General features: G+C 39.8%; 1 pseudogene; it reads right to left on the bottom strand.

Moving 5' to 3' along the window:
* Gm9377 (predicted gene 9377) lies at positions 47145–47767 on the bottom strand (annotated as a pseudogene).

The raw sequence follows: 72089 nt of genomic DNA, 5'->3' as shown, positions 1-72089 counted from the left end.
TACTCTGGGTATCACAATACAAATGTAGGCCTTATCATCTACTTCAATTAACATTTTATTATTGCATCCTAAATTTTTGTTTCTTTTAATTTTCATTGACCTCAAATTAGACAGTGCTCATACTATTATCTCAATCATGAATTGTAATTTATAAAACACATGAAGAAGATGGTTTATTTTCTGTGTACATACTTCATTTATTTCACTTGTTTCTTACACTTCTTTTATTCCTTCCTGCTTGCTTTCAGAAACTTTTTGGTTCTTTGAGGTAGGATCTCTTGTAGTTTGGGCTGACTTACCATGTATTAGAGCCCAAACTGAAGTTCTAGGGAAGAAAGGAAGAAAGGAAGAAAGGAAGGAAGAAAGAAAGAAAGGAAGAAAGAAAGAAAGAAAGAAAGAAAGAAAGAAAGAAAGAAAGAAAGGGAGAGAGAGAGAAAGACAGAAAGAAAGAAAGAAAGAGAGAGAGAGGGAGGGAGGGAGAGAGAGAGAGAAAAAAAAGAAAGAAAGAAAGAAAGAAAGAAAGGAAGGAAGGAAGAAAGAAAGAGAAAGAAAGAGAGGAAGAAAGAAGGAGGGACCACACCTATGTTAATGATCCTAAATTCCTACAAGGTAGAATGACTGAACTTTGATTTAGAGCAGTAAAGTATTACAGAACAGAGCCAAACTATTCTTGGCCCATTTCTATTTACATTTAATGTGAATGACCTTGTTATAACAAATCTTAGTTGTCAACTTGAGTGAATCTGGAATCAACTAAAATAGAAACTATTGCATGCTTTTGGGAGGGGTTTTCTTGAGCAGGTTACTGGAAGCAGGAAGATCTACCATAAATGTGGGTGACAACATCTGATGACAGCCCAAATAAAAAAGACATAGGACAAAAGGCGTTGCTTTTGTTTGATTGTCCCCACTCTCATTGGCAATCTCATCTATTTTATCACTATGGCATCACATCCATAAATATGTGTCCAGAAACTTCAAGCTTTCAACATAGACTGAAGATACAGAGTTCTACAGGAATCTTCCAGGCCTTCATCATCAGATTGAGACTGCTCAGATATTCTGCCTTATGAAATGGACAGCTACCATATTCTCAACCTCCTTATTGTAAGACAGTCATTGTTGGAGAACCTCAACTTCATCTTGTAAGCCTTTCTAATAAATCCCAATGTGATATACATATTGTCTTAGTCAGGGTTTCTATTCCTGCACAAACATCATGACCAAGAAGAAAGTTAGGGAGGAAAAGGTTTATTCTGCTTACAGTTCCATACTGCTGTTCATCACCAAAGGAAGTCAGGACTGGAACTCAAGCAGGTCAGGAAGCAGGAGCTGATGCAGAGGCCATGGAGGGATGATACTTACTGGCTTGCTTGCCCTGGCTAGCTCAGCCTGCTCTCTTTTTTTTGGGGGGGGGGGTATTTATTTCATTTACATTTCCAATGCTATCCCAAAAGTCCCCCCCACGCTCCCCCTCCCACTTCCACTTCTTGGCCAGGTCGTTCCCCTGTACTGAGGCATATAAAGTTTGCACAACCAATGGGCCTCTCTTTCCACTGATGGCCGAGTAGGCCATTTTCTGATTCATATGCAGCTAGAGACATGAGCTCCTGGGGTACTGGTTAGTTCATATTGTTGCTCCCTCTATAGGAGTGCAGATCCCTTTAGCTCCTTGGGTACTTTCTATAGCTCCTCCATTGGGGGCCCTGTGATCCATCCAATAGCTGACTGTGAGCATCCACTTCTGTGTTTGCTAGGCCCCGGCATAGTCTCACAAGAGACAGCTCTATCTGCTCTCTTATAGAACCCAAGACTACCAGCCCAGAGATGGTCCCACCCACAAAGGGACCTCCCCCCTTGATCACTAATTGAGAAAATGCCCCACAGCTGGATCTCCTGGATGAACTTCCCCAACTGAATCTCCTTTCTTTCTCTGTGATGACTTCAACCTGTGACAAGTTGACACACAAAATCATCCAGTACACATATACACATACATGTGTCTATATGCATGCACATTTACATATGCGCAAGTCTATCAGTTCTATTACTTTAGAAAACCCTGACCAATATAGCTCTTTTAGCCACTCATTATCCTCGATGCCTGATCTAACATCCTTGTAAATAACACATATTCTTAGCAAACTGGTAGTTTCCAACAATCCAGAAGCTAAGAATGTAACCATATCACATCTAAGAATGACAGAATTGTCTTTACTTATCTGTAATCCACCTACTCCTACTCCTCACCAATATATTTTATAGATTCCATAATTTGTAACTTTTTTTGTTCTGTAACAAATGAAATCTCATGTAACCACTTCCACTATTTTGAAGGATTTTTTTTTAACTGCTTAACTGTTTTTACGCTGTTGTGTAAAATAATTGCAAACTCTGAAAGTAAACAAAACTTACATGAGCCCTATGATAAACAACTTATAAGATTCAGAAGATTTTCCTCAAGGTTATACAGCAGTATACATTTTGCTACAGAAAAGAGACTCAAACCAAACTTCCAGTAAGTCATTCAGGTCACTTCAGGGATGCAACTTGTGTGAGTCATCACTTTTTGATGATGCAGCTGTCTTTGCGTCATCTCTGCTCCTGTAAATAACTCCTTGTCCATATACCTGAATATTATTGTAATAAACATCCTGGCTCACTGTAAGGTGGACTTGGAATTGTTTCTTTGGTCTCTTGTTAGTGCTCTATCTGGGCTAAATAGATGTTTGTTCATATTTCTCCAGGAAAAGGTAACATACCCCAAAGCAGTCTAAATCCATGTTGTCAGACTGCAGTCATAGTTTGCTCAAGAATAAACTATCTCTTCTTTCTGTTAGGTGTGAACTGTATTTTATTCTTCCAGTTTTCCATCTGAAGAACTGGGATTTAAAGAGTGTAATCCACCCCCTCAGCCCCATTTTCTTTCTATGTCTCAAGATTCCATTTATTATCAGCTCACTTTTGTCTGATAAATTATTTTAGCCAGTCTTAAAAGAGTACTTCAGACAGGGATGCATTCTTTTCACATGAGAATGTCTTTATTTTTCTTTCATTCCTGAAGCAAAATGTTCCCAGATACAAAATTCGTGGCTGGAATTTTGCCTTTCAAGTACTTGAAAAACACTGTGCTATTTTCCTTTATTTTCTGTTATTTCAGATGAGCAATCTACTGTCATTTGAATCATTTTCCTCCTACAGGTAATGTGTCATTTACCTCTAGTTTCTTTCAGGATTATTTTTCTTCATCTTTGACAAGGATTTCTTTGGTTTGATCCAATTTGAATCTATGGTTCTGTGTGTTACCAAATTTGGTGATATTATATTTATATTGTTAAATACCCTTTCAGCCTCACTGCTTCCATATTAAAAGTTCCAGCTACCGAAAAGACTGAGGCAGTAGGATTTAAGAGGACATTTGAGGCCAGTATCAACAACTTAGTGAGACCCTGTTGCAATTTTGAAATATTTAAAACAACGGTGGGGATATAGCTTGTAGTGGGGCACTACGTAGCTTATACAAGGCCATGAGTTCAATCTCTTATATCACTCTGAAAAAAATCTCCCACCACCTTTCTACCTTTCAATCACTCCTCAGGTTGGTGACAGAGCCTCTAAAATGTGGATATTTGTTGGGAGAATAGTCCAGGTCCAAACTTTCATAAGACCTATGGAAACAAAACCAAATCTGCTGGAGGTATATGGCTGATGATCCAGTGCACACAATCAAATGTATAATGGAGTGTATGAGGCAAACTAAACTAGATGTGTTATTTTTATCCAACACCCAGGGCCCTTTGAAATGTGCTTTATCTGTGTGACTCATCTTACTAATGAAATACAGGCAGAAGTGATGAGTATCACTTACAGGTGTCAGCTCTGAGAGCCCAGAGGACGTTTGCTTTGTTCTCTTCCATCATGATTACAAATGGTGTTTTAGTCAGCAGCAGTTCAATCAACCCACGTCCCAGAATGAGAATGATAACAGCTCAGAATACAGCCCCTGCAGATTTTTGGAAGACACATGGTGTGAGTAAGGAGGAGCAAATTTGTGTGTGAACAGTAGAACTCTGGGTGTTGGGCTTGTCTCCACAGCTTCACTCCACCTATCTCTTCTGCAGTGAGTTTTACCTATTGAATCCAATGCAGAGACAAATTCTGTCATTAGTAGGGACCAGGAATGCACAGAAATATTACATTAAATATTACATCTATTAAGGAATAGGGATATAACTCAATGGTAAAATGTTTGCCTAACACATGCAAAGTTGTGGTGTGATCTACAGCACTATTAAAAAATTACATTCATTATGCATCTTATTAATGTATCTGTGATCCCTGGTTAAATGTAATAATTGCAATTTTTCTGAATCAAAATGAGAAGCTATGCACTTCGTTGTTAGCATCCAGTTATGTTAGAGTAATTGAATGATCCACAAACACATCTTATAAAAATAAATGCTTCATTTTAGCAGAATTTTATGGGGCCAGGGATTTCATTTTTGTTTATAAATGAAATGTTCCAATATGACTATATTCCTAGAATGAACTCTAGAATCTAAAGATCATTAACTTGGTGACTCTGTACTTATCTACAAAATGTTACCATTCACAGCATTTGCATATCTTTGATAATTTCTGTCTTTAACTTACATCTTTGTATCAGGATTTTCACAGGCCAGGAATGGTATCTATTTACTTTACAACAAACCAGAAGCATAGTCTCCCTTTGTGTGATTAAAACACATGAAGGAAAGGATATATCCATATGAAGGAACAGCTTCCTGTGAGGGCTCTTGGTAAACCTGCAATACTTACACCATTTCCAGATGATGTTTCTTAGATTAAACTGGGCTTACTACATTCTCAGATGTTGTTCTTAATATAATTTGCTCCTGAGGAAAGGTCACCTATTCATTTAATAGGGGCACAGAATTTTTTTCTTTTAAATTGTGAGAGGGAATTTTAATTTTCAAAAACAATATTGGACTGGTGAAAATGAAATAACTTTGAAATTAAACGAGAATGACTCATGTACCTTTGAATTATAGAACAACAAGGACATCTGGCCATTTCAGCTCTTGGGGCAAACATACCTTCCATGGCTGTCTCTAAGTGCCCTTTTCTGTTCAAGATACCTCCTGTTTTAAGTTCATGCCACTTACAGTTTATTCTTAAAGATTCCATATTTCCTAAATCTAGAAATGAAATCAAGTCCTTCTTATTGTCCATTTCTAATACTTGGATCAAAGTATACTGAAATCTTTTTTTTTTTAATTTAGAGAAACACTCCTCCATTGTTGGTGGGATTGCAAGCTAGTACAACCACGCTGGAAATCAGTCTGGCGGTTCCTCAGAAAATTGGACATAGTACTACTGGAAGATCCAGCAATACCACTCTTGGGCATATACCCTACCCAGAAGATGTTCCAACTTGTAATAAGGACACATGCTCCACAATGTTCATAACAGCCTTATTTATAATAGCAAGAAGCTGGAAAGAACCCAGATGTACTTCAATGAGGAATGGATTCAGAAAATGTGATACGTTTACACAAAGGAGTACTACTCAGCTATTAAAAACAATGAATTCAAGAAATTCCTAGGCAAATGGATGGATCTGGAGGATATCATCCTAAGTGAGGTAACCCAATCACAAAAGAACACATATGATATGCACTCACTGATAAATGGATATTACCCCAGAAGCTCAGAATATCCAAGATACAATTTGCAAAATACATGAAAATCTAGAAGGAGTAAGACCTAGGTGTAGACACTTCAATCCTTCTTAGAAGGGAGAAAAAAATACCCATGGAAGGAGCTACAGAGACAAAGTTCAGAGCTGAGACTGAAGGCATGACCATCCAGAAACTGCCCCACCTAGGGATCCATCCCATAAACAACCACCAAACCTAGACATTATTGCAGATGCCAAGAGCTTGCTGACAGGAGCCTGATATGGCTGTCTCCTGCGAGGCTCTGCCAGTTACTGGCAAATACAGAAGTGGATGCTCACAGCCATCCATTGGACTGAGCACAGGGTCCCCAGTGAAGGAACTAAAGAAAGTATCCAAGGAGCTGAAGGGGTTTGCAGCCCCATAGGAAGAACAACAATATGAACTAACCAGTAACCCCAGAGCTCCCTGGGACTAAACCACCAATCAAATAAAACACATGGAGGGACTCATGTCTCTAGCTGCATATGTAGCAGAGGATAGCCTAGTCAGCCATCAATGGGAGGAGAGGCCCTTGGTCCTGTGAATGTTCTATGCTCCAGTATAGGGGAATGCTAGGGCCAGGAAGGGAGAGTGAGTGGGTTGGGGATCAGGGGGAGTGGAGAGAGGATAGGGGATTTTCAGAGGGGAAACTAGGAAAGGGGATAACATTTGAAATGTAAATAAAGAAAATATCTAATTTTTTAAAAAAGGAAAAAGTAAAGAACTTTACTCTCACACGGGTGTTTTCAAATTTACTGTACCATTAGACAGAATGGGATGACATCAGATCAAATTACAGCATCATTCAGCCCTATGGTATTACTCAGTTTTAGCTGTTTCTCTTTAAAAATAAAAACAAACAAGATTCTGTGTGACTTCTAGAATTTTGATAGAACCAATGTTTCATTTTCTATTGTCTTCATTGTTTCAATAGACTAATTCTAGAATTTGTTAATTTATGTTTGTAGTAGCAAATTTTAAATAGCAAATTATAGGAGAATGAACCTAGAAAATGATGCATTCTACCAAGTAATGCTTTCTTGAATGGCCTGTGTTTGAAAAACTAGACCTCAGGCTAACAATCCAGTGGAAAATAAAATAAAATTTGTTTTACAAACCTTTATCCATGATCTCTTTCTTGATGTATTTGTTGCAGGTGTACAGGAAGACTACTGATGCCAACAAGAAACACACTGAATAAAAAAAAATGGGCCCTTTCTGATTTACCATAAAACCATAGACAACAAGATTATCTTGGAATAAAACAAATCATAAAGATGTGAAAATATCCACAAAGAAAACTAAAAATCCCTAAGAAGTTGAGAAAAATGCTAGAAAATTAAAGAAACCCCTATTCATTCATCAGTAGAACTAATATTGTGAAAATGTGCATGCTACCAAAACCAATTTACAGACTCAATGCAATGTCAACAGAAATCACACTTTTCACAAAAATACCAATTAAAAATATGCTACAATTCTTATAGAACCAAAAAGAGTACTATAGAGATTGCTATTTTATACTTCAAGACATATTATAGAACTGTAGGCATTAAACTAATATGATTAAGAAATAAAAACAGATATGTAGACCAATAAAATAAGATAGAGGTTCCAAATGTGAGTATCCATAACAACAGTGATGTGAGATTTTTAAAAATGTAAAAACAATAACAAACTCCTTAAAAATCTATATACAGAGGGAGGAAATATAGCATCATTAACAAATGGTACTAGAGAACTGGATGTCTGCATGCAGAATAATAAAATTAGAGCCATATGGATCATCACAAAAATAGAACCAAGTAGATCAAAAACCACAATTTGAAACTTGAAACACTGAAACTGCTAGAAAAATAAATAGGTATCATTCTACATGATATAGGTGTAGGAGAGGACTTTCTGAACAGAAGTTAATTAGCCAAGGAAATATAGTCAACAATGGACAACTGGGACCTCATAAAATGAAAGCTTTTTTTTTAACAACTAATAAAATATTGACTAAAGAAGATGTAATCCCTGAGCTGCTGATATGTGACATCAACTATCCAGCCATCCTGGGCAACTCTGTGAGTGTCTTGGTTCTGTGCCCCATTTCCTCCCTTGGTGTGTTCAGGCCCATTTACACACCCAGTGGAGAAGGATAAGTTGGAGTCCGGAATGGGGGGATTATCAGGATCTTGTTCTGGCAGTTAATGCTATGGGTACAAGCCTTCATCAAGGATTTTAGTGTTACAGTTCTCTTAGATGATATTCACCGAAACAGTTCTCTTAGATGATATTCAGTGAAACAGCTTGTTCACTTTATTTAGAATGAACATGAACATTGGAGAATGGGAAGGGGTTTTCAGGGTGAATGTAACTAATTGACTGGAGCTTAACATATTGGGAATGACTCTTTTGCATGGAGAGGCATTCCAGAAATTCCAGCTGCTTGATGAGCAGGTTGTTCTATGGGGAGAGGATGTTGGACCTGTAATTTTGCCAAGGACTATGTGACATCCCTAAGGTAGAAGATGTAGGGGTTGAGTTCAGCAGATCAATCAGAGAAGAGGAAACCCTGCTAAGAAAAGGGAGTCATCCATTTTGAACTGAGCTCAGGATAGCTGTCCAGACATGGTAGATTATAACCTTAATAGAGATTGCCATATTGGCCAAAGTCCAGTGTTCAGGAATGGCTTCCTTTCTTGACCCATGGGCCCAATGTGGGAAAAAAATATGGGGTATAAATACCAATTCCTAAGCATGAAACCCCACCAATCTCTGAGATTGCTACAGAAACCCACCAATCCCTGAGCACAAAAACCTACCAATCTCAAAACAAGAAAATCCATCAGTCTCTGAGATCCCTAAACGCTGGACTTGAAATCCCATCAATTCTCACCCTGCAAATATCTTCCTTCCCCTTCCAAAGAAATCCTTTATAACCCTGCCCACTTGTCAGTACCCTGCTGGTTTTTACCAGAGCAAAAGCAGCCACTCTCCTGGGTTTTTCCCTGCAAGTAAATCTCTTGTGTGAGGTTTGTTGTACAGTGTGACTTTGTGGTATTCCTTGGCTCCCAACTGGGTACCTCACACTTCAGAGCTACAGCACTTACAGAAGAACCCCACAGAATTGGAAGTAATCTTGATAATGTACATCTGTCAGAATATTAATATCCAGAGTATACAAAGAGAATAGGGAGACAAGAAAACAAGTGACCTAATTTAAGAAGGAGTGTGTGTGCCAGGCGTGGTGGCGCATGCCTTTAATTTCAACACTCGAGAGGCAGAGGCAGGCAGATTTCTGAGTTCAAGGCTAGTCTGGTCTACAAAGTGAGTTCCAGGATAACCAGGGATATACAGAGAAACCCTGTCTGGAAAAACCCAAAAGCAAAAACAAACAAACAAACAAACAAACACACAAAAAAGGAGTGTGTGTGTGTGTGTGTGTGTGTGTGTGTGTGTGTTGGAGTGTCACTATGGATATGAGAGAGTTCTACAAAGAAGAAATAAAAATTGCTAACAAATATGTCAATTAGCAATGAGACAAATGCATATTAAAACAAAATTGAGATTTCATCTCATCTTCTTTAAAGTTGCTAAATCAATAGAACATCTGACTCCAAATGCTGGTGAGGTTGTGGAGAAAGAGCAAACCTCTTTAACTGATGGTAAGAATGCCATTTGTATAGCCAGCTTGTAGATAAGTATATAGAATCCTCAGGAAACTAAAATTCAGTCTGCTGTATGATCCAATAACACAACACCTTAGCATATGCCCAAAGAATGTGATGTTCTGTTGGGGGTTGGTTCTAATCCTTTGTGTTAATTCAGCTCCCCAAATCACATGGGAATCTGGATGTGCAGACAGTGAGAGTTCCTGTCGCCAACAGGTTTTGATTAATCAATAAAGAGCCAATGGCCAGTGGCTGGGCAGAGTGAAAGGGGTAGAACTTTTAGATTTCCTTGACAAGGGGCAAATGGAGGAGGAAGAAAATGAGTCACAGTGAAGTAGAAGCAGAGAGATCAGATTTAAGAGCTGCAGGAGAGAAATTATCCAGTAATGTAGGTACAAAGGGAAGGCAGCCCCATGGGAGGGCTTCCCAGAAGGAAACAGGGCAGCTAAAGATTAAATATAGATTTAGAAAGTGTTGACTCAGGAATACCAGAGGGGAGGGTGTGTTAGCCATGAGGAGGTTTAGGAAATATCCAGGCATTGAGCTAATAAGGAATATTCAAAACAATGATGTGTGTATGTCTTTCCTTCTAGAATCTAGAGAGCTCTGGCTAGAAGCTCAATCACCCACCAGGAGCCAGAAAGGATTTACAATTCACTGCTACAATAGCCTACTCCACAGATACTTACTCAGTAATAGTCATAGCCACCACAACCATATTAGACAGGAAATGGAAACTTCAATGTCCTTCAATAAATGAATGAAAACTGAAAATGTGGCATATACACAATGTAATACTATTCCACCATAAAGAAACTAAATTCATTAAATTTGTAGATAAATTTGTAGGTAAGTGGATGTACCTAGAAAATATTATGTTGAGTGAAGTAAATCAGACCCAGAAAGACAAATGCCACATGTTCTCTTTCATATGTAATTCCTAGCTTCAAATCTTTAGATGTAAGTATACAACATGTAGTAACCATAGAAACCCTGGGTAGGAAGGCAGCCATGGGAGGGAAGTAGAAGGAAATAGGTGATATATAGTGCGAGAAAGAATAACAGGGAGGGAGCTCCAACTGCAGAGAAGAAAGAAAGGTCAATATAAGGGGACAAAGTAGGATGAAGAACAAATACTACCAAGGTTGTTTAATAAAACTTTAAGGAATCATATTTTAAATTTACAGAACATTATACTCAATATAGAGGACACACACACACACACACACACACACACACACACACATGCAAACCTGGGTTGATAGTACTTTCTACAAGAATGATAAACTAACAAAAGCCCAGTACTAGACATGAAAAATCTCTTTGTATTGTCAACTAAGGTAAATTATCTCAAAACACTGTAGATTTTTAGATGTATCCCATGGCTACCTCTTAAGGATTGAGTGTGAGTCCGTATTACTAAAGAATGCACACTCTGGACATAGGACTTGGATAATTCTAGTGAGTCTAACCTGAAAGCACCTTTCCTACAGTTTAGCTTCCATGGTCTCAGAAAATACTATACAAGTTGTCAAGAAAGGGAAACAGTTAAAGAGTTCTACAGAACTGTGTCACTTCTGGGTGATGACAATCACAAAGCATAGCAGGATATGCTAAAAGGTAGAGTACATGGCGCCCACATGTCTGTGGCAACCAACAGCTGACTAATTGGACTTAAAGCTCATTCAACCAAAGGGAAAGTATGTATAGTACTGGAAACCTAGCCAGATTCCTGGGGCTAATTTGGTCATGATCCTTAGAAAAGACTACTACTGCCACTTTGATAGACCCAAACAATTCCTTATCACATTATACATTTTATCCTTATACCCACAGATATTCTTGCCAAGCCTTACCAAAGAAGCCTCTCTTTAGAGCAAGTAGAGACTATCAGAGAAAAGTACAACTGGACAAAATGTAGAGAACAACAAATAAGGGGAGTACAGCCTCAGCTGTGTCCTTGTCACTTTTCTATTCCTATGTTAAAATTCTATTGTATTTCTGCTCAGATGGAAGTATAGCTTGGGACTCAGGAGACCAGAAACCATACAGATATGAGATGGGACAGTGAGTGTGTCAAGGGAAATTCTTCCTGAGACACAGGAGTATAGGGACAATACAATTCTGAATTATGTCAGGACAGAGCTTATTTACAGTTTCTTAGGGTTTTCAGCATTACAGGTGAGATATTTCCAGATAAAGGATTGGTGGGATTTCAAATCCTGAGCTTAGAGAATTCAGTAATTGGCAGGTTTTCCTCTTCAAGAACTGGTGAGTTCTTGTAATTAGGAACTGGATTTTGTGAGAATTTTATGGACTGGTATGATTTTCCTGCTCAGGGATTGGTGGATGCACACACACACACACACACACACACACACACACACACACACACACACACTGGACCTATGGGTTAGGATGAGAAGTCCTTCTGGGCTACAGTTGGTTTTGGCTGAGGCACCATCTCTGTTCAGCTTCTCAGACAGGCTGGAAAGGAGGTGCTGCCACTGTAGACAAATCCTGTGGTACAGCTCCTATAGTGGTATTTCACAAAGGCTAGTAGGGTGAGGTGCATAAGAAGATGTGGACCATGGACAACTCCTGTGAAGCTCCTGGCTGAGAAGGTGTTGTACCACCATTTTTACAGGAGCCACCATTTTTACAGGAGCCACCATTTTTACAGGAGCCACCATTTTGACAGCTCCTGTTGGGACATCTTATGGTGGCTATAGGCTGGGATGGAAAGGACCAGTGACCACTTTGACAGCTTTTTGTGGCATGCTGCTTAGGGAGTACAACTATGAGGAAGTCATCTTATAGAAGACTGAGTTTACTGGACTTATAGGCTTGGTCCATGATCAGCATGGGGGCAGCATGGAGGCAGCATGGTGCTATAGCAATGGCTGAAAAACTACATGCTGAGACAGTAACCACAAAGCACACAAAGAGCTAACTGGGAACCACATGGAGTTTTGAAACTTCAAGTGTCTCCAACGACACATCTAGTTCAACAAGGCAATACCCCCTAATCCTTTGCTAATAATTTCTCCAACTGGGAACCAGACATTCAAATATATGTGCCAATAGAACCATTCTCACATTCAAATATAGGAGCCAATGGAAGCATTCTCACTTAAACTACCACACAATGGGTAAATCTCCATCACAACTGCATCTATAGCTGAAGGAAAATCACAGAATAGGAAAAGGAAAATTTTAAGAATATCAGGGAGTCTTCTTTGAAACTGTCTCATCTAGAGATGGCTGTATAAATAAAACCTGAGCAATGATAATATTAATAAATATGTTGACAAGGAGAGAAATTTGTCATGGACTCCCACCCCTAATCAAAGATTTACATGCAACTAATGATTGTTAGGAAAAGGATAATTATTCTCTAATATAAATGAGCTGCACAGTTGGTTGTCCACTCATAGTGGTCAGCTTTGAAGCTATATACACACAAACTCGACAGCTTGTATTGATGTATATTTGTAAATTCACATTGTCTTTGGGTATTATTGCTGTGAAGAGACACCATGACAACAGCATCTCTTATAATAGAGAATATTTAAATGACTTGAGCTTCTAGGACATCAAAGCCCACTCCAAAGTGATATACATCCAATAAAGCCTACTCCAACACTGACACACTTTCTAATAATGCCACTCCCATTGGGCCTATGGAAGCCATTTTTTATTCAAACCACATCTGTGAGCACCTGACTCGCCAGCAAGAAAGAACAACGCCACCATAGGATCCTTCTGCACACGTTTATTGGGAGAGCTTGATTGCAGAGGCGAAAAGACCCCGAGCCCAGAACTGGTGCTGCTTATATAGGCCTAGGAGAGGCGTGTCTCACACCTGAATTGGTTATGCATTTACTACCTCATTTGCATGTCTCACATCCTATTGGTTATACTCTCAGTACCTCACAGAAACTCATTATCATACCTCATTTACATGTCTCACATCTGATTGGTTATACTCTCAGAACCTCACAGAACCTCATTATCATACCTCATTTACATGTCTCACATCTGATTGGTTATACTCTCAGAACCTCATAGAACCTCATTAACATGCCCAGGCCAGGCAGTGTCTTGGCTGAAAACTTTACTGCATATGTACACATTGGCTGTTTACCCAACCTTATGCGTGGTGGCCAGCGGTAGCCAGCGCCACCTTGTAATGGCATATGTGGCTTCCCACACACATCCCCCATCACCCTTAGTCCCCATAGGCTTGTAACTATATCATAAGGCAATGTGAATTTAGTCTGACTTCAAGTGTCCCTATAGTCTATAACAATCTCAAACTTTCTAAAAGTTTGAGTTTAAAAGTTGAAAGTTCAAAGTCTCATCTGAGACCTTTGCAATCTCTTAACTGTAATTCCCTTGTAAAATCAAAATAAAGAAGCAGATTACATACTTCTATCATAAAATGGCACAGGATATATGTTACCATTCAAAAGGGAATGTGGTAAGAAAACACTGGATTTGTGCAAGGCTAAAAGCCAGCTGGGCAAACTCCATACTCTGCAGCTCCATGTCTGATGTCAAATTGTTCTTCAGATTTCCAACTTCTTCCAGCTTTGTTAACTTCAAGATACCTTTTTCTCTCTCTGTGATCTTCAACATCTTGGGGTGTCCAGGGCAATTAGGACTTCACCTACACAACTTCACATAGTGACTTCTCTAGGGCTCCATACAGGGACACCCCTGACAGGAGTGTGCTAGAACCTGGCCTTCTCATTCAACTAATTTTAGTCAGCTTTCTGTTTTCAGTAGTATCCTTCAATGCCTAAGCTTGGATGTCCTGAAATTCAGTCTGTAGAACAGGATGGTCTGAAATTTAGAGATCTTTCTGCCTCTACTTTTGCCATTGAAGTGCTGGAATTGAAGTGCTGAAGGTGTGCAGCATCACACCCAGCTCTGAGTTTTTCTTTAACTCCTTTTGCAAATTGCAATTTGGGTGGGACCTTGCACTGAGGTCACCGCACCTTTTATTCCATTTAATGTCCAGATTTTCTTTAATTTGCTTATCTTCTTGAACACAGGATTTAGCTCTATTGTACTTTCTGGTACTATTTTTCTTTCTTTCTTTCTTTCTTTCTTTCTTTCTTTCTTTCTTTCTTTCTTTCTTTCTTTCTTCCTTCCTTCCTTCCTTCCTTCCTTCCTTCCTTCCTTCCTTCCTTCCTTCCTTCTTTCTTTCTTTCTTTCTTTCTTTCTTTCTTTCTTTCTTTCTTTCTTTCTTCCTTCCTTCCTTCCTTCCTTCCTTCCTTCCTTTCTTTCTTTCTTTCTTTCTTTCTTTCTTTCTTTCTTTCCTTTATTAGGTATTTTTTTCATTTACATTTCCAATGCTATCCCAAAAGTCCCCCATACCCTCACCCCCAACTCCCCTCCCCACCCACTCCCACTTCTTGGACCTGGCGTTACCCTGTACTGAGGCATATAAAGTTTGCAAGACCAATGGGCCTCTCTTTCCAATGATGACCAACTAGGTCATCTTCTACTACATATGCAGCTAGAGACACGAACTCTGGGGGGGGGGGGGTACTGGTTAGTTCATATTGTTGTTCCATCTATCGGGTTGCAGACCCCTTTTGCTCCTTGGGTGCTTTCTCTAGCTCCTCCACTGGTGGCCCTATAATCCATCCAATAACTAACTGTGAAGATCCACTACTGTTTGCTAGGTCCCTGCAAATCCTCACAACAGACAGCTATATCTGGGTCCTTTCAGCAAAATCTTGCTAGTGTATGCAATGGTGTCAGCGTTTGGAGGCTGATTATGGGATGGAACCCCAGCTATGGCAGTCTCTAGATGGTCCATCCTTTCATCTCAGCTCCAAACTTTGTCTCTGTAACTCCTTCCATGGGTGTTTTGTTCCCAATTCTAAGAAGGGGTAAAATGTCCACATTTTGGTCTTCTGTCTTCTTGAGTTTCATGTGTTCTGCAGATTGTATCTTGTCTCATGGGAATTCTAAGTTTCTGAGCTAATATCCACTTATCAGTAAGTACATATCATGTGAGTTCTTTTGTGATTAGGTAACCTCACACAGGATGATCTCCTCCAGGTCCATCCATTTGCCTAGGAATTTCATAAATTCATTCTTTTTAATAGCTGAGTAGTACTCCATTGTGTAAATGTACCACATTTTTTGTATCCATTCCTCTGTTGAGAAACATCTGGGTTCTTTCCAGCATCTAGATATTATAAATAAGGCTGCTATGAACATAGTGGTGCATGTGTCCTTCTTACCACTTGGAAAATCTTCTGGATATATTCCCAGGAGAGGTATTGGGGGATCCTCCGGTAGTACTATGTCCAATTTTCTGAGGAACCACCACACTGATTTCCAGAGTGGTTGTACAAGCTTGCAACCCCACTAACAATGGAGGAGGGTTACTCTTTCTCCACATCCTTGCCAGCATCTGCTATCACCTGAGTTTTTGATCTTAGCCATTCTGACTGGTGTGAGGTAGAATCTCACGGTTGCTTTGATTTGCATTTCCTTGATGATTAAGGATGTTGAACATTTTTTCAGGTGCTTCTCAGCCATTTGGTATTCCTCAGGTGAGAATTCTTTGTTTAGCTCTGAGCCCTGTTTTTAATGGGGTTATTTGATTTTCTGGAGTCCACCTTCTTGAGTTCTTTATATATATTGGATATTAGTCCCCTATCTGAGTTAGGATAGGTAAAGATCCTTTCCCAGTCTGTTGGTGGTATTTTTGTCTTATTGACAGTATCTTTTGCCTTGCAGAAGCTTTGCAGTTTCATGAGGTCCCATTTATCGAGTCTCCATCTTACAGAACAAGCCATTGCTGTTCTATTCAGGAAATTTTCTCCTGTGCACATATCTTTGAGCCTTTCCCCCACTTTCTTCTCTATAAGTTTCACTGTCTCTGGTTTTATGTGGAGTTCCTTAATCCACTTAAATTTGACCTTAGTACAAGGAGATAGGAATGGATCAATTTTCATTCTTCTACATGATAACCACCAGTTGTGCCAGTACCATTTGTTGAAAATGCTGTCTTTTTTTCCACTGGATGGTTTTAGCTCCCTTGTCAAAGATCAAGTGACCATAGATGTGTGGGTTCATTTCTGGATCTTCAATTCTATTCCATTGGTCTACTTGTCTGTCGCTATACCAGTACCATGCAGTTTTTTTTTTTTTTTTTATCACAATTGCACTGTAGTACAGCTTTAGGTCAGGCATGGTGATTCCATCAGAGGTTCTTTTTTCATTGAGAAGAGGTTTTGCTATCCTAATATCAAATGAAATTTACTCTCAACCAAAAGTTATCAAAAAAGATAAGGAAGGACACTTCATACTCATCAAAGGAAAAAAAATCTACCAAAATGAACTCTCAATTCTGAACATCTATGCTCCGAATGTAAGGGTACCCACATTCATAAAAGAAACTTTACTAAAGCTCAAACTGCACATTCCACCTCACATAATAGTAGTGTGAGACAACAACACTCCATTCTCATCAATGGACAGATCATGGAAAAATAAAATAAACACAAACACAGTGAGACTAACAGAAGTTATAAAGCAAATGGATTTAACAAATATCTATAGAACATTTCATCCTAAAACAAATAAATATACATTCTTCTCAGCACCCTATTGTACCTTCTCCAAAACTGACCATATAATTGGTCACAAAACAGACTTCAACAGATACAAGAAGATTCAAATAATCCCAGGCATCCTATCAGATCACCACAGACAAAGGCTGGTCTTAAATAACAACAAAAACATCAGAAAGTCCACATACACATGGAAGCTGAACAATGCTCTACTCAATGATAACTTGGCCAAAAAAGAAATAAAGAAAAAAATGAAAGACTTCTTAGAATTCAATGAAAATGAAGGCACAACATACTCAAAATTATGGGACACAATGAAAGCAGTGCTAAGAACACTCCTACCTCTTCAGTGTCTCCAAAAAGAAACTGGAGAGAGCATACACTAGCAGCTTGACAGAACACCTGAAAGCTATAGAACAAAAAGAAGCAAATACATCCAAGATTAGTAGATGGCAGGAAATAATTAAACTCTGGACTAAAATCAACTGAATAGAAACCAAAAGAACTATACAAAGAATCAACAAAACCAGGAGCTGGTTCTTTGAGAAAATCAACAAGATAGATAAATACTTAGAGAGAATAACCAGAGGGCACAGAGACAGTATCTAAATTTTAAAAAATGGAAATGAAAAAAAGAGACACAACAACAGAAAATGAGGAAATAAAAAACATCATCAGATCCAACTGCAAAAGCTTATATTCAACATAAGCAGAATATGTGGATGAAATGAACAATTTTCTAGACTGATTAGACTGATACCAGGTTCCAAAGTTAAATCAGGATCGGATAAATGATCTATAAACAACCCCATAACCTCTAAAGAAATAGAAGCAGCCATAAAAAGTCTCCCAGCCCCCCCCCCAAAAAAAAAATCTGCATTATATTGGTACAGCAACAGGCAGGTAGATAAATGGAATGGAATTGAGGACCCAGAAATGAACCTACACACCCTTGGTCACTTGATCTTTGACAAAGAAGCAAAAGCTATCCAGTGAAAAAAGACAGCATTTTCAACAAATGTTTCTGGTTCAACTGGTGGTCAACATGTAGAAGAATGCAAATTGATATATTCTTATCTCCATGTACAAAGCTCAAGTCCAATCAGATAAAGGACCTCCAAATAAAATCATATGCTCAATCTAATAGAGGAGAAAGTGGGGAAAAGCCTTGAATACAAGGGCATAGGGGAAATTTTCTTGAACAGAACATCAATGGCTATGCTCTAAGATCAAGAATTGGCAAATGGTACCTCATAAAATTACAAAGCTTCTCTCAGGCAAAGGACACTGTCAATAGGCCAAAGTGGCAACCAACTGATAGGGAAAAGATCTTTTCTAATTCTATATCCAAAAGAGGGCTAATATATACAACAAACTCAATAAGTTAGACTCTAGAGAATTAGATAACCCTATTAAAAATTGGGTACAGAGCTAAACAAAGCATTCTCAACTGAAGAATACTGAACGGCTAAGAAGCACCTAAAGAAATGTTCAGCATCATTAGTCATCAGTGAAATGCAAATCAAAACAGCTCTGAGATTTCACCTCATAGTAGTCAGAATGGCTAAGATCAAAACCTCAGGTGACAGCAGATGCTGGCAAGGATGTGGAGAAAGAGAAACACTCCTCCATTGCGAGTGGGATTGGAAGGTGGTTCAACCACTCTGGAAATCAGTTTGGTGGTTCCTCAAAAAATTGCCCGGGGTACTACCTGAGGACCCAGCAATACCACTCCAGGTCATATACCCAGAAGATGCTCCAACATATAACAAGGACACATGCTCCTCTATGTTCATAGCTGTCATATTTATAATAGTCCGAACCTGAAAAGAACCCAGATGTCCTTCAACAGAGGAACGGATACAGAATATGTGGGACATTTACACAATGGAGTACTACTCAGCTATTAAAACAATGACTTCATGAAATTGTTAGGCAAATGGATGGAACTAGAAAATATCCTCAGTGAAGTAACCCAGTCACAAAGTTACACATACAGTATGCACTCACTGATAAGTTGTTGCATGCACCCAACTGGCCAGGAAGAACGACGCTGCTACAGGATCCTTCTGCACACATTTATTCAGTCCTGTTTCTTCTTTCTCCATATATCTCCCTTGTTTATATCTCCCCCTTGTTTATATCTCCCTTGTTTTTATATCTCCCCTGTTTATATCTCCCTTGTTTTTATATCTCCCTTGTTTATATCTCCCTTGTTTATATCTCCCTTGAACCCTGGGCCTCTCACTCTCTTTTATACTCTCAGTTCCCATCCACGCACAGCAGGCCACGCCACCTCACCAGGCACGCAGCTTCAGCTAATCAGGGCAGCAGGGGCATATCTCCATCAAATTGGATTCACCTGTATCCTGGTACACCTGCGCAGCACTCAAGATGTTTGTGTCTTATATGAGGAAGTCAGGTGCAAGTCATATGACTTAGCTGCAGTCCCTGGCGCCTTTGGGACTGCTGCCACACCCGCTCCCCACAATTCCCCCTTTTTTCTTTTTTGGCAGAGAGAATGTCTGTAGATAGCCCCCCGCAGCCATGCCCCTTACCCGTCCTTGGGTGACAAACAGCATTGGTTTGATCCCTGTCTTAGGTTGGTGACATGCCCAGGGAGTCTTATCACTGACTACCTCTCAATCATGCCAAGCCACTCCTGGGGAGATTGTGTTTTGCTTGTGGCAGGTGCATCAAAAGGCCAGGATGTTACTTAACCTATGGCCAGATCTTAATTGCTGCAAGCAAGCCTCATGGGTGAAGGTAGAGGTCTGATCCCCAGTGTGCAAGCATAGGGGCCCTACACAAAACCATCCCTTAGGCTCATCACCCAGAGAGGTCTTGGCCAGCTCCCGTGTCGTTTTTCCTGGGGGAAGGGAACTAGGACACTGAACCTTCATGCAATCAGACGTGCCTTCCACAGGATGCCAACAGCAAGCTATCCTCTGTGCAGTGCTTAGCCTCGCACCCCACGGCATAATGCAGCATAATTTCTTTTAGAGCGGCAAACCGAATCTGAGGAGATTGTCCCGCCTCCACTGCAGCAAAAGCCTACGCTACCATGGCGAAAGTGCGGGCCGCACACTCTGCACCTAACACATGTGCCAAACACAAAACACACACACACTATAACAAGCATACATCCCAGGGCTCTCATCCCCGCTCATCTTCTCTGAAGCAAGGGATAGATGGCCAGCGGGGCTATCTCTTTAAGGGGAATTCAGGGATCAAAAAGCGTGGAAAGAATATCATGTCGAGCTGGTATCGGCTTCTGGAATAACGAAAGGATCTCTCATCTCGGCTCCATCCTTTGTGCTTGTGGGATCATCCACCACATCCACAGGGGCAACTAGATCAGGAGCCTCATTCTTGTAGCGTCTCACCAATCTCTCCGGCACCCAAAGAGGTTCCGTCTGGTCCTGTGGAAACACACAAACAGACCCTCTCGCCCACGTCAACACCTGATCCTGTCGATCCCCAGGGGCATGGACACAATACCTCGTGGTGATGAGACCATAACCTCAATCACCTTGTGTCCATCTGGGGAGTCAATACGCCAAATCTCTGGACAGAAGGTCCACCTATAGGTGGCTGCTGAGGAGGCATAGGGAGGAGGCACAGAAGCTAATTCGCCTTCCTCCTCCGCCTCAGCTCTTTTATTTTGTCCTTTCTGTCCACCTGATAACACTGTGTCTCCTTTCTTTTTCCTTTTTCTTTTTAAGCCCTTCTCTTTTTCCGACATAATTTCTTGTTGCTCTATAAGGGTTTTCTGACCTGTCTTGACTGCCTCTACACACAGTTTCAAACAGTAACAGAGTCCATATATCAGAACAAGCAAGACCAAAACTATCAGACCTACCCACAAAGGGTCAATGGGAGAAAAAAGCATAACTACACAGCAAGGATCTATTGATCACTACACTGAGGTTATCATAGTTCCTTAACTTGTCCCCAAACCGGGAACCTTTCGTTACCTTGTGCCTGCTTCCTGGCAACTTTATATTTGCCTCTATTTTATCCGAGGTCCTTCCCAAACTCCTGGGTTACTTTGTGCCTACTTCCTGGCAACTTTATGCTCACCTCTATTTTATCCGAGGTCCTTCCCAAACTCCTGGGGTCCCAAGTTTCACTCACCATGAACTTACCCTGCCGGCAACCACTGACTGCTGAAAGTTCTGAACTCGGTGGGGGAGTCGGTTCCCCGTACGGGCCACCAATTGTCGTGCCCGCTCTCGACCAGCAAGAACGACACGACCACCAGTCCTTCTAACAGCAGTTTATTCAGTCCTGATTTTTCTTCTTTCTCTTCATCAGTACCGTTCCCCAGCTGAAGAGTTCTGAATCCACGCCGGATCCTTCTCAACAGTCTGTTTTACGGGAACACTTTATTAACCGCTCCTTCCCAGTGATGCAGTTCTGAATCCTCCCTGTAGCAGGGGGTCTTCACTCATGCCTGAAGATGTTTCTTGTCCCGGGTTTCCTCGTCCCAGGTCTTCTCGTCCCGTCCCGGGTTTCAGCACCAACTGTTGCGTGCGCCCAACTGGCCAGGAAGAACGACGCTGCTACAGGATCCTTCTGCACACATTTATTCAGTCCTGTTTCTTCTTTCTCCATATATCTCCCTTGTTTATATCTCCCCCTTGTTTATATCTCCCTTGTTTTTATATCTCCCCTGTTTATATCTCCCTTGTTTTTATATCTCCCTTGTTTATATCTCCCTTGTTTATATCTCCCTTGAACCCTGGGCCTCTCACTCTCTTTTATACTCTCAGTTCCCATCCACGCACAGCAGGCCACGCCACCTCACCAGGCACGCAGCTTCAGCTAATCAGGGCAGCAGGGGCATATCTCCATCAAATTGGATTCACCTGTATCCTGGTACACCTGCGCAGCACTCAAGATGTTTGTGTCTTATATGAGGAAGTCAGGTGCAAGTCATATGACTTAGCTGCAGTCCCTGGTGCCTTTGGGACTGCTGCCACACCCGCTCCCCACAATAAGTCAATATTAGGCCAAAAGATCAGAATACCCAAGATACAATTCACAGACCACATGAAGGTCAAGGAGAAGGAAGACCAAAGTGTGGGTGCCTCAGTCCTTCTTAGAAGAAGGAACAAAATACTCATAGGAGCAAATATTGAGAAAAAGTGTGAAGCAGAGACTGAAGGAAATGCCATCCAGATATTGCTCCACCTGGGAATCCATCCCATATAGACACCAAACCCAGACACTATTGTGGATGCCAAGAAGTTCTTGTTAACAGGAGCCTGATATAGCTGTCTCCTGAGAGGCTCTGCCAGATCCTGAACAAATACAGAGGTGATGCTTGTAGCCAATCACTGGAGTAAGTACGGGGTCTTCAATGGAGGAGTTAAAGAAAGGACTGAAGGAGCTGAAGGGGTTTGCAACCCCATAGAAAGAACAACAATATCAACCAACTAGACCTCCCAGAGCCCCCAGGGTCTAAACCACCAACCAAGGAGTACACATGGAGGGACACATGGCTCCAGCTGCATATCTAATAGAGGATGGCCTTGTTGGGCATCAATTTGAGGAGAAGCCCTTGGTCCTGTAAAGACTTGATGCCTTAGTATTGGGAAATGCCAGGGCAGGGAGGCAGGAGTAGGTGATGAATTGAGGAGCACCCCCATAGAAGCAGAGAGGGTGGGGAAGGGATAGGAGCCTTTTGGATTGGAAACCGGGAAATGGGATAACATATGAAATGTAAATAAATAAAATATCCAATTAAAAAAATGAAGAAGACAATCCAATACTTCAGAACATAACTCAATCATGAGATAGAAACATTGAAAAATCATACTGAAATTACTATGCAATTGAAAAGCCCAGTAGTTCATCTAGAAAACTCAAAGGACAGCCATACAAGTAGAGTGAATCAAGCAGATATTATCTGGTCTCTAATATGAAATAGGGGGATCCAGACAAAATAAGGAAGGAACATTAAATGAAAAAGGAAAGGAAGATACTATGTACCTGGGATATAATATAAACAACATACTTTTGAATTATTGGCATAGATGAGGGAGAAGAGCCTCAAGTCAATGGAATAGACCAGATTTTCAACAAGGTCCTAGAAGAAAATTTTCTCAAACGAAAACAATACAGGGCCACGCAAATACAACAAACACACAACACAAAATAGACAAAAACAGAAAAAAAAACAATCCTCATAGTATATCATAGTTTAAAAACTAAAAAGAATACATAATGCATAAATTGTATTGAAAGCTAAAAGAAAATAATACAAGTCATACAGATAAACCCATCAGAATAACAGGCAATCTCTCACTGGAAACTTGGACATCCAGAAGAGCCTAGAGCAATGCTTGCCAAGTCCTAAAAGATCAAGGCAGACTTACGTAACCACCAAAACTACCTACCATGTTGACAAAGAAAAACTTTCCATAATATAAACAAACAAAAATATTATATACAACAAACCAAGCCTAAGGGAAATACAAGATACATTATTTTTATCTGAAGAGAAAAATTAGAATATCAGAGAGACTGGAAATAAATATGAAGCCATAATTATTAAAACAAAAATAGCACTGAGAACAAACAACAGTAAAAAACAACAGCATAATGACCACAATTAACACCAGAAATTTCCATATGGCGAAAGGCAAATGTAAGAATCTTATTAACAGAAATCAGGAACACTGGGCCTCATCAGAACCCAGTACGCCCACCACAACAAGTCCTGGATACCACAACACACCTGAAAAGCAAGACGCAGATTTAAAATCATATTTCATGATGGTGGTAGAAGATTTTAAGACAGACTTTAATAACTCACTTAAAGAAATACAGGAGAACACTGCTAAACAGTTAGAAGAAACACAAAAGTCGCTTAAAGAATTACAGGAAAACAAAACCAAACAGGTGATGGAATTGAACAAAACCAACCAATATTTAAAAATGGAAGTAGAAACAATGAAGAAAACCCCAAGGGAGACAACTCTGGAGATAGAAACCCTAGGAAAAAAATCAGGAACCATAGATGCAAGCATCAGCAACAGAATACAAGAGATGGAAGAGAGAATCTCAGGGGTAGAAGATTCCATAGGCAACATGGACACAACAATCAAAGAAAATGCAAACTACAAAAAGATCCTAACTCAAAACATCCAGGAAATCCAGGACACAATGAGACCAAACCTACATATAATAGGAGTAGATGAGAATGAAGATTTTTCAACTTAAAGGGCCAGTAAATATCTTCAACAAAATTATAGAAGAAAAATTCCCAAACCTAAAGAAAGAGATGCCCAAGAACATACAAGAAGCCTACAGAACTCCAAATAGACTGGACCAGAAAAGAAATTCCTCCAGACACATAATAATCAGAATAACAAATGCACTAAATAAAGACATAATATTTAAAGCAGTAAGGGAAAAATGTCAACTAACATATAAAGGCAGGCCTATTAGAATTACTCCAGACTTCTCACCAGAGACTATGAAAGCCAGAAGATCCTTGACAGATGTTATACAGACACTAAGAGAACACAAATGCCACCCCAGGCTACTATACCCAGCCAAACTTTCAATTACCATAGATGGAGAAACCAAAGTATTCCATGACAAAACCAAATTCACACAAATATCTCTCCATGAATCCAGCCCTTCAAAGAATAATGAAGAGAAAACACCAACACAAAGATGGAAACTACACCCTAGAAAAAGCAAAAAGAGTAATACTTTAACAAAACTAAAAGAAGACAGCCACAAGAACAGATTCCCAAATTTAACAACAAAAATGACAGGAAGCAAAAATTACTTTTCTTTGATTTCTCTTAACATCAATGGACTCAATTCCCCAATAAAAAGACAGACTAACAGACTGGCTATATAAACAGGACCCAACATTTTGCTTCTTACAGGAAACCTACCTGTAAAGACTGGGGATAAAAATAGACACTGCCTCAGAGTAAAAGCCTGTAAAACAATTTTCAAGCAACTGGTCCCAAGAAACAAGCTGGAGTAGTCATTCTTATATCGAATAAAATTAACTTCAAACACAAAGTTATCAAAAAAGACAAGGAGGGGCACTTCATACTCATCAAAGGTAAAATCTACCAAGATGAACCCTCAATTCTAAATATCTATGCTCCAAATACAAAGGCAGCCACATTCATTAAAGAAACTTTAGTAAAGCTCAAAGTACACATTGCACCTCACACAATAATAGTGGGAGACTTCAAAACCCTACTCTCACCAATGGACAGATACTGGAAACAGAAACAAAACAAAGACACATAGACACTAACAGAAATTATGAAAGAAATGGATTTAACAAATATATACAGAACATTTTATCCTAAAAAAAAGGATATACCTTCTTCTCAGCACCTCATGGTACCTCCTCCAAAATTGACCAAATAATTGGTCACAAAACAGGCCTCAACAGATACAAAAATACTTAAATTGTCCCATGCATCCTATCTGATCACCATAGACTAAAGCTGATATTCAGTAACAACATAAATAATAGAAAGCCAACATTTACCTGGAAAGTGGACAACACTCTACTCAATGATTCCTTGGTCAAGGAAGATAAAAAGAAATAAATTAAAGACTTTTTAGAGTTTAATGAGAATGAAGCCACAACATGCCCAAACTTATGGAACACAATGAAAGCAGTCCTAAGAGGAAAACTCATAGCCCTGAGTGCCTCCACAAGGATTCTAGAGAGAGAATACACTAGGATCCTGGCAGAACACCTAGAAGCTATAGAAACAAAGGAAGCAAATTCACCCAAGAGGAGTAGATGGCAGGAAATATTCAAAATTAGGGCAGAAATCTACCAAGTGGAAACAAAAAGAACTATTCAAAGAATCAACCAAACCAGGAGATGGTTCTTTGAGAAAATCAACATGACAGAGAAACCAGACAGACTAACTAGTGGGCACAGGGACAGTATCCCAATAACAAAATCAGAAATGAAAAAGGAGACAACAGATCCTGAGGAAATCCAAAACATCATCAGTTCCTAATACAAAAGGCTCTACTCAACAAAACTGGTAAACCTGGATGAAATGGACAACTTCCTAGAAAGATACCAGGAACCAAGTTTAAATCAGAATCAGATTAACAATTTTTTTTTCCATTTTTTATTAGGTATTTAGCTCATTTACATTTCCAATGCTATAACAAAAGTCCCCCTTACCCACCCACCCCCACTCCCCTACCCACCCACTCCCCCCCTTTGGCCCTGGCGTTCCCCTGTACCGGGGCACACAAAGTCTGCGTGTCCAATGGGCCTCTCTTTCCAGTGATGGCCGACTAGGCCATCTTTTGATACATATGCAGCTAGAGTCAAGAGCTCAGGGGTACTGGTTAGTTCATAATGTTGTTCCACCTATAGGGTTGAAGATCCCTTTAGCTCCTTGGGTACTTTCTCTAGCTCCTCCATTGGGAGCCCTGTGATCCATCCATTAGCTGACTGTGAGCATCCACTTCTGTGTTTGCTAGGCCCCGGCATAGTCTCACAAGAGACAGCTACATCTGGGTCCTTTCGATAAAATCTTGCTAGTATATGCAATGGTGTCAGCGTTTGGATGCTGATTATGGGGTGGATCCCTGGATATGGCAGTCTCTACATGGTCCATCCTTTCATCTCAGCTCCAAACTTTGTTTCTGTAACTCCTTCCCTGGGTGTTTTGTTCCCACTTCTAAGGAGGGGCATAGTGTCCACACTTCAGTCTTCATTTTTCTTGAGTTTCATGTGTTTAGGAAATTGTATCTTATATCGTGGGTATCCTAGGTTTTGGGCTAGTATCCACTTATCAGTGAGTACATATTGTGTGAGTTCCTTTGTGATTGTGTTACCTCACTCAGGATGATGCTCTCCAGGTCCATCCATTTGGCTAGGAATTTCATAAATTCATTCTTTTTAATAGCTGAGTAGTACTCCATTGTGTAGATGTACCACATTTTCTGTATCCATTCCTCTGTTGAGGGGCATCTGGGTTCTTTCCAGTTTCTGGCTATTATAAATAAGGCTGCTATGAACATAGTGGAGCATGTGTCCTTCTTACCAGTTGGGGCTTCTTCTGGATATATGCCCAGGAGAGGTATTGCTGGATCCTCCGGTAGTACTATGTCCAATTTTCTGAGGAACCGCCAGACTGATTTCCAGAGTGGTTGTACAAGCCTGCAATCCCACCAACAATGGAGGAGTGTTCCTCTTTCTCCACATCCTCGCCAGCATCTGCTGTCACCTGAATTTTTGATCTTAGCCATTCTCACTGGTGTGAGGTGGAATCTCAGGGTTGTTTTGATTTGCATTTCCCTGATGATTAAGGATGTTGAACATTTTTTCAGGTGCTTCTCTGCCATTCGGTATTCCTCAGGTGAGAATTCTTTGTTCAGTTCTGAGCCCCATTTTTTAAGGGGGTTATTTGATTTTCTGAGGTCCACCTTCTTGAGTTCTTTATATATGTTGGATATTAGTCCCCTATCTGATTTAGGATAGGTAAAGATCCTTTCCCAGTCTGTTGGTGGTCTTTTTGTCTTATAGACAGTGTCTTTTGCCTTGCAGAAACTTTGGAGTTTCATTAGGTCCCATTTGTCAATTCTCGATCTTACAGCACAAGCCATTGCTGTTCTGTTCAGGAATTTTTCCCCTGTGCCCATATCTTCAAGGCTTTTCCCCACTTTCTCCTCTATAAGTTTCAGTGTCTCTGGTTTTATGTGAAGTTCCTTGATCCACTTAGATTTGACCTTAGTACAAGGAGATAAGTATGGATCGATTCGCATCCTTCTACATGATAACAACCAGTTGTGCCAGCACCAATTGTTGAAAATGCTGTCTTTCTTCCACTGGATGGTTTTGGCTCCCTTGTCGAAGATCAAGTGACCATAGGTGTGTGGGTTCATTTCTGGGTCTTCAATTCTATTCCATTGGTCCACTTGTCTGTCTCTATACCAGTACCATGCAGTTTTTATCACAATTGCTCTGTAGTAAAGCTTTAGGTCAGGCATGGTGATTCCACCAGAGGTTCTTTTATCCTTGAGAAGAGTTTTTGCTATCCTCGGTTTTTTGTTATTCCAGATGAATTTGCAAATTGCTCCTTCTAATTCGTTGAAGAATTGAGTTGGAATTTTAATGGGGATTGCATTGAATCTGTAGATTGCTTTTGGCAAGATAGCCATTTTTACAATGTTGGTCCTGCCAATCCATGAGCATGGGAGATCTTTCCATCTTCTGAGATCTTCTTTAATTTCTTTCTTCAGGGACTTGAAGTTTTTATCATACAGATCTTTCACTTCCTTCGTTAGAGTCACGCCGAGATATTTTATATTATTTGTGGCTATTGAGAAGGGTGTTGTTTCCCTAATTTCTTTCTCAGCCTGTTTATTCTTTGTGTAGAGAAAGGCCATTGACTTGTTTGAGTTAATTTTATATCCAGCTACTTCACCGAAGCTGTTTATCAGGTTTAGGAGTTCTCTGTTGGAATTTTTAGGGTCACTTATATATACTATCATATCATCTGCAAAAAGTGATATTTTGACTTCCTCTTTTCCAATTTGTATCCCCTTGATCTCCTTTTGTTGTCGAATTGCTCTGGCTAATACTTCAAGTACTATGTTGAAAAGGTAGGGAGAAAGTGGGCAGCCTTGTCTAGTCCCTGATTTTAGTGGGATTGCTTCCAGCTTCTCTCCATTTACTTTGATGTTGGCTACTGGTTTGCTGTAGATTGCTTTTATCATGTTTAGGTATTGGCCTTGAATTCCTGATCTTTCCAGAACTTTTATCATGAATGGGTGTTGGATCTTGTCAAATGCTTTTTCTGCATCTAACGAGATGATCATGTGGTTTTTGTCTTTGAGTTTGTTTATATAATGGATTACATTGATGGATTTTCGTATATTAAACCATCCCTGCATCCCTGGAATAAAACCTACTTGGTCAGGATGGATGATTGCTTTAATGTGTTCTTGGATTCGGTTAGCGAGAATTTTATTAAGGATTTTTGCATCGATGTTCATAAGAGAAATTGGTCTGAAGTTCTCTATCTTTGTTGGATCTTTCTGTGGTTTAGGTATCAGAGTAATAGTGGCTTCATAAAATGAGTTGGGTAGAATACCTTCTACTTCTATCTTGTGAAAAAGTTTGTGCAGAACTGGAGTTAGATCTTCTTTGAAGGTCTGATAGAACTCTGCACTAAACCCGTCTGGTCCTGGGCTTTTTTTGGCTGGGAGACTATTAATAACTGCTTCTATTTCTTTAGGGGATATGGGACTGTTTAGAAGGTCAACTTGATCCTGATTCAACTTTGGTACCTGGTATCTGTCCAGAAATTTGTCCATTTCGTCCAGGTTTTCCAGTTTTGTTGAGTATAGCCTTTTGTAGAAGGATCTGATGGTGTTTTGGATTTCTTCAGGATCTGTTGTTATGTCTCCCTTTTCATTTCTGATTTTGTTAATTAGGATTTTGTCCCTGTGCCCTTTAGTGAGTGTAGCTAAGGGTTTATCTATCTTGTTGATTTTCTCAAAGAACCAACTCCTCGTTTGGTTAATTCTTTGAATAGTTCTTCTTGTTTCCACTTGGTTGATTTCACCCCTGAGTTTGATTATTTCCTGCCGTCTACTCCTCTTGGGTGAATTTGCTTCCTTTTTTTCTAGAGCTTTTAGATGTGTTGTCAAGCTGCTAGTATGTGCTCTCTCCCGTTTTTTCTTGAAGGCACTCATAGCTATGAGTTTCCTTCTTAGAAATGCTTTCATTGTGTCCCAAAGGTTTGGGTACGTTGTGGCTTCATTTTCATTAAACTCTAAAAAGTCTTTAATTTCTTTCTTTATTCCTTCCTTGACCAAGGTATCATTGAGAAGAGTGTTGTTCAGTTTCCATGTGAATGTTGGCTTTCTGTTATTTATTTTGTTATTGAAGATCAGCCTTAGTGCATGGTGATCTGATAGGATACATGGGACAATTTCAATATTTTTGAATCTGTTGAGGCCTGATTTGTGACCTATTATGTGGTCAATTTTGGAGAAGGTACCATGAGGTGCTGAGAAGAAGGTATATCCTTTTGTTTTAGGATAAAATGTTCTGTAGATATCTGTCAGATCCATTTGTTTCGTCACTTCTGTTAGTTTCAGTGTGTCCCTGTTTAGTTTCTGTTTCCATGATCTGTCCATTGGTGAAAGTGGTGTGTTGAAGTCTCCCACTATTATTGTGTGAGGCGCAATGTGTGCTTTGAGCTTTACTAAAGTTTCTTTAGTGAATGTGGCTGCTCTTGTATTTGGAGCATAGATATTCAGAATTGAGAGTTCCTCTTGGAGGATTTTACCTTTGATGAGAATGAAGTGTCCCTCCTTGTCTTTTTTGATGACTTTGGGTTGGAAGTCAATCTTATCAGATATTAGGATGGCTACTCCTGCTTGTTTCTTCATACCATTTGCTTGGAAAATTGTTTTCCAGCCTTTCATTCTGAGGTAGTGTCTATCTTTTTCTCTGAGATGAGTTTCCTGTAAGCAGCAAAATGTTGGGTCTTGTTTGTGTAGCCAGTTTGTTAGTCTATGTCTTTTTATTGGCGAGTTGAGACCATTGATGTTAAGAGATATTAAGGAAAAGTAATTGTTGCTTCCTGTTATTTTAGTTGTTAAAGGTGGCATTCTGTTCTTGTGGCTGTCTTCTTTTAGGTTTGTTGAGGGATTATCTTCTTGTTTTTTCTAGGGCGTTGTTCCCGTTCTTGTATTGGTTTTTTTCTGTTATTATCCTTTGAAGGGCTGGATTCGTGGAGAGATAATGCGTGAATTTGGTTTTGTCGTGGAATACTTTGGTTTCTCCCTCTATGATAATTGAGAGTTTGGCTGGGTATAGTAGCCTGGGCTGCAGTTTGTGTTCTCTTAGTGTCTGTATAACATCTGTCCAGGCTCTTCTGGCTTTCATAGTCTCTGGTGAAAAATCTGGTGTAATTCTGATAGGCTTGCCTTTATATGTTACTTGACCTTTTTCCCTTACTGCTTTTAGTATTCTATCTTTATTTAGTGCATTTGATGTTCTGATTATTATGTGTCGGGAGGAATTTCTTTTCTGGTCCAGTCTATTTGGAGTTCTGTAGGCTTCTTGTATGTTCATATGCATCTCATTCTTTAGATTTGGGAAGTTTTCTTCAATAATTTTGTTGAAGATGTTTGCTGGACCTTTGAGTTGAAAATCTTCATTCTCATCCACTCCTATTATCCGTACGTTTGGTCTTCTTATTGTGTCCTGGATTTCCTGGATATTTTGAGTTAGGATCTTTTTGCATTTTCCATTTTCTTTGATTGTTGTGCCGATGTTCTCTATGGAATCTTCTGCACCTGAGATTCTCTCTTCCATCTCTTGTATTCTGTTGCTGATGCTCAAATCTATGGTTCCAGATTTCTTTCCTAGGGTTTCTATCTCTAGTGTTGCCTCGCTTTGAGTTTTCTTTATTGTGTCTACTTCCCTTTTTAGGTCTAGTATGGTTTTGTTCATTTCCATCACCTGTTTGTATGTTTTTTCCTCTTTTTCTGTAAGGACTTCTACCTGTTTGATTGTGTTTTCCTGTTTTTCTTTAAGGACTTGTAACTCTTTAGCAGTGTTCTCCTGTATTTCTTTAAGTGATTTATTAAAGTCCTTCTTGATGTCCTCTACCATCATCATGAGATATGCTTTTAAATCTAGGTCTAGGTTCTCAGGTGTGTTGGGGTTCCCTGGACTGGGCGAAGTGGGTGTGCTGGGTTCTGGTGATGGTGAGTGGTCTTGGTTCCTGTTAGTAAGATTCCTCCGTTTACCTTTCGCCATCTGGTAATCTCTGGAGTTAGTAGTTATAGTTGACTCTGTTTAGAGATTGTTCTTCTGGTGATTCTGTTACCGTCTATCAGCAGACCTGGGAGACAGATTCTCTCCTCTGAGTTTCAGTGCTCAGAGCACTCTCTGCTGGCAAGCTCTCTTACAGGGAAGGTGCGCAGATATCTTGTATTTGGACCTCCTCCTGGCCGAAGAAGAAGGCCCAAAACAGGCCTTTCTCAGACACTGTGTTGCTTTGGCAGTTCCCAGGTGGTACAGACTCTCACCTAAGCAGACTAAATTCCTAAGTTCCTTGGAGTCCCGGGACCAAGATGGCGACCGCTGCTGCTGTGGCTTAGGTCGCCTCCCCAGCCGGGCGGGCACCTGTCCTCCGGTCCGGAAGGTGGCCGGCTGTCCCCGGCCCACACAGGGTGCTGCCTCAGCCCCTCTGTGCTTCTGCCTGTTCCAGAGGCTGTCAGGTTCTCTGGCGCACCCTCTCACCTGTTCAGACTAATTTCCTAAGTTCGGCGGGTCCCGGACCAAGATGGCGACCGCTGCTGCTGTGGCTTAGGCCGCCTCCCCAGCCGGGCGGGCACCTGTCCTCCGGTCCAGACGGTGGCTGGCTGTCCCCGGCCCACAAAGGGTGCTGCCTCAGTGCCTCTGTGCTTCCGCCTGTTCCAGAAGCTGTCAGGTTCTCTGGCGCACCCTCTCACCTGTTCAGACTAATTTCAGATTAACAATTTTTAACAGTCCCATTTCCCCTGAAGTAGTCATTAATAGTCTCCCAACCAAAAAAAAAAAAAAAAAAAAAAAAAAAAGGCCCAGGACCAGATGGGTTTAGTTCAGAGTTCTATCAGACCTTCAAGGAAGACCTATTCCAACTCTCTTCAAACTATTACACAAAATAGAAACAGCAGGTACTCTACCCAATTTATTCTCTGAAGCCACAATTACTCTGATACCTACACCACACAAAGATCCAACACAGAAAGAGAACTTCAGACCAATTTCCCTTATGAATATCAATGCAAAAATACTCAATAAAATTCTCGCTAACTGAATCCAAGAACGCATCAAAACAATCATCCATCAAGACCAAGTAGGCTTCACCCCAGGGATGCAGGGATGGTTTAATATATGAAAATCCATCAGTGTAATACACTATATAAACAAACTCAAAGACAAACATCACATGATCATCTTGTTAGATGTGGAGAAAGCATTTGACAAAATCCAATGCCAATTCATGATAAAAGTCATGGAAAGATCAAGAATTCAAGGCCCATACTTAAACATAATAAAAGCAATATACAACAAACCAGTAGCCAACATCAAAGTAAATGGAGAGAAGCTGGAAGCAATCCCACTAAAATCAGGGACTAGACAAGGCTGCCCACTTTCTCCCTACCTATTCAATATGGTACTTGAAGTCCTAGCCAGAGCAATTCGACAACAAAAGGAGATCAAGGGAATACAAATTGGAAAGGAAGAAGTCAAAATATCACTATTTCCAGATGATATGATACTATATAGTCACAAATAATATAAAATACCTTGGTGTGACTCTAACTAAGGAAGTGAAAGATCTGTATGACAAGAACTTCAAGTCTCTGAAGAAAGAAATTGAAGAAGATCTCTGAATATGGAAAGATCTCCCATGCTCATCGATTGTCAGTATTAATATAGTCAAAATGTCTACACTGCCGAAAGCAATCTTCAGATTCAATGCAATCCCCATCAAAATTCCAACTCAATTCTTCACTGAGTTAGAAAGGGCAGTTTGCAAATTCATCTGGAATAACAAAACACTTAGGATAGCAAAAGCTATTCTCAACAATAAAAGAACCTCTGGGGGAATCACCAAGTCTGACCTCAAGCTGAGCAATTGTGATTAAAAACTGCATGGTACTGGTACAGAGACAGACAGGTAGATTAATGGAATAGAATTGAAGACCCAGAAATGAACCCACATACCTATGGTCCCTTGATCTTTGACAATGGAGCGAAAACCATCCAGTGGAAAAAAGACAGCATTTTCAACAAATCGTGCTGGCACAACTGGTAGTTATTATGTAGAAGAATGCGAATTGATCCAGTCCTATCTCCTTGTACATAGCTCAAGTCTAAGTGGATCAAAGACCTTCACATAATACCAAAGGCACTGAAATTTATAGAGAAGAAAGTGGGGAAAACCCTCGAAGATATGGGAACAGGGGAAAAATTCCTAAACAGAACACCAATGGCCTGTGCTGTAAGATCAAGAGTCGACAAATGGGACCTCATAAAATTGCAAAGCTTCTGTAGGGCAAAAGATACTGTCAGTAAGACAAAAAGGCCACCAACAGATTGTGAAAGAATTTTTACCAATCCTAAATCTGATAGGACACTAATATCCAATATATACAAAGAGCTCAAGAAGTTGAACTCCAGAAATTCAAATAACCCCATTAAAAATGGGGTACAGAGCTAAACAAAGAATTCTCAACTGAAGAATACCAAAGGGCTGAGAAGCACTTGAAAAAATTGTTCAACAATCTTAATCATCAGGGAAATGCAAATCAAAACAACCCTGAGATTCCATCTCACACCAGTCAGAATGGCTAGGATCAAAAATTCAGGTGACAGCAGATGCTGGTGAGGATGTGGAGAAAGAGGAACACTCCTCCATTTCTGGTGGGATTGGAAGCTGGTACAACCACTCTGGAAATCAGTCTGGCGGTTCCTCAGAAAACTGGACATAGTACTACTGGTTGATACAGCAATACCTCTTATGGGCATATACCCAGAAGATATTCCAACCGGTAATAAGGACACATGCTCCACTATGTTAATAGCAGCCCTATTTATAATAGCTAGAAGCTGGAAAGAACCCAGATGTCCCTCAACAGAGGAATGGATACAGAAAATGTGGTACATTTACACAATGGAGTACTACTCAGCTATTAAAAAGAATGAATTTATGAAATTCTTGGGCAAATGGATGTATCTGGAGGATATAATACTGAGTGAGGTAACCCAATCCCAAAAGAAGTTACTTGATATGCACTCACTGATAAGTTCACATTAGCCCAGAAACCTAGAATACCCAAGGTACAACTCCCAAAACACAAGAAATTCAAGAAGGAAGATCCACACATGGATACTTCATTCTGCCCTAGAATAGTGAATAAAGTATCCATGAAAGGAGTTGTAGAGACAAAGTTTGCAGCTAAGACGAAAGGATGGACAATCCAGAGACTGCACCAACCTGGGGTCCATCCCATAATGAGCCACCAAACACAGACACTATTGCATATGCCAGCAAGATTTTGCTGAAAGTACCCTGATATAGCTGTCTCCTGTGAGGCTTTGCCAGTGCCTGGCAAATACAGAAGTGAATGCTCACAGTCAGGTATAGGATGGAACACAGGGCCCCTAATGTAGAAGCTAGAGAAAGTACCCAAGAACTGAAGGGGTCTGAAACCCTATAGGTGGTAAAACAACATGAACTAATCAGTACCCCCAGAGCTCGTGTCTCTAGCTGCATACGTAGCAGAAGATGGCCTAGTTAGCCATCATTGGGAAGAGAGGCCCCTTGGTCTATCAAACTTTATATGCCCCAGTACAGGGGAATGCCAGGGCCAAGAAGTTGGAGTGGGTGGTTAGGGGAGCAGGGCAGGGGGAGGGTATAGGGTCTTTTGTTATAGGATTTGAAATGTAAGTAAAGAAAAATATCTAATAAAAATTTTAAAAAATTACTCCACTTTATACTGAACAAAATGTAAGCAGAGAAATATCAGAATTAGTCAACTTCATACATCAAATGTGTTAGCAATTCTTCTAGGTTCTGTCCCACTGTTACCTGGCAACAGCCAACTATGCCTGACTATAAAAGAGATGGTTTGCCCCCTCCTCACTTTCTTACTCTCTTGCTCTTTTACTCTCTTACACTCTTACTCTCTTCCCTTTCTGTCCCTTCTCTCCCCATTCCCCTTTCTCTTGACATGTTCATGGCTGGTCTCTCTCTCTCTCTCTCTCTCTCTCTCTCTCTCTCTCTCTCTTCCCTTCCCAACTCCCCTTTCAATGCTCTAAATAAACTCTATTTTATACTATACCCATAGTGCGGCTGGTACCTCAGGAGGAAGGGATGGTTCAGCATTGGCCCCCAGAGGAACCTTCTTCCACCTTACCATACCATGCCTCTACCATACACATCAACATATACCTGGATTCCCTTTTCTTTTTATAAATCAAAATTGGTGCTTTGTGAATTGGTTTTGAAAACTCACAAGTTCACACCTCTCACTGCCACATGGAATTTCAGCCCCCAGTTTAATAAATAGACCTATCTACTCAAGCTTCAGTAAACAGGTAAGCTCCCTCCCCACACTGATCAGCAAAAAAAAATGTCCCAAGGGAGAGTTGTTGAGCTCACAGCCACCTTGTGGTGTCCTTGAGGATGAAAACATTCATTCTTTCTCACTGAAACTTTGTTCTAGGACCTCCAATCATTGGGTGAGCCCCTTACCACTCAGAAACAGCTTTGTCTTGCTGCTGAAAAAAATCCTAAGCTTAAGGTAAACCATTCTCCCAAGCTTCCACTTGATGACCTGGTAAGCCTAGACTTTGCTGCTTGCTCTCATTTTTATTTTGCTCTCAGTATGCCAGTAGGAATATTTTAATAATATAATAAATAATATAATATAATATATATAATATAATGGTATTTAGTAACATCCCTCACACAAAGGGACCAAGATGCTGAATCCCTCTCTTACCTTTTAATCTTCAATCATGCAGAAATATTGTGACATTCTTGTTTTGGTTCCTTAATGCTCTGTTCAGTTCAGTATAGCCTTTCTTATCTTCCCTACAAACAATCCATATACTGTCTCTCTCATTCATAGCTTTTCTCCTTTTTCAGAGAAAGTACACAGCTTACCGTTCTAGTCTACTAGCCTTCCAGAAGCAAAACCTCCTTCTCCTTCTAGATGCTATTTTAAATACTCTTTAACTCAATGCCCCTCATTTCTACTTCTCAACTCAGTATTTATTCTGCCTCTTGACCTATTGTTGACTTTATTTAGCCCTTGCTTACAGAAATTTCTTGGGTTAAAGATGTGTGTTATTGCTGATCCACCCCACAACTACTTGTTTACAGTAAACAGAAAGCTCTTGGATAAAATGTGTATGGAGGGCTGAGACATACCACAGCAAGCTTTTTCGAGTTACAATCTTGAGGTTCTCAATGTGGTCAAATAACTTGCAACACTTTCCCCTTTTGTCTAAAATAAAAGATTCAGTCTCTAACATCAATGACTGTATACTATTTGGTAAGATTTACATTCACAATGTCTAGTTCAGTTGTATTTGACAACCTTGGAGAAAGTACTCAACTCTCTTGCCTATGAGTCTAAAGTTGTGTATTTAGGTCACATCCTATCATAACTTGCAGTTATCAACCTAAAATCATCTTTTTGGAATTTAAAACATTTTTTTCTTTTTCTTTTTAAGATTTATTTATTTATTTATTTATTTATTTATTTAATGAATATGCTGTAACTGTCTTCTGACACATGAGACGAGAGTATCAGATCGAATTACAGATGGTTGTGAACCACAGTGTGGTTGCTGAGAATTGAACTCTGGACCTCTAGAAGAGCAATCAGTGCTCTTAACCACTGAGCCATCTCTCCGGCCCCTTAATACATTTTCTTAAATTTGAAACAACTTACGCCTATATGTGCGACTATAACCATCTCGCCTTCAACCTCTTCAAAATCTTGAGAAGAATAAATATTAACTGAATAAACAGAAAGGGAAAAACCAGGTGCTTCTAAAACTATAGAAATCAGAGAAACTTCTGGCCACATTAACATTCACCCAAGATTCCTCTGCAATATTGGAGCATTCATCTCTTCAGCCTACTGGCACAGAATATCTGATAGATTTTTCTGTGAAACAAAATATAATGAAGGACTTCTCTACATTGTCCTCCATAGTTTGGCAGTCTAGTTTCTTTGTGTCTGTTGGGGTTCAGAAATTGCCACACAAACCATATGAACACTGATCTCAGTTAACCAAGAATAATTTATTGAACACACACCCTAATGCTGACTGATCAAGGCCACCAAAAAAAAAAAAAAAAAAAAAAAAAGACCCAGGAGCCTAATTGTGGTACCAGTCTCTTCTTAGAGCAGGTTTTGTTGTTGTTGTTGTTGTTGTTGTTGTTGTTATTGTTGTTTTATAGGAAAAAGTAAATTCAAAAGGCAAAGGGTAGAAGCAGTACTACGTTTTGGCTAACTAGACAAAGTATTATCAGCTAACTTTTAAGCTGAGTCGGGTAAGAAGAGTGGTGGACAGGTGGTGAACAGGAGAGTTTCAGATCATTGAGATAACAAAGCATAAACGATCCAACAATGGAATTATGACGTTTTTGGAGAATTTTTTCAGTGTCAGCTACTAATTACTTCTGGGAAGCAGAGTCTTAGAACCTGACCTTATGAGCAAAATAAAGACTGAATACAAAATGGCTACAGTACAATATGGCTACAGTAATGTTAAAAGGAGCAGGGCTAAAAAATGTCCTGCATGAACACAGTTTGGACCTCATACTGTCAGCAGATGAGGCAAGAAAAGTTACTTGCCCAAAGGCAGCCTGCCACATTTGAAGCAACCTCCATAAGGAGGTTCTTCAATCAATGCTCATCATCTTTTAAGTAGAATGGGGATGCTAACAGAAGTGGATATTTTCATTGTCAATAAAGGCTTACAATAATAAAACATCTCTAAATGTTATATTCTACAGATCTTTGATGTTTCTGAAGAACATCAATTTCAGTATATTTGAACAGGCAAGTGTTCCTTATCTCTAGCTATTTACTTGGATTAACTTAGAAAACTTAGATTTACTTAGATTAATGTAGAAAACACTTGTGATTAACTAAACTAGTACCTAGCAAAATCAAAAGTTTGATTGACTATTAACTTGTATTTCTTTTTTAATGTGTGCTTGTGTGCTCATAAACATTTTATTTAGCATATGCTTCTAGACAAACTCCATTTGGCAAGACCACAAGCACACAACAGCTACATGTAGTAAAGAAAAAAACAAGAAGGAGAAATTAACTAGTTATTTTTTATGATAAATGAGATTTCCTAAGCTACTGAAATTATCTAAACACACACACACACACACACACACACACACACACACACACACACACACACACACAGCCTTCAGTGTGCTTGTTAGATTTTTCTCGGTGTCTAAGCTTCTATATGCTCACCCCTCACGAAGATAAATATTATGTTGCACAGGATTCAAACACTGGGAATCAGTGTTTGCATTTGTCTTTCCAACTGAATTAACTGATAGTGTTTAACAGTGATGCTTCTTTATATCAGAATTTTGTGTAGTACACAGTACCCGTGATAATGCTTTGATAACCAAACTTTCTTCCAAAATAAAATTGGCAACAGGCCCAGGTTTTGGAATAGACATTTTTTTGTTGTTTTTTTTCCAATTTTTTATTAGTTATTTACTTCATTTACATTTCAAATGCTATCCCAAAAGTCCCCTATACACTCCCCTATGCACCCCTACACACCCACTCCCACTTCTTGGCCCTGGCGTTCCCCTGTACTGAGGCATATAAAGTTTGTAAGACCAAGGGGCCTCTCTTCCCAATGATGGCTGACTAGGCCATCTTCTACTACATACGCAGCTAGCGACACGAGCTCTGGGTGTACTGGTTAGTTCATATTGTTGTTTCACCTATAGGGTTGCAGACCCCTTCAGCTCCTTGGGTACTTTCTCTAGCGCCTCCGTTGGGGGCCCTGTGATCCATCCAACAGCTGACTGTGAGCATCCGCTTCTGTGTTTGCCAGGCCCTGGCATATCCTCACAGAAGACAGTTATATCAGGGTCCTTTCAGCAAAATCTTGCTGGCATATGCAATAATGTCTGTGTTTGGTGGCTGATTATGGGATGGACACCCGAGTGGGACAGTCTCTGGATGGTCCATCCTTTGGTCTCAACTCCAAACTTTGTCTCTGCAACTCCTTTCATGGGTGTTTTGTTCCCAATTCTAAGAAGGGTTGAAGTGTCCACACTTTGGTCTTTGTTCTTCTTGAGTTTCATGTGTTTTGCAAATTGTATCTTGGGTATTCTAAGTTTCTGGGCCACTTAATATCCACTTATCAGTGAGTGCGCATCTAGTGACTTCTTTTGTGATTGGGTTATCTCACTCAGGATGATATGCCCCAGATACATCCATTTGCATAGGAATTTCAAAAATTCATTGTTTTTAATAGCTGAGTAGTACTCCATTGTATAAGTGTATCACATTTTCAGTATCCATTCCTCTGTTGAGGGACATCTGGGTTCTTTCTAGCTTCTGGCTTTTATAAATAAGGCTGCTATGAACATAGTGGAGCATGTGTTCTTATTACCAGTTGAAACATCTTCTGGATATATACCCAGGAGAGGTATTGTGGGATCTTCTGGTAGTACTATGTCCAATTTTCTGAGGAACTGCCAGACTGATTTCCAGAGTGGTTGTACAAGCTTACAATCCCACCAACAATGGAGGAGGGTTCCTCTTTCTCCACATCCTCAACAGCATCAGGCTGGCACCTGAATTTTTGATCCTAGCCATTCTGACTGGTGTGAGGTGGAATCTCAGGGTTGTTTTGATTTGCATTTCCCTAATGATTAAGGATGTTGAACATTTTATCATGTGCTTCTCAGCCATTCGATATTACTCAGTTGAGAAATCTTTGTTTAGCTCTGTGCCCCATTTTTTAATGGGGTTATTTGTTTTTCTGGTGTCCATCTTCTTGAGTTCTTTGTATATATTGGATATTAGTTCCCTATCTGATATAGGATTGGTAAAGATCCTTTCCTAATCTGTTGGTGGCCTTTTTTGTCTTATTGAGAGTGTCTTTTGCCTTACAGAAGCTTTTCAATTTTATGAGGTTTCATTTGTCAGTAGCTGGATATAAAATGAACTCAAACAGATCAATATCCTTTCTCTACATAAAGGATAAACAGGCTGAGAAAGAAATTAGATAAATAACATCCTTCACAATAGTCACAAATAATATAAAATACCTTGGTGTGACTCTAACTAAGGAAGTGAAAGATCTGTATGACAAGAACTTCAAGTCTCTGAAGAAAGAAATCAAAGAAGATCTCAGAAGATGGAAAGATCTCCCATGCTCATGGATTGACAGAATCAATAGAGTCAATATGGCTATCTTACCAAAAGCAATCTACAGATTCAATGCAATCCCCATCAAAATTCCAACTCAATTCTTCAACGCATTAGAAATGGAATAGACATTTGATTCTAAAAACATGAAGAAATCCTTTCATCTTCCTGTGTGTCATTTTGGTGTTTTCAAGAAGCATTAACTGCTTTGTTTTTGTTTTTACCCCTTCTCTTTTTCTCTTCCTCCCAGGTCCCTCTCACCCTCTACTTCCCTTGAGTATTTTGTTTCCCCTTCTACGTAGGACTGAAACATTCACTCTTTGGTCTTCCTTTCTCTTGAGCTTCATGTGGTCCATGAGTTGTGTCATGCGTATTCCTAATACCCACGTATCAGTGAGTACAAACTATGTGTGGTCTTTTGTGACTGAATTACCTCACTGAGGATGATATTTTCTAGATCTATCCATTTGCCTGTGATTTTCATGAAGACTATGTTTTTAATATCTGAATAGTATTCCATTTCTATATCCATTCCTTTCTTCGGGGACATTTGGGTTGTTTCCAGCTTCTGACTATTATAAATATATTTGCTATGAATATACTGGAGCATGTATCCTTATTACATGATGGAGCATCTTCTGGGGATATGCTCAGGAGTGGTATGGCTGGGTCCTCAGGTAGTACCATGGACAATTTTCTGAGGAACCACCAAACTGATTTCCAGAGTGGTTGAACCACCTTGCAATCCCACCAGCAATGGAGGATTTTTCCTTTTTCTCCACATCCTTGCCAGCATCTGCTGTCACCTGAGGCTTTGATCTCAGCCATTCTGACTGGTGTGAGGTGGAATCCAGAGTTGTTTTGATTTGCATTTCCCTGATGACTAAGGATGTTGAACATTTCTAAAGCCATTCGTTATTTCTCAGTTGAGAAGTCTTTGCTTAGCTCTGTATTCAAATTTTAGTAGGGTTATTTGATTCTCTGGAGTCTAACTTCTTGAGTTTGTTGTATATATTAGATATTAGCCCTTTTTTGCATGTAGGATTGGTAAAGATCCTTTTCCAATCTGATGGCTGCAGTTTTGTCCTATTGAGTGTCTTTTGCCTGAGAGAAGCTTTGTAATTTTTTTGAGGTCCCATTTGTCAATTCTTGATCTTAGAGCATAAGCTATTGGTGTTCAGAAAAATTTCCCCTATGCCCATGTGTTTGAGGTTTTTCCCCACTTTCTGTTCTATTAGATTGAGTGTATCTGGTTTTATGTGGAGGTCATTGATCAACTTAGACTTGAGGTTTTGACATGGAGATAAGAATATATCAATTTGCATTTTCTACATGTTGACCACCAGTTGAACCAGAACCATTTGTTGAAACTGCTGTCTTTCTTCCACTGTATGGTTTTTGCTTCTTTGTCAAAGATCAAGTGACCAATGGTGTGTGGGTTCATTTCTGGGTTCTCATTTCTATTCCATTGATCTACCTGCCTATCACTGTATCAATACAATGCAGCTTTTTTTAATCATTATTGCTTGGTAATATAGTTTGAGGTCAGGGATGGTGATTCTCCCAGATTTTTTTTTATTGTTGAGAAAAGTTTTGCTATCCTCGGTTTTGTTATTCCAAGTGAATTTGAGAATTACTCTTTCTAACTCTATGAAGAACTGATTTGGAATTTTGATGGGCATTGCATTGAATCTGTAGATTGCTTTTCCCAAGATGGCCATTTTTATTATATTAACCCTGCCAATCAATGAGCAAGAAAGATCTTTCCATATTCTAAAGTCTTCTTTGATGTCTTTCTTCAGAGACTTGAAGTTCTTGTCATACAGATCTTTCACTTGTTTGGTTATAGTTACACCAAGATATTTTATATTGTTTGTGACTATTGTGAAGTGTGTCATTTCTTTAATTTTTTTCTCAGCCTGTTTATACTTTAGGTAGAGGAAGGGTACTGGTTTGTTTGAGTTAATTTTATATCCAGCCACTTTGCCCAAGTTGTTTATCAGGTTTATGAGTTCTCTGGTGGATTTTTTTGGGATACTATCATATCACCTGCAAATAGTGATATTGTGACTTCTCCCTTTCCAATTTGTATCCCATTTGACCTCCTTTTGTTGTTTAATCGCTCTAGCTAGAACTTCCAGTACTATATTGAATAGATAGGGAGAGAGCCTTGTCTAGCCCCTGATTTTAGTTGGATTGCTCCAAGTTTCTTTCCATTTAGTTTGATGTTGGCTACTGGTTTGCTGTATATTTCTTTTGCCATATTTTGGTATGGGCCTTGTATTCCCAATCTTTCCAAGAGTTTTAACATGAAGGTCTGTCAAATTTTGTCAAAAGCTTTTTCAGCTTCTAATGAAATGATTGTGTTTTTCCCTTTGAGTTTGTTTATGTAGTGGATTATGTTGATGGATTTCTGTATGTTGAACCATCCATGCATCCCTGGGATGAATCCTCATTGATTCTTTTGATGTGTTCTTGGATTTGGTTTGCAAGAATTTATTGGGTACTTTTGCTCAGTGCCATCTTACTACAATACAGGTGAATTAATCATTGTGGGTGGCAGTTTTGCCTAGTGGTAGTATTATCCCAATCCAGGTGTATTCCTCATTGTAGGTCCCCATCATCCTCTTTGAAACATAAAAACTTACTGTTAAGAATGGTATAAAATGTAAACATTTTAAGTGCATTGTTTCACAGATCTCAGGAAGGGTTGAGTCCTACAATCTATTAAGTACATCTGAGGTAGTGCTTCAGACTTAAACCTACAAACACATGCAGGAAGCTAGATAAACTTAATTCTAAAATAAGTTAATATTCTGTATGAATACTAGTATCATGACAGTTCATATAAACAATAATCTTTTATATTTTGAAATAATATTTATACCTTAAGGACAGTTTTAGAGAACCAAATGAAAACCTAAACATTATGAGATTAGTGGCAATAGAATATTTTCTTATTTTTAGTTTTTTTCCTATCTCATACCAGGTGGATCTTTTAATATGAGATAGAAATTTTGGATTTTCCTTTAATAATTATGCAGTGGTTTAGAGAAGGAGAGGGGCACAGTCTAACCACAAAGCCAATTTTAATTTTTAATTGATTTGAGACAACATAAAGCCCATTTGCCACTTATGTCTGTAGAGGGCAGCAATACCATTTGCCCAATTTTCTCTTTTGTTCTTGGGGCATTTTCTCTTGATGTTCCATCCTGTTATTCAGATGTTTCATTTGTCCAGAGTTCTCTGGTTTCCTTAGTTCAATGTTTTATTCTCCTGGAAAGATAAAACCAAAGCCATGTGCCAACACTATGGAGTTAGGGTGGGGGAAGAGATGTGCTTACCTTTATAGCAGATTATACCTTTCCTGGGGCTAAATGTTTTTTGGCCAGAGAAAATGTCTTATCTTTCAATTACGTCTATTTTTAAAATCCCTTGAAAATTTGAAACTGAATATACCTTAGTGGATAAATATACCCACATTCCCCTTTCACTTTATACATAGATTTGATGTTTAACTGTATTTATTTTAGATCACAATGGACATTCACTTTGAATTTTAGTCTGCTTTTTGCAAGCAGCTTTTAAATTTAAATCACTGTAATTTTTATATGGCTGCCTCTACCTCCCAAGTGTTAGGATCAAAGCATGTGCCTTGCAAGTACTGGAATTAAAGGTGTGGAATTAATGATGAACCATCACCTTGTTCATCATTGTGTGGGAAATGTTAAAAAATGAACTGGCATTTTCCTGTGGTTGTACCAGTAACTCTGTCCCAGAAGCCTGGCCAACCATGCACTGGCGGGCAATGGCTGTCCTGTTTTTATCTCATGGAGACTCTGACTGAGAACTCCACAATCTCCCCACACAGCTCGCCAGGTTCCCACTGGTGGGTTGTTACCACACCAACCCCATACTTCAACCACTCCATAACCTTTTCGGAGCACCGCAGGCAAGCACATGCTTTGCGGTAGTACCTTTCTCTCTTGAGCCCAGATGTGCCACTGATTGAAGGAAAATGAAATTCAAACTTAGTTCATAAACAATACTAACTCAATCCCCGGTGTAACAACTAAAACATGTATGCTTTATTAAATCTAAATCCTCTGGTGGCAATTCCTGACAGATCTGCCATGGAAACAGGGAGACACTCATAGCTACAGCTTGTCCTCTCATGCTATCTTATCCAAAAAGGACCTAACTCTCTCCTGCTTCCTGTCTTCCTCTGTCCAACCCAGAAGTCCCTCCTACTTGCCCAGTGATTGGCTCCTTTATTCACTATGGGATTGCTTCACAAGAACAGCACCAGGTCCATCCACAACACATAACTCTAGAATTTAGAAACCAACTAACTTATACAGATCTGCCCCTCTCTTCTGAAATTAAAGACATGGGCTACCACTCTCCTGCTCATATATTTTATCTTAGCTTTAAATCATTCCTACTCTTATAGGTTTGGAAAACAAGGTTAAATTATAGTAATCCTTTGAATTTACTTAAATAATTTTATATCTTTACCTCTGTTTTTAATACTAAACAACAAATATATAATTTTTTATTTAAAAAGAGACCTTAAGATCTAATGTCTAGGTTCCTGGATCCCTCCGACACTAGTCTGCTCAGGTGAGAGTGTGAACTACAGAAGCTAACAGCTTCTGACAAAGGCAGAAACCACCCAGCTTATGAGGCAGACCCTGTTTCAGGCTCCAGACATCTGGGCACCTTCCCTCCCAGAGGAGAGGTGTCTGCCCCACCCAGGAGGGTTTTGCCAGAATGCCTGGGGGAGCCATCTTGGTTCCCGGATCCCTACGAGACTAGTCTGCGCAGGTGAGAGTATGGACTACAGAAGCTAACAGCTTCTGGGACAGGCTGAAACAACACAGCTTCTGGGACTGGCCCTGTTTCAGGCTTTCATCTTCTGCCAGGAGGCAGGTCTGAACGCCAGATATCTGTGTACCTTCCCTGTAAGAAGAGAGCTTGCCTGGAGAGAGTGCTCTGACCACTGAAACTCAGGAGAGAGCTAGTCTCCCAGGTCTGCCAATGGAAGCTAACAGAATCACAAGAGGAACAAGCTCTAACCAGAGACAACTATAACAACTAAATCCAGAGATTACCAGATGGCAAAAGGTAAACGTAAGAATCTTACTAACAGAAACCAAGACCACTCACCATCATCAGAACCCAGTACTCCCAACTCAGCCAGTCCTCACCACCCCAACACACCCAAAAAGCTAGACCCGGATTTAAAAGCATATCTCATGATGATGGTAGAGGACATCAAGAAGGACTTTAATAACTCACTTAAAGAAATACAGGAGAACACTGCTAAAGAGTTACAAGTCCTTAAAGAAAAACAGGAAAACACAACCAAATATGTAGAAATCCTTAAAGAAAAAAGAAAAACAAAGTAAAAATATTTCATGATAAAAGTAGAGTAATGGTAGTTATGATGACTAAGACAGCTCTACAAAAGATGAAGATGTTAGAAGGAATATTTTTTTAATTGTATTTACTTAGAAGCACTCAGAATGTCAAGAAAACAGCCACTCTTTTTTTTTTTTCAATTACAGAGTGGTGTTCAGTTAACAGAACAATTATCTTCATATAAGCTGCTTAGAGACAACTGAAGGTGAAAAAAAAAAACCTAAAGTAAACAAAAAACAAAACAAAACTACAATCCCCATATATAACTATTGTGCTGTGCACCAACAAGGACCTGCTTTAAATTTCTGTGCCAATTTACAACCCCCTGACTGTACCAGGAAAGGATTGTGGCTATTGAAAATACCAACAGGACTGGGCTATCCAAAGACACATTCGGTAGTGTGTTAACTATACAAAAAAAAAAAAAAAGATACTGTACAGTTCGGCATGGTGGTGCATGCCTTTAATCCCAGCACTTGGGAGGCAGAGGCAGGTGGACTTTTGTGTTTGAGGCCAGCCTGGTCTACAAAGTGAGTTCCAGGACAGCCAGGGCTTCAGAGAAACCCTGTCTTGAAAAACAAAAAACAAAAACAAAAAACAAAAAAAAAAAACAAAAACAAAAACAAAAAAGAAAATGAAAAGCAAATCTTACACAGAATTACATTCCACTTTTTTTCTTTAAAAGGAGCGGGTTGTGTACAGGGGGGCTAAATGCTTTATAGACAAGAAAAAACAGCGCTAGAACCAACTTATTCATTATCATCTTCATCTTTCTCTTTCTCTTCTTCCTCCTCTTCCTTATCCTTTTCATTCTCCTAATCATCTTCCTCTTCCTTTTTTATTTTGCTCTTTTCAGCCTTGATCATTCCCTTTTTCACTGCATGAGGTTTTCCTTTAGCTCTGTAGGCAGCAAAAACCTCGTACTTCTTCAGCTTGGCAGCCTTCTCAGAGGGTTGCTTGTCATCCGCTGCAGAATTGTTCAACATCTCTCCTAGTTTCTTTTCAACATCATCAATGGATAAGCCAGGATGCCCGACTTGGATTTTGGGGCAGTACTCAGAACAGAACAAGAAGAAGGCCAAAGGAGGCCTCTTGGATGCATTGGGGTCTTTGAACTTCTTTTTGGCATCCCCATTGGGGGTGGGGTGTAGGTTTTCATTTCTCCTTCATAACGAGCGTTGTCAGCCTTCGCCATATCTTCGAATTTTCCCTTTTCTTTAGCAGACATGCTCCTCCACTTCTCTGAGCACTTCTTGGAGAACTCTGTGAAGTTGACAGAAGTATCCGGGTAGTGCTTCTTGTGCTCCTCCCCACAGGTTTGCACAAAGGATGCATATGAGAACATTTTGCCTCTCAGCTTCTTAGGATCTCCTTTGCCCAAGATTAGTTTATTTTCCTCCACAAGACACAGAGTTGCCCAGGGCCAGCCAACTGTCTCACTTGCTCCAGTACTGTCTTTATGGAGCTCAATGTACTGCCTAGAAGGAATCTTTAAACTGAAGAGAAACTCTACCCAGAAGACCACATAGAAGAATAAATTATGTTAAAAAATAGTAGATATAAAGGAAGTGGAAAAAAGCCAAAAACTCCAGAATCAACCAAATAACAAAAATCAATATGCAACTTTCAATACCTTTGAATGGTAATAGGATCAATTTCCCCAATTAAAACACAAATACTGGTAGATTGGACTTAAAATTCCATGCAAATGGATCGATGGAACAAGCAAGTACTTCTGGTATTTTTCATTTTGTTTTGTTTATTTGTTTATAAACACATATTTTCCTTGAATAAGTGACCTATGTAGTAGCAACAGGTGAAGCCTGGGTCCTCTGAACATTGTCTCTTTCCAGATGTCAGGAGTCAAATAACTAGGTATTGGAGATAGTCACCAACATGACCGCTGTAGGAGTCAATAGTGACAAAGTTTACGTTGAACATAACTCACTGGCCAGTCTAAGCCTGCTTCTTCACTGGCATGAGTTTTAGAACTTTATCTTTAGGGATGCTCCCAAGAAAAAGCCAACAATTTCTGATTCTGTAATGAGCAGGGAAATCAGGAAGTTCTCTTACAGTAATTATATCTTCATGTCCTTGACCAGGCAGCCTATCTTGGTGACCGGGATGAACTTCTTGTCTTCAGCTTTACCTCTACAAGCCCCACAGAATCAATAGTCACAACTTCTTAAGAAGCCCAATCTCCTAAGCCCAGCTCAGGTTCTCTATGCCCTTCTGCTGTCTGTACCAGCATCATTACCTGACATTTGTTGTTTTCCAAAAAAGGAGTATGTTCTTAAAACTACTTTGGGATTCCATCTCACTTGGGACAGAAAGGCTATTATCAAGAAAAGAAATGACAACAAATACTTTTGAGGATGCAGAGTAGAAGAATTTGTCAACTTTTTGTGGGGGTTATCAATTGGTATAGGCACTATGGAATTCATTGTAGAAGTGTCTCAAAAGTTAAAAAAAAAAAAAAGCATATGGCCCAGATGCACCATGACTGGATATATATCTGAAGAACTGACTATATATTCTTTTACAGGCAAACTTGAATATTTATGTTCATTGCTGGTCTGAAAAATAGCTAGGAGATAGAATCAACCTAGATGTCTACAAACTGATGAATTAATGATGACATAATACATATATGTGATGGAATTTTGCTCAGTTGCAAGGAAAACTTGAAATTATGAAATTTGCAAGAAAATGGATAGAAGTAAAAAAATATTATACTAAGTGATATAACCATGGCTCAGAAAGACAAATGTCACATTTTCTTTCATATATCAACCATAGTCTGGAAACTTTTATATATGTGTGTTTAATTTGGTGATTTGTAGAACTAGTGAAATGAGAAAGGACCATGAGAGTGGGAAGGAAAGAGGTCTAAAGGAGTGAGAAGTAGTAGGAGATGCATGAAAGTTGAAGTGATTTATCTCTACTTTCTGGTTGTTAACAGTTTAAGTAAGTTTGGCATGAGGGACAGAAGAGAGGAGGAATAGGGTGTGTTAGCCAAAATAAATATGGATGAATAACTATTACAGAAACACAATACTTTTGTAAGTTAACTTAAATGTATAATTTTTGAAGGAATATGGTAACATTTATAATTTCTTATCATGTCAAAACAATATTTCAGAACAAATAAAAGAACAGACATTTCTATTGTGAAACTCACTAATGTTCTTCTAGTCAAGTAAACAAGACAAGAGATTATATTTTTGTGAAAATAATATATTAAGAACAAATGGATGAAGAAATAGAGAAAACAAGAACATGTTTGTAGAAACTGTGTTCACAGTTGCCAAAATCTAGAAATAGCCCAATGCTCATGAGCAATAGTAAGAATAAATGCATAATAATACATCGAAATAAAAGAATAATTTAGAACACATAAATGTATTCAGAGGGGCTGCAGAACATTTACTGTTCTTGGTTTTGTTTTGTTTTTTTTCGAGACAGGGTTTCTCTGTATAGCCCTGGTTGTCCTGGAACTCACTTTGTAGACCAGTCTGGCCTCGAACTCAGAAATCCACCTTCCTCTGCCTCCCAAGTGTTGGGATGAAAGGCGTGCGCCACCATGCCCAGCTGACATTTGCTGTTCTTAAAGATAACTCTAATTTAGTTTCCAGAACATACTTCAAATGGTGTAGTTGTTTGAATAAAAATAGATTTTATAGGTTCATATGAAGTGGCACTATGAGGAAATGTGGACCTGTTGGAGTAGATGTGACTTGTTCAGGAAAATTGTCACTGTGGATGGGCTATGTGATTTCAGATGCCCAGTGGCTTATCCTCTCTTTTGACTGCCTTCAGATCCAGATGTAAACGTCTCAGCAACCTCTCCAGTATCATATCTGCTTATAGGCTTCCTTGCTTCCCACCATGATGACAATAGACCTGTACGTCATCACAAATTAAATGTCTGCCTTTGTAATAGTTTCTGTGGTTATGGTGTCTCTTCAAAACAATAGAAAACAGCTAACTCAGACAATGGCTTATTCCAGCTCCAAAGGATCTGTTACTTTCTTCTGGCTTCTGTGGACATCTGCACATATATGATATACAATCATATAAATGCACAGATATACACTAAATAATAATAAAAATAAATCTAAAGAGTAAACTGGCCGAGGATGTAACTCTGGTAGAATATTTGCCTAGTATGTAAAAATAACTAAAGTCCATTTTCAGGAAAATGACAAAGATGACAAAGAAGAAAAATACTGATTGATGCAATCATATAAACGAATTTCTCAGATATGAAAGCTAAAATGATATGACCACACTTAGTTGAAATTCAAGGACAAACATATACTCCCTGGTTTATAAATTCTGATTAGTAGAAATAAACTATATTGGAGAATACAATTTTTCTGCTTTAAAAAACCCAACAGTCTCTGTCTACTACTGGTAGTCCCTATACAGAAATAAATTATCTAGCTGTTCTACCTAAGGAATGCACTTTCATATTACAGTAAGACTTCATAACCCATGTATATTGTGGTGTGTTCACAACAGTCAAATTATGGAAAGACCCTGGGTTTCAACAGGTGGATGCACTGGAATAAATGAAAAAGAAACATTTCTTTGCAACAAATGGGGATTATTTCAGAAAAAAATGCAAGCAGTAAAATGCAGAATTGTGGAGTCAAGTCTAAAACTATACATTCATAATAAAATGCCTATACCCAAGTCTGAAGAATCTTTGCAGAAGAGGGACTAGTATTATAAGGGCCCTTATTATAAAGGACAAAGGAACAGAATTTTCTGTGAGATTTTGTCTCATAGGACCCGGAAAAGAAATACTCATTAAAGTCTCACCGACAATGACTACTCAAGCATGATCTGAACAAGGACAACAATGGACTGGGGGAAGTCAAGGAGGCCTCAACCCTGGACAAAGAACTGTTGGCAACTAAAGAATGTTTAGAGCAGAAGAAATAGTCCTCCCTAAGAAGGCCATGCCCATTGATTATCCAGTACCAAACGGTCAGCCCTGAAAACATATGAATGATTAAGGTCATACTTAGAAGATGTATATATGCATATAACTATAATCAATGAGAAAGAAGTCATGAATTTCAAAGAAGAACAGGGGGAAGTATATTAGAAGGTTTAGATAGAGGAAAGAGAAGGGAGAAATAAGGTAATTGTAATATAATCACAAAAAACAAAAGGAATTTAAAGTGTCAAAAAACAAAAAAACTTTAGTTAAAAAGGAGATACACACATATACAGTATCAGTCATAAATTAGAACATCATTATATCACTTGCAAAGTGATGAAAATTAAAAATTAAGTGAAAAATGTGAGACTGAAAGCCAAACAGATCCTTTTTTTCTCTCAATTGCAGAACAGAAGTTGGGCAGGGGAGGGGTAAAGGAAATTTGAAAGTTCAAGTATGAAAGTTTCAGTGTAAATATATAAAAACACACAAGAACCAGCATGAAGTGTATATAAGGGATTGATGAGGGCAATGGAGTGGGTAAACGTGACCAAAACATATGACATCCATTTATTAAATGTCATAATGAAGTCCATTATTTGGTTTAATATATCTGCATGAAGATAAAGAAGATGGAGAGAAGATCAATGAGGAAGAGACACGTGTGACTAATCTACAATAAATATTTTACATGTAAAATTGTAGACTACAGGGTATTTATGTGGTAAATCATTTTCAAGAAGCTTTAATACATCCAACTATGTCATAAACTTTGCTTTAAAATTATGTAACTTCTCTTCACTCTCAAAAGTAGATATGTCACTTTGTCATTTGTAATTATTTATTAAATAGTCTGTATTGTTATAAATTTACATGTGATAGCTGATGTAGCTAATGATGTGGCTGATGCACTGACAATTTCAAGAGGCTACAGAGTTTTAATAAAGTTAATTAAAACACAATTTATGTTATGGATGTTGAAGGCTATTTTTTATTTATCTGGGATATTAAATATGTTTCCTAGAACATAAGTATGTGAATGTAGCAGGTTAAGAAAATAAACTATTAGAAGGCAAATACCTCTAGTTCACCAAGTCCAGGGAACCTTTACTTATTCACAGCCCATTTCTATACAGATTCGACAATACAAATACAGCTGCTATGACCCTAAAATTAGTGAGATTGAAGTTTCTATAAAAAGTCATTCAATAATAAACACTAGATATGAATAAACTTGATAACTTTTTAAAGTAGAGCAGGGTGGGGGAGGGTATAGGGAACTTTTCGGAATAACATTTGAAATGTAAATGAAGAAAATATCTAATAAAAAATTGTAAAAAAAAAAAAAGTAGAAACCAACTCCAATGCTTCTCACAGTGTGCAATGTGATAGGAAAGGAATGAACCCTTCTAATATTCCATAACAAACGTTTAATAAAAAAAAATTAGTTTGAACACAGATACCCTGAACAGAGAGACAGTAATTTCTCCCAAGATGCAGATTAGTAAATGAAAATCTTTGCATCAGGAATTGGATTCTTGATGGTTTGAAAATATATGGCCCCCATAGATTCATGTGTTTAAATATTTGGCTCATAGGGAATGGCACTACTAGGAGGTGTGGCCTTGTTGCAGGTAGTGTATCACTGTGTGGGTGGACTGTATCTGAAATGAACTACAGTCCAGAAATGGAGAGCACACTTGACTTGGATCTTGAGGCAAGAAAATAGCATGCCTTTGATCAAAATCTTGAAGATGGAAGACACAGGATTTTGACCTGAATCTTGAGATGGGATAACACATACTTTAGATTCAGATTGAAGCAAACCTTTAATCCACATCTTGAGGCACAGTGGCATTGCTTATGAAGTTTTATAATAAAAAGAATGAAAGAAAAACTTAGGTCCAGGTGTGGTGATACATGCTTTTAATCCCAGTGGAGAGAGCCTTTAATCCTAGTGATCAGGAGACAGAGGTGTGTAGTTCTCTAAATGCAAGGCCAGTTTTATCTATAGATTAAAGTTTTAATACATCTAAAATTCCATGACAGCCAAACTTAGGCAGTGAAGTAAACCTCTGAAGACAGAAAGCTAGTGGAATTGTAATTGAATAAGGGGACCAAGTTCTAGAACCAGCAAGCAGCAGAACTTGGAAGTTTCTACCAAGTGGTTCTGGTTTTAGAATCAAGGATAGAATTCTCCTTCATGACTAAGAAAAGTGAGTGAGACCAGGCATGTGGCAGGGCTGTTCCCACATGGATGACCAGAGACACCATTGTATGAAGCTGTGAAGATGGTACCTGGATTCCTTTGGAGACTCTAAGAGGTTAAATGTGCCAAAGCTGTGGGATCCCTGCCAAGAAAAGTTTATTAACAGGGAGTGGAAACAGCCTGAGAGTAAGAAATGTGTTGTAGCCCACAAAGCTGAAGGGAGTTGGAGATCTGAAAAGATGCACAATCTGGAATTTGATCAGATGGTATTCTGTCTCGCTTTGGTCTAGTATTTTTTCACTGTGCTCCCTTTCCTACATTTTGGAATGGCAATTCTTGTGCCATGATATGTTGGAAATATGTGAGTTGCCATTTGACTTTATACAGGATTATAGTTAAGAGATTGCATGAATATCAGAAGAGACTTTGGAATTTTAAACATTGTTGAGTCTTAAGTGGACTTATGAAATTGGGTTAAATGCATTTTGAATTATGTTAGGGCTACAAATCTACGGGGGGCAGGGAATGAAATGTGGTGGTTTGAATAGGGATTACCCTCATACATCATGTGTTTTAATGTTTCATCCATAGGGAATGGCACCTTTAGGTATGTGGCTTTGTTGGGGTGGATATGGCCTTGTTGGAGGAAGTGTGTCACTGTGTATGTTTATGTCTATGCGGGGGAAGTTTGAGGTCTCCTATGTTTAAACTCCACCCAGTGTGGAATTCCAATTTCCTCCTGGCTGCCTTTGGATCAAGATGTAGAATTCTCCTCTCCTTCAGTACCACATCAGTACACCTGTACACTACTATTTTTCCTGCCATGATGATAGTGGACTAAATCTCTAAAACTGTAAGCCAGCCCAACTTACATGTTTGCATTTATAAGAGTTGCCTTGTTCATGGTGTTTCTTGATAGCAATAAAATTGTAATGGAGACAGATTCCTTCCCATCAGTTTTTGGTCAAGGGTTCTATAGCAGCTTCCCAAACAACATAGACTACTCTCATTGCTCTTGGTTATCTACTGTTACTAGATACTAAAACCACATTGCTGACAATTCCACTCACTGCTTGCAGAACACAGAGAAGTAAGTCTGAAACTGACCTTTAAATATTTTTCTGCTGGCTAGCTTTCATGGCTCTGATACGTGTGGCAAATGCTTCATTGAGAGAAAGGTCACTAAGAGTATTACCAAGTAGCAAACCCCATTTGCTATGACATCAACCTGACCAACAAAATGTATCCATTGCTGTAATAGTAGCATGCACATTGTTATGATTATAACTACTTCTATATCAAATATAAGTCCTGGTTTGCACCAGGGAATTATTGCCTGGATTGTAAAACTAGTCAAACCTCCATGGGTTAGAGTTCATAGGCCTGAGTAGGGGAAATTTACTCCTGTTGTCTTGATAAATAGACAGTTTGTCAGTGTCTTCTAAATATTTATGTTTCCACACTCTTAGATTAGACCTGCCCTCAACCTTCTTTCTGCAGTGGCTAGCAGTTAATTCAGGTTCTCATAACTAGTGTTTAGACATAAATGACAATTGTGTGCCCAAACCAAAATAAAACTCCTATATCCATCCTTCAGCAACCCTAATGATCTGAGAACATTATGAAAGAGCAGGCAGAAGAGATTTGTGAAATGCTGTCTTCTGGACACGACACAACATCACCATTGTACCCATGACCTCATTGCAATTATGACTACATGTACACCTTCTTCACAAGACCTGTAAACATTCTACTAGACAACAGAAATTGGGTTCAATAATTTGCCAAAGATGAGAAGACATGAACAAAGAATGAGAATATGTTGTGTGTCCATGAAGGAATAGAGGAGAGGATTTGAATGTTAAAAGTTATTAACATATATTGTTTACATGTATGCCATTATTAAATAATAATATATAGTTTTAAATTTTTTGTGATCTTGTGAACCCATGTGGATATTGAAGGAGAGAGAAGATGAAACACAAAGCAATGGTCAGTAGTAATCTGTAATCATAATCATGTTTTTAGTTGTTTTTTTTTCTATATTTTCTTTTCCTGCCCCTTACTTTAAGGGGATGGATGGCTTTGATTTTGATAGGGATATCTAAAAGATAAGATAGGATAAGAGTAATAAAAGAGGATCTCTTGTATTACTGTTTTTTTCTTTTTGAAAACCTGTCTTCTATGTGCTCATTTTTTTAAAAAGTAAGAAAAAGAAGTGGCTACTGCTATTTGCTGGATGGGGTGAGCCTTCATCAGATCAGGAACCTTAAAAACTTGACGTTTCATTTTAACTACACAGTTTGTATTCTAAAAGCCAAAATTTTGCCTTTGATGTATATGCATGGATCATGACTTGCATCTCCAGAATTTGTCTATTTAAGCAGTATTTTCATCATGGTGGGGTGCTTTCTCTTCAGCTGTTTAAATTTTTTTTCTGCTAAAGAGAGAGTATAGTTTGTAATTTTTGGAAGTAAAGCTATTTATTTTTTTTAATTAGGTATTTATTTCATTTACATTTCCAATGCTATACCAAAAGTCCACACACGCTCCCCAACCCACTCCCCCACCCTCCCACTCCCACCTCTTGGCCCTGGCGTTCTGCTGTACTGAGCATATAAAGTTTACGTGTCCAATGGGCCTCTCTTTTTACTGATGAACGACTAGGCCACCTTCTGATATATATGCAGCTGGAGACACGAGCTCCAGGGTATACTGGATAGGTCATATTGTTGTTCCACCTACAGGGTTGCAGATCTCCTTAGTTCCTTGGTTACTTTCTCTAGCTCCTCCACTGGGGGCTCTGTGATCCATCCAATAGCTGACTGTGAGCATCCACTTCTGTGTTTGCTAGGCCCCAGCATAATCTCACAAGAGACAGCTATATCTGGGCCCTTTCAGCAAAATCTTGCTAGTGTATGCAATGGCATTTGGAAGCTGATTATGGGATGGATCCCCGGATATGGCAGTATCTAGATGGTCCATCCTTTTGTCTCAGCTCCAAACTTTGTCTCTGTAACTCCTTCCATGGGTGTTTTGTTCCCAATTCTAAGAAGGGGCAAAGTGTCCACACTTTGGTCTTCGTTCTGCTTGAGTTTCATGTTTTGCAAATTGTATCTTATATCTTGGGTATTCTAAGTTTTTGGGCTAAAATCCACTTATCAGTGGGTACATGTTATGTGAGTTCTTTTGTGATTGGGTTACCTCACTCAGGATGATACCTTCCAGGTCCATCCATTCACCTAGGAATTTCATAAATTCATTCTTTTTAATAGCTGAGTAGTACTCCATTGTGTAAATGTACCACATTTTCTGTATCCATTCCTCTGTTGAGGGGCATCTGGGTTCTTTCCAGCTTCTGGCTATTATAAATAAGGCTGCTATGAACATAGTGGAGCATGTGTCTTCTTACCGGTTGGAACATCTTCTGGATATATACCCAGGAGAGGTATTGCAGGATCCTCTGGTAGTACTATGTCCAGTTTTCTGAGGAAACGCCAGGCTGATTTCCAGAGTGGTAGTACAAGCTTGCAATCCCCTCAACAGTGGAGGAGTGTTCCTCTTTCTCCACATCCTTGCCAGCACCTGCTGTCACCTGAATTTTTGATCTTAGCCATTCTGACTGGTATGAGGTGGAATCTCAGGGTTGTTTTGATTTGCATTTCCTGATGATTAAGGATGTTGAACATTTTTTCAAGTGCTTCTCAGCCATTCGGTATTCCACAAGTGAGAATTTTTTGTTTAGCTCTGTACCCCATTATTGATGAGGTCATTTGATTTTCTGGAGTCCACCATCTTGAGTTCTTTATATATATTGGATATTAGTCCCCTATCTGATTTAGAATAGGTAAAGATCCTTTCCCAATCTGTTGGTGGCCTTTTTGTCTTATTGACGGTGTCTTTTGCCTTACAGAAGCTTTGTAATTTTATGAGGTCCCATTTGACGATTCTCGATCTTACAGTATAAGCTATTGCTGTTCTATTCAGGATTTTTTTCCCCTGTGACCATATCTTCGAGGCTTTTCCGTACTTTCACCTCTATAAGTTTCAGTGTCTCTGGTTTTATGTGGAGTTCCTTAATCCACTTAGATTTGACATTAGTACAAGGAGAAAGGAATGGATCAATTCACATTCTTCTACATGATAACTGCCAGTTGTGCCAGCACCATTTGTTGAAAATGCTGTCTTTTTTCCACTGGATGGTTTTTGCTCCATTGTCAAAGATCAAGTGACCATAGGTATGTGGGTTCATTTCTGGGTCTTCAATTCTATTGCAGTGGTCTACTTGTCTGTCGCTATACTAGTACCATGCAGTTTTTAATCACAATTGCTCTGTAGTACAGCTTTATGTCAGGCATGGTGATTCCACCGGAGGTTTTTTTTATCCTTGAGCAGAGTTTTTGCTATCCTAGGTTGTTTTTTTTTTTCTCCAGATGTATTTGCAGATTGCCCTTTCTAATTCATTGAAGAATGAGTTGGATTTTTTAATGGGGATTGCATTGGATCTGTAGATTGCTTTTGGCAAGATAGCCATTTTTTTTTTCACATCGAGACAGATGTGCATAGTAGGATGATTGTTGCTGTGTATTTTAGAAATAAAAGTGCTTTTAAACTTACAATGTATTAAGAGGCAGTACAATAAAATTCATGTTACTAGATGTTGGTGTATTTTGGGATGAGTGATCTTGTTTCTCTGGGGTTTAGTTTTCTCATCTCTGAATGGAAGATAGTGAAGCCTTACTGCTGTTGTCAGGATGGGAACCAAAGGATAGGTTCATGCTTCTGCTCAGTGCTCTCTGTAGGGTGTGACTCCTGTTGTTGTCATAGTCTCTCACCCACTTTCTCCCTGAGATTGTGTGTGATTTGAGCTGTGGTTAGAGAAAGCACAGCCAGTCTGCTGGTGATTAAACTTTCAAGAAAATGAAATGTAGTCTTCCTTTTTTTTTCTTATTTTATCTATTTTTTATTAGATATTTTCTTTATATACATTTCAAATGCTATCCCGAAAGTTCCCTATACCCTCCCTCTGCCCTCCTCCCCTCCCTACCCACTCCTGCTCTTGGCCCTGGCATTCCCCTGTACTAGGGCATATAAAGTTTGCAATACCAAGCGGCCTCTCTTACCAGTTATGGCTGACTAGGCTAGAGATATGAGCTCGGGGGTACTGGTTAGTTCATATTGTTGTTCCACCTATAGGGTTGCAGACCCCTTCAGCTCCTTGGGTGCTTTCTCTAGCTTCTCCATTGGGGGCCCTGTGTTCCATCTTATAGATGACTGTGAGCATCCACTTCTGTATTAACCAGGCACTGGCATAGCCTCATATGAGACAGCTATAACAGGGTCCCTTCAGCAAAATCTTCCTGGCATATGCAATAGTGTCTGGGTTTGGTGGCTGATCGTGAGATGGATCCCCGGGTGGGGTAGTCTCTGGATAGTCCATCCTTTCGTCTTAGCTCCAAAAAATGTAGTCTTTTTTTTTTTATTTTTTTTTATTTTTTTATTTTTTTTTTATTTTTTTCCATTTTTTATTAGGTATTTAACTCATTTACATTTCCAATGCTATACCAAAAGTCCCCCATATCCACCCACCCCCACTCCCCTGCCCACCCACTCCCCCTTTTTGGCCCTGGTGTTCCCCTGTACTGGGGCATATAAAGTTTGCAAGTCCAATGGGCCTCTCTTTCCAGTGATGGCCGACTAGGCCATTTTTGGATATATATGCAGCTAGAGTCAAGAGCTCCGGGGTACTGGTTAGTTCATAATGTTGTTCCACCTATAGGGTTGCAGATCCCTTTAGCTCCTTGGCTACTTTCTCTAGCTCCTCCATTGGGAGCCCTATGATCCATCCATTAGCTGACTGTGAGCATCCACTTCTGTGTTTGCTAGGCCCCGGCATAGTCTCACAAGAGACAGCTACATCTGGGTCCTTTCAATAAAATCTTGCTAGTGTATGCAATGGTGTCAGCGTTTGGATGCTGATTATGGGGTGGATCCCTGGATATGGCAGTCTCTACATGGTCCATCCTTTCATCTCAGCTCCAAACTTTGTCTCTGTAAATCCTTCCATGGGTGTTTTGTTCCCAAATCTAAGGAGGGGCATAGTGTCCACACTTCAGACTTCATTCTTCTTGAGTTTCATGTGTTTAGCAAATTATATCTTATATCTTGGGTATCCTAGGTTTGGGGCTAATATCCACTTATCAGTGAATACATATTGTGTGAGTTTCTTTGTGAATGTGTTACCTCACTCAGGATGATGCCCTCCAGGTCCATCCATTTGGCTAGGAATTTCATAAATTCATTCTTTTTAATAGCTGAGTAGTACTCCATTGTGTAGATGTACCACATTTTCTGTATCCATTCCTCTATTGAGGGGCATCTAGGTTCTTTCCAGCTTCTGGCTATTATAAATAAGGCTGCTATGAACATAGTGGAGCATGTGTCCTTCTTACCTGTTGGGGCATCTTCTGGATATATGCCCAGGAGAGGTATTGCTGGATCCTCCGGTAGTACTATGTCCAGTTTTCTGAGGAACCGCCAGACTGATTTCCAGAGTGGTTGTACAAGCCTGCACTCCCACCAACAATGGAGGAGTGTTCCTCTTTCTCCACATCCACGCCAGCATCTGCTGTCACCTGAATTTTTGATCTTAGCCATTCTGACTGGTGTGAGGTGGAATCTCAGGGTTGTTTTGATTTGCATTTCCCTGATGATTAAAGATGTTGAACATTTTTTCAAGTGCTTCTCTGCCATTCGGTATTCCTCAGGTGAGAATTCTTTGTTCAGTTCTGAGCCCCATTTTTTAATGGGGTTATTTGATTTTCTGAAGTCCACCTTCTTGAGTTCTTTATATATGTTGGATATTAGTCCCCTATCTGATTTAGGATAGGTAAAGATCCTTTCCCAATCTGTTGGTGGTCTTTTTGTCTTATTGACGGTGTCTTTTGCCTTGCAGAAACTTTGGAGTTTCATTAGGTCCCATTTGTCAATTCTCGATCTTACAGCACAAGCCATTGCTGTTCTGTTCAGGAATTTTTCCCCTGTGCCCATATCTTCAAGGCTTTTCCCCACTTTCTCCTCTATAAGTTTCAGTGTCTCTGGTTTTATGTGAAGTTCCTTGATCCACTTAGATTTGACCTTAGTACAAGGAGATAAGTATGGATCGATTCGCATTCTTCTACACGATAACAACCAGTTGTGCCAGCACCAATTGTTGAAAATGCTGTCTTTCTTCCACTGGATGGTTTTAGCTCCCTTGTCGAAGATCAAGTGACCATAGGTGTGTGGGTTCATTTCTGGGTCTTCAATTCTATTCCATTGGTCTACTTGTCTGTCTCTATACCAGTACCATGCAGTTTTTATCACAATTGCTCTGTAGTAATGCTTTAGGTCTGGCATGGTGATTCCGCCAGAAGTTCTTTTATCCTTGAGAAGACTTTTTGCTATCCTAGGTTTTTTGTTATTCCAGACAAATTTGCAAATTGCTCCTTCCAATTCGTTGAAGAATTGAGTTGGAATTTTGATGGGGATTGCATTGAATCTGTAGATTGCTTATGGCAAGATAGCCATTTTTACAATGTTGATCCTGCCAATCCATGAGCATGGGAGATCTTTCCATCTTCTGAGATCTTCCTTAATTTCTTTCTTCAGAGATTTGAAGTTTTTATCATACAGATCTTTCACTTCCTTAGTTAGAGTCACGCCAAGGTATTTTATATTATTTGTGACTATTGAGAAGGGTGTTGTTTCCCTAATTTCTTTCTCAGCCTGTTTATTCTTTGTATAGAGAAAGGCCATTGATTTGTTTGAGTTTATTTTATATCCAGCTACTTCACCGAAGCTGTTTATCAGGTTTAGGAGTTCTCTGGTAGAATTTTTAGGGTCACTTATATATACTATCATATCATGTGCAAAAAGTGATATTTTGACTTCCTCTTTTCCAATTTGTATCCCCTTGATCTCCTTTTGTTGTCGAATTGCTCTGGCTAATACTTCAAGTACTATGTTGAAAAGGTAGGGAGAAAGTGGGCAGCCTTGTCTAGTCCCTGATTTTAGTGGGATTGCTTCCAGCTTCTCTCCATTTACTTTGATGTTGGCTACTGGTTTGCTGTAGATTGCTTTTATCATGTTTAGGTATGGGCCTTGAATTCCTGATCTTTCCAAAACTTTTATCATGAATGGGTGTTGGATCTTGTCAAATGCTTTTTCTGCATCTAACGAGATGATCATGTGGTTTTTGTCTTTGAGTTTGTTTATATAATGGATTACATTGATGGATTTTCGTATATTAAACCATCCCTGCATCCCTAGAATAAAACCTACTTGGTCAGGATGGATGATTGCTTTAATGTGTTCTTGGATTCGGTTAGCGAGAATTTTATTGAGGATTTTTGCATCGATATTCATAAGAGAAATTGGTCTGAAGTTCTCTATCTTTGTTGGATCTTTCTGTGGTTTAGGTATCAGAGTAATAGTGGCTTCATAAAATGAGTTGGGTAGAGTACCTTCTACTTCTATTTTGTGAAATAGTTTGTGCAGAATTGGAATTAGATCTTCTTTGAAGGTCTGATAGAACTCTGCACTAAACCCATCTGGTCCTGGGCTTTTTTTGGTTGGGAGACTATTAATAACTGCTTCTATTTCTTTAGGTGATATGGGACTGTTTAGATGGTCAACTTGATCCTGATTCAACTTTGGTACCTGGTATCTGTCCAGAAATTTGTCCATTTCGTGCAGGTTTTCCAGTTTTGTTGAGTATAGCCTTTTGTAGAAGGATCTGATGGTGTTTTGGATTTCTTCAGGATCTGTTGTTATGTCTCCCTTTTCAGTTCTGATTTTGTTAATTAGGATTTTGTCTCTGTGCCCTCTAGTGAGTCTAGCTAAGGGTTTATCTATCTTGTTGATTTTCTCAAAGAACCAACTCCTCGTTTGGTTAATTCTTTGAATAGTTCTTCTTGTTTCCACTTGGTTGATTTCGCCTCTGAGTTTGATTATTTCCTGCCGTCTACTCCTCTTGGGTGAATTTGCTTCCTTTTCTTCTAGACCTTTTAGGTGTGTTGTCAAGCTGCTAGTATGTGCTCTCTCCCGTTTCTTCTTGGAGGCACTCAGAGCTATGAGTTTCCCTCTTAGAAATGCTTTCATTGTGTCCCATAGGTTTGTGTATGTTGTGGCTTCATTTTCATTAAACTCTAAAAAGTCTTTAATTTCTTTCTTTATTCCTTCCTTGACCAAGGTATCATTGAGAAGAGTGTTATTCAGTTTCCACGTGAATGTTGGCTTTCCATTATTTATGTTGTTATTGAAGATCAGTCTTAGGCCATGGTGGTCTGATAGGATACATGGGACAATTTCAATATTTTTGTATCTATTGAGGCCTGTTTTGTAACCAATTATATGGTCAATTTTGGAGAAGGTCCCGTGAGGTGCTGAGAAGAAGGTATATCCTTTTGTTTTAGGATAAAATGTTCTGTAGATATCTGTCAGGTCCATTTGTTTCATTACTTCTGTTAGTTTCACTGTGTCCCTGTTTAGTTTCTGTTTCCACGATCTGTCCTTTGAAGAAAGTGGTGTGTTGAAGTCTCCCACTATTATTGTGTGAGGTGCAGTGTATGCTTTGAGCTTTACTAAAGTGTCTCTAATGAATGTGGCTGCCCTTGCATTTGGTGCGTAGATATTCAGAATTGAGAGTTCCTCTTGGAGGATTTTACCTTTGATGAGTATGAAGTGTCCCTCCTTGTCTTTTTTGATAACTTTGGGTTGGAAGTCGATTTTATCCGATATTAAAATGGCTACTCCAGCTTGTTTCTTCAGTCCATTTGCTTGGAAAATTGTTTTCCAGCCTTTCACTCTGAGGTAGTGTCTGTCTTTTTCCCTGAGATGGGTTTCCTGTAAGCAGCAGAATGTTGGGTCCTGTTTGTATAGCCAGTCTGTTAGTCTATGTCATTTATTGGGGAATTGAGTCCATTGATATTAATAGATATTAAGGAAAAGTAATTGTTGCTTCCTTTTATTTTTGTTGTTAGAGTTAGCATTCTGTTCTTGTGGCTGTCTTCTTTTTGGTTTGTTGAATGATTACTTTCTTGGTTGTTCTAGGGCGTGATTTCCGTCCTTGTATTGCTTCTTTTCTGTTATTATCCTTTGAAGGGCTGGATTCGTGGAAAGATATTGTGTGAATTTGTTTTTGTCGTGGAATACTTTGGTTTCTCCATGTATGGTAATTGAGAGTTTGGCCGGGTATAGTAGCCTGGGCTGGCATTTGTGTTCTCTTAGTGTCTGTATAACATCTGTCCAGGCTCTTCTGGCTTTCATAGTCTCTGGTGAAAAGTCTGGTGTAATTCTGATAGGCCTTCCTTTATATGTTACTTGACCTTTCTCCCTTACTGCTTTTAATATTCTATCTTTATTTAGTGCATTTGTTGTTCTGATTATTATGTGTCGGGAGGAATTTCTTTTCTGGTCCAGTCTATTTGGAGTTCTGTAGGCTTCTTGTATGATCATGGGCATCTCTTTTTTTACGTTTGGGAAGTTTTCTTCTATTATTTTGTTGAAGATATTAGCTGGCCCTTTAAGTTGAAAATCTTCATTCTCATCAATTCCTATTATCCGTAGGTTTGGTCTTCTCATTGTGTCCTGGATTACCTGGATGTTTTGAGTTAGGATCCTTTTGCATTTTGTATTTTCTTTGACTGTTGTGTCGATGTTCTCTATGGAATCTTCTGCACCTGAGATTCTCTCTTCCATTTCTTGTATTCTGTTGCTGATGCTCGCATCTATGGTTCCAGATTACTTTCCTAGGGTTTCTATCTCCAGCGTTGCCTCGTTTTGGGTTTTCTTTATTGTGTCTACTTCCCCTTTTAGTTCTAGTATGGTTTTGTTCATTTCCATCACCTGTTTGGATGTGTTTTCCTGTTTTTCTTTAATGATTTCTACCTGTTTGGCTGTGTTTTCCTGCTTTTCTTTAAGGGCCTGTAACTCTTTAGCAGTGCTCTCCTGTAATTCTTTAAGTGACTTATGAAAGTCCTTCTTGATGTCCTCTATCATCATCATGAGAAATGTTTTTAAATCTGGGTCTAGATTTTCGGTTGTGTTGGGGTGCCCAGGACTAGGTGGGGTGGGAGTGCTGCGTTCTGATGATGGTGAGTGGTCTTGATTTCTGTTAGTAGGATTCTTACGTTTGCCTTTCGCCATCTGGTAATCTCTGAAGCTAGCTGTTTTAGTTGTCACTGTTAAGAGCTTGTTCTTCAGGTGACTCTGTTAGCCTCTATGAGCAGACCTGGAGGGTAGCACTCTCCTTAGTTTCAGTGGGCAGAGTATTCTCTGCAGGCAAGCTCTCTTCTTGCAAGGCAGGTACCCAGATATCTGGTGTTCGAACCAGATTCCTGGCAGAAGTTGTGTTCCACTCACTAGAGGTCTTAGGATCACGTGTGGAATCCTGTGTGGGCCCTTGCGGGTGTCAGGCGACTCAGCTGGCAAGGTAGCCCGGGGCTCGAGTGGAGCGTTTTGGGTTTGTGCCCCAGATCAAGCCCGGGTAGCCTGCTTCCCTATGTACCGCAGTCTCAAGTTCCCCGCGATTGGATTGGGGCAGGCGCTGTGTTCCACTCACCAGAGGTCTTAGGGTACCGTGGGGAGTCCCGTGTGGGCCCTTGCGGGTGTTGGGCAAGACTCTGCTGGCAAGGTAGCCTGGGGCTCGAGTCTCGAGTCGAGCGGAAGGGACTTGTGCCCCAGATCAGGCCCGGGTAGCCTGCTTCCCTATGTACCGCAGTCTCAAGTTCCTCGTGATTGGATTGGGGCAGGCGCTGTGTTCCACTCACCAGAGGTCTTAGGATCCCGTGGGGAGTCCCGTGTGGGCCCTTGCGGGTGTTGGGCAAGACTCTGCTGGCAAGGAAGCCCGGGGCTCGAGTCGAGCGGAAGGGACTTGTCAAATGTAGTCTTTCTTAAAACAAACAAACAAACAAACAAATAAAAAACTGGGGAGATTCCTAGACTTTCCTGTTTTTAGAAGAAAGATTTGGAAGGTGGTAAAATGAAGAAAATGTTACAAGAAAATATGCTGGAAAAAGTCCTCTATGTCACTACTGGAGAGAAATGTGGCTGGTTATATGATTCATTTCCTCAGTCAAGGTTTGGGAAGATGTTAGTTGGAATCTGAACGAATCATTGCTACATCTGGCAAGAGAGGAAATCTGAGTGATCATCAATTACTATCTGGAATTTGAACATCCTTGGGAATTTCAATGCTATAGTCACCTTGGACTGCATGAAAAATATCATAGACGGCCAGCTCAGAAAAAAAAAAAAAGACATTGTTCTTACATTTCTGGAGTTAAGAAGTCTAAAATGAAGTGCCAGTCTGATGGATTCTTGTAAGTCCACCAAGTGTTGTGTCCTCACATAAGGGTAACAGAAAGCAATTCTTTAAGCCCACTTTCATAAAAGCACAGTTGTCGCTTCTGTCTCTGACCAGCAGAAAAGAGCGACGGCACAGCGTTCTTCTCAAAGCAGTTTATTCAGGAACCTTTCAACATGTATGCAGGAAAAAAAAATCTCTCTTCTTTTTTCTCTCTCCCCACCCCCAATTGCAATACCTTATATAACCCTCCTACCATGCCCCATCAGCCCAGTCCATTTAACAGCAGTTCATTGGCCAGAATCACCACTCATCATATGGTCCGATCTTGCATCATGGTGCATCTGTGCAGTTCTCACGATGGACACGGCTTATTTTCAGGTGTATGAGGAAGTCAGGTGCAAGTCATAAGACTTGGCTGCAGTTCCGGGCGCCATATTGGGGCTGCTGCCACACCCGCTCCTCACATCCTCCCCTTCTTTACTCATTGGCAGAGAGAATGTCTGTCTTAGGTTGCCCCCTGCGGCAATGCCCCTTACCCATCATCAGGAGACAAACAGTGTTGGTTTGATCCCTGTCTTAGGTTGGTGACACGCCCAGGGAGTCTTACCCATCACTGACTACTTCTCTAGCATGCCAAGCCACACTTGAGGAGATTATCCTGTTTCCACTGCCACAAAAGCCTGTATCATCAAGGCTTGGGCTCTGTGCTGATGACTCTGTACGCGGCAGATGCACCAGAAGGCCAAGATGCCAATGAGAATTGGACACATGGCAAGTCCACCAATGTCAGCCCACTCATTCAGGTGGGAGACTGCTGTGGCGATCCAGCTGGCCAATCCTTCAGCCATGGACACGTTGACATGAGTGGAATTATTATGTACGATGGACTGTCTCAATAAGGGATATGGCTGCAGCCATGTCTGTGGTGGCAGAACAGTGACAACGGCCACAGTAATGTCAAAATCCCTTTTAGGTCTGAACAAAGTCATAGCAGAAGGAGCCTGAACAGGCCAGGGTACAAAACGAGGCATCCTAGTAACAACAGCTAAATGTTGCAAAGATGCATTCCAGCACATACTATAATAACAAATATCACTACTACAATTAACAACATTATTCTCATAACTACCATTATAAACAATAAACACAAAAGGAGGCCACATACAAACAAACGTAGCCTGAAAAGAACATTACTCCCTCCAGCAAATTGAAATACAGAAGACTCAAACACACAAGAACCATTCCAATAAAAACTTGCACTGCCCCAGTCCCCTCCCACCACCATGCTTAAGCGGGAAAGATCAGTGCAACTGCCATTTATACCACATAACAGCCATACATTAAAAGGATTACTAGCTCCTACTTGAGCTGGATTTTGATATGTCCAATTATACCCTGAAAAGGAACTATTATGGACTGTACCTATATAAGGGGGAAAGGAAAAATAATTCTTCACTGCCCAAGCTACTTTTCTAGATTGACAGCTGGTCCAAGGTGGAAGGGAATTATGAACACCCCCAGAAAGGGAGGTCCATCCAGTTTGAGAGGGTATAGTGCCATTGCCCTTGGATATACTGGCAGGCCACACCCCTTGAGTCCAGGTAGTATTAGCTTTAGTAGAACTCTTAACTGGCATATCCAACCATGCTGTGGTCTGATTAAAAGCTGAACACAATTACTCATCTGTGAAATATTTCGAATCGTCTGAAAACACAACAATCCCTTTAGCTGAAGCTGCATAGATTCCTGCACTGGAGCTATCTCTCCATCCCATGGTAAAAAAGGCAATTGTAGCGAAGCCTTAAATGTAAAGAATTGAAGAAACACTTGTGCCCAATATGTCAAAGGCATGGGTATCAGGAGCACAGACATAATTCCCCAACGTAGCTCTTTAGTTCTCACTAGCGGAAGCATTCCCAGCCAGAGGAATATCAATGTTTTCATCGTTCTCCTTGTTTTGAATTGTTCTGGTGAGCAGTTCTGGGACCCACAGCAATTGTTGGTGATCCTGGAGAAACACACAAACAGACCCTCTCGCCCAAACCAACACTGGGCCAGGGCCCTTCCAACAACCAGTCAAGACATCCTTCCACATGACCATGCCTTTTGGAGAAATATCAGGATTAACATGTCGCTCAGCTGCAACACACCCTTGTTTATCTTCATTCAAAAAATTCAAAGTAAATAAGGCAATGGCTAATCTCTCTCTTGGTGTGGACCCAGCAGGGGCAATTCCCCCCTTTTGTTAAATTAAACATTCTTTTAAAGTAAGATGGGCTCGTTCTATAATGCCTTGGCCCTGAGGGTTTTATGGCAACCCATGCACCAGATGGACGCCCATCATCTTGCAAAAGGAAACAAAAGAGGCTGAAGTATAGGCTGGTCCATTATCAGTTTTTAGTTCTTTAGGCTGTCCCCAGGCACCCCAAGCCTCAAAACAATGTGCAATAACCTGGTGTGCCTCTCACCTGTCTGTAAGGAGGAAAAAATAATGCCAGAGGCTGTAACTATGGAAACATGAATATATTTTAACTTTCCAAACTCAAGAAAATGGGTAACATCCACTTGCCACAAATGTAGGGGGCACAATCCCCGGGGGTTAACCCCCACACTGACTTGAGGCAATAAAGGGGCACAGGTTTTGCATGCCTTCACGATTTCTCTCACCTCTGCTAGAGAAATTTTAAATCATGATGACAAAGTCTTTGAATTAACACGAAATTGTGCATGAAAATCACGTGCCAAATCAATAGATGAGGCCATTAAAAAGGCCATGCATTTTCTGGAAGCTTTATCAACTATATCATTCCCTTCTGCAAGGGGTCCTGGAAATCCAGTACGAGCATGGATACCTTGAATAAAAAAGGGTAAATGCCGATTCAAAATAATTCTTTGCAACTTATAACTAATTATCCAATGGTAGATCTCAAATTTATTTTGCCTACTATCTGCAAACACTGCAGCATATTTACAACATACTGGCTGTCAGAAATCAAATTAAAGGGACCTGGAATTAATTCTAATACTTTAATCACAAATTGAAATTCAATGACTTGTGGAGATGCAGGGGGAAACTGAATGGTAACTGAGGATGATCCTGTTATTAAATAGGCTCCTTGTCCTGTTTTAGAAACACCTGTAAAAACAAGAGGAGCATCTGGCAATGGATCTCTAGCAGGAATATAAGGAAAGATTACTGAATGTACTTTAACCAACTGTAACATTGGATTCTTGGGGTAATGCTTATCTATAAGGCCTTGAAAATTACACCTCAAAATAGCCCAATTATCCTCCGTGGCTGTTAACACTTCAATTTGCTTAGCATTATACGGTACTATTAGACTTTCAGGTGCAACTCCAAAAAACTGCATGCTTTGCTGTATACCAATCAGAGCCAACTGAGCTACTGAGGCAGGATAATAAACAAGTGTCTTGTCTGGGGAGATTTTTGGGTGTGTCCATAACAGGGGAGCTCCCTGCCATAAAACCCCAGTGGGTTGCGACTCTGTTTGCAGTACGCACAAGATAAACTGTTTGGACTCATCTCGGCATTTCAAGGTAGCACTCTGAATACTCTGTTCTACTAACAACAAAGCCTTCCTGGCAGCATCAGTAAGATATCTGGGAGAATTTAAATCTGTATTGCCTGGTAAGATATCATATAATGGCTGTAATTGTTTACTGGTCAAAGAGAGATAGGGTCGGACTCATTGAATATCTCCCAATAACTTTTGAAAATCATTCAGGGTGCATAATCCATCTGTGCGAAACTGAATCTTTTGAGGGGACACATATTTTGACGTAATTTTTGTTCCTAAATAATTCACTACAACATCCTTTTGCACCTTTTCTGGGGCCACTACTAAATTCTGTTCCTTCAACTGTGTTACTACAAAGCTATAAGCTTCATCAAGCAAGGCATCCCTGGGAGCCGCAAAAAGTATATCATCCATATAGTGATAACACTTCACGTTTGGAAATCACTCTCGAACACCTTTCAGAGCTGCATCAACATAGCATTGACACATAGTGGGACTGTTCGCTATCCCTTGTGGCAGAACTGTCCACTCAAACCTTTTATCAGGTTCAGAATGATTTTGGGAGGGGACAGTCAAATCTTACCATATCATTTGATGCAACAGGATGGAGAAAAAACAATCTTTAATATCTAAAACTATAATGGGCCAATTTCGGGACAAGGCTGAAGGCAATGGCAGTCCCCTCTGTGCAGGCCTCATTAAGATTATTTCTTATTTATTTCTCTAAAATCATGCAAAAGTCTCCATTTTTCTGATTTTTTTCTTTATAACAAATATTGGAGTATTCCAGGGAGATGCAGAGGGCCGAATATGTCCTAACTCCAATTGTTCTTGTACCAGCTCTTTCACAGCTTTTAATTTTTCTGAGGGGAGTGGCCACTGAGGAACCCATACTGGATCCTCAGTCTTCTGTATAATAGGTAATGCTCCCTCAGTGGCCCCTAGGAAAAACCCAGTCTGGTCCTCTCATTCTTTTTGCAAACCGGCATTGGAGAGGTTCTACCTTGCAGAAATTGCCCTAATCCTTTTCCAGGAATATATCCCATGTCCAGCATCATGTCAGGGCCTTGCTGCCATAGCCTCCTACATCAGTCAGAACAAAGCCCATCTGAGTCATCATATCACAGCCCCACAGAGAGACTGGAACAGCCAACACATATGGCTGAAACTGTCCAGAATGTTCTTCCAATATAGGAAGCGGGAACTCATTTTGGGCATCTGAGCGTACCCGAGTCCTCTCAGAGTTTGTTCTGACTGTTGCTTGGGCCAACCAGAGGGCCAATCTCTGGTACTGATGATACTACTATCAGCACCAGTATCTAGGAGACCAGATATAGCTTTGCCTTCAATCCTGAGCTTCAATAGGAGTTGGGTATCAAGATTTAGAGAGCAAAATATATTGGAGGTCCCAGTAGAGCCAAATCCCTTGTCTCCCCGTTCTGAATCTTTGGCTGGAAATTGTGAGTGACAGCTGGGCAAAAGGAGCAATTGAGCTATTCTATCACCAGGGGAAATGGCAACGATGCCTCTAGGGGAAGATACCATAATCTTAACCTTTCCTGTAAAATCTGAATCGATTACTCCTGGATGAACTATTAATCCCTGCATGGTAACAGAGCTCCTTCCCAAAATCAGTCCCACCATATCAGCTGGCAGTGGGTCTTTAAAGTCTGTGTCCACCAGCTGGACTCCCATGTGGGGTGGTAATATGAGTCGGGTGGTGGAACAGAGGTGGAGTCCTGCACTCCCTGTTGTTGCTCTCCGGGGTGACTCCATTGCATCGGTGGCCTCAAACTGGGCCATCCCTCAGCTACTGCCCCATATATTTGAGGGCCCTGGGGTCAGGGGCCCCTTTTCAAGTTTTTTGGTGGGGCAAAAAAAACTTGACATCTAATTCTTTATGCTTATATGGATTAATTGCTTGCCTGCATTCTTTGGTGCACTGTTCAAAAATCAGCTGCTTCAGTAGAGGCATGGCAGCATCAGGGTCTCCAAAAACACAGCCTCCTGCATCTACAAGATGAGCCACAAAGTCAGCAAAGGGCTCTGTGGGCCCCTGAACAATCTTGGTCAGGTTCCCACTCACCTCTCCTCTATTCGGAAGAGACGCCCATGCTTTAGTCCCTATGTTATTAATTTGCTCATACACCTGGATGGGATAATTAGTTTGAGCTGCTACAAATCTTTCTTATCCCAGCAGCATGTCTTGATCCCAGGCTGACTGGCCATTGCCAGCATTGATTGCTGCTTGCTCGGCAGCAAACTCAATGAAAAATGCCTTTTAGTCTAGATATTGGCCTGGTGACAATCAGGCACGAGCCAGATTCTGCCAATCACTTGGAGTCATGCAGTAGTGGTGCAGGTTCTCTAATTATGCTCAACACCTTAAGTTCTAATCCCTTCCGCTAATCTTTGAACAATCTTCCAATCAAGTGGCTCGTGATAATGACCTCCCTGTGCATCCTGAAATACAGAAATCACTGGTCTCGCAGTTCCCTCCAGGTTTCTGGGCGCAAACTACCCCCCAATGCTCTGTCAGGGGCATACGGAGGCAGCCACAACAGTCCTGGCACCGAAGGTTCTACCTTCATTTTCACTTTCTCTAGACTGTTGGCTATGCTCTCCAGATCATCCTCAGACATATCCCCATCACTA

This window comes from Mus musculus, chromosome 7 (assembly GCF_000001635.26).
Source record: "Mus musculus strain C57BL/6J chromosome 7, GRCm38.p6 C57BL/6J".
NCBI lineage: Eukaryota > Metazoa > Chordata > Mammalia > Rodentia > Muridae > Mus > Mus musculus.
This window is presented reverse-complemented; position numbering and strand designations above follow the sequence as displayed.